The sequence below is a fragment of the Apium graveolens genome, chromosome 10, assembly GCF_009905375.1.
Source record: "Apium graveolens cultivar Ventura chromosome 10, ASM990537v1, whole genome shotgun sequence".
NCBI classification, from domain to species: domain Eukaryota; kingdom Viridiplantae; phylum Streptophyta; class Magnoliopsida; order Apiales; family Apiaceae; genus Apium; species Apium graveolens.
The window spans coordinates 209,936,757-210,008,845 of record NC_133656.1 but is presented as its reverse complement, the minus strand read 5'-3'; positions in this window follow the sequence as shown (position 1 = coordinate 210,008,845).

The window sequence follows — 72,089 nt, the reverse complement described above, 5'->3', positions numbered from 1 at the left end:
ATTAAACATCCGTTGATAGTCATTTGATCATCCGTCGATGGCTTTGTTAATCATCCGTTGATGGCTATTTTGGAACTTGACTTCATTTCACTTATACAGAATTACAAGACATCATTTATATATAATTAATCAACCTATTCTGCATATCTAGTTAAAGTTAACATGACTTATAGGCTACTACAGAATCTATACAAAGATGTATACAGAACTGTGCTACAGACTTATTATTACATAAGCTACTCACTCGATGGATAATAAGTTAGCATCCGTCGGGACTATAATGAGTTATCCGTCGGGACTATAATTCTTATCCGTCGAGTGCTACATTATTTTTCTAAGTAGAATCCACTTAGATGTTTTGTTTATGAAATCATCAAGTACACAACATATTCACAACAATCTCCTCCAATTTATGTCTACTGGAATTGTAGCCATAAATTAAGAGATACTTGATGATAACAAAACATCCTAAACATACAGCTTTAACGATAAGTAGATAATACTAAAAGTACTTTAAGTAATCCAAATGTACAATGTTTGGCTCACAGTCATTTTCAAGATGCTCCTCTAGCCTGAGCAGATTTTTCTAGTTTCTTGAAGTTCTGGATCTTCTTCCAAGCTTTCGGTTGTTTTCATCGATCTGATTTTGGAGCTGTCTGTGGAATTCCTGTTTATCAGATTCTGAGAGATCTAGCTTTTCTTGTATTTCCAAGAGAGTCTCATTGCTAGAGATGCTCAATTGGTCTTCTAATCTGAAGAATCTTCTCACACTTTTGTCATCTATGAACTCCATCAGCCAGTAGGGCCTTAGATGCACTCTTCTCCCTGTGTATGGACTGATTAGAGTCTTTGGGAGTGCATCTTTAGCTCTAATACTCCTTAGTTCTTCAATCTTCTTCAATACTAGTCTTCTTGCAGTTATATTGAACCCAAAGTTCTTCTTGAAGGATGAATAAACTTTAATCAGTACATCTTGGCTCTCTTGAAGAATCCTGTGAAGATGCCACACAATCTCCTTTCCTCCTTTGTACTTGAACACTAACCTTTCAGGTAGGTTCCTGTATGCATTAATTCCCCTCACTTCATCCAGTTCATCCAGATAGAGGTTTAAATCTGAAAATTCTTTGATGTCACACAAGTACAAGTAGTCTCCCTTGTTGACTTTGGATTGAGCTTTAACTACTGACTTGGATTTGAGTGGTGACAGCTTCACTTTCTTGACTGCCCTTGACTTTATCCTTTTTGGCTTGCTAAGGATTGGTAAATTGAAGTCAAGAATTGGTAATTTATCCCACTCTATTGGCTCATCCTTGGGCACAATAGGTTCACCATGAATATTCCTGTAGGGATCCACCAACCTTATATCTTCAAATGCCACATAGGGCTTTGATGCTTGTGTTCTAGCTGGTGTGGGTACCTTAGGAAATTGATCTTCCAATTTTTTGTCAGCAATATCCAGTTTCCTTTTTGTTCTTCTAGCCAATTCTTTCTTCCTTGGGGATTTCTTCTGTTTTTCAATTTTCTTCTTTGATTCAGCAGCTTCAGATGGTTGTGAGGGAATTTCTTGAGATGAATTCACAGCCTGCAGCTTGGCCAAGATAGCAATTTGCTCTTTCTTTTGTTTAGACTTCTTTGCATCTAGAGCAGCTTGCTTCTTTTCCTGCTTCAATCTAGCCTTTTCTTCTCTTTTTGCTTGAGCAAATTATGGATGTCCAGCTACCAAACAAATTTCCTTTCCATTTCTGAATATCTTAGCAATTCTCCTTTTTGAAGCTGAATCAGCTGGATCTTTATAGAAGATAATTGATCTTGACAGTAGCTTCTTCTCATCAGGCTTGGGTGTCTCATACACAGTGTCCAAGGGGTTCTTCAAAGATGATTTTGGATAATTTGCCCTTGGTTTAAAAATTGTTTCAGCCTTTGAAGACTTGATGCAGGAAGACTGTCTTTTTTCCAGATAATTCATGCTCATCTCATTCATACTGATTTGCTTGACTTGAGAGTGATGGATGGTTGACTTAACTGGCTCCTTGACAAGTTCAAACTTTTTCTGTATCTCCTCATCAATCTTCTCCCAGTTGATCAAACTCAACCTTTCTTTCTCAGTAACTTTCAAATTTGCTGCAGCTGCTTGAATCAGATCTATACCATCTGCAACTGGTGGCTTGGAGACAGTAATTGAAGGTACAATTACTTTGCTGATTTGTACTTGAAGTTTCTCCCCCTCACTTGGTCCTTTCTCCCCCTTACTTGATTCTCTCTCCCCCTTTTTGTTATCATCAAGTTGAGGAGTCAGGCCTTGTGCTTTAGCCAGTTGCATGAGAAGATTTGTCTGAGTCTGTTGATTTTGAAGAAGGATAGCCATTGAATTCTCAATAACTTGAACTCTGTCTTCCAGCTTGGCCAACTTCTTTTCAGAATCTGATTCTCTCCACAATCTTAGTAATAGATCTTGCATGGTACCATATGGCATGACCGAATCCAGCTTCTCAGAATTGTAGGTCTTCAAGTCAGCTATATCCTTTTTGAGTTCATCCACACTCAGATTATGTCTTAACTGCTGGATCTTCATGAGATGTAGAGAGTCTAGGTGAGCTTGAAGAATAGCCTTGGTACCAGCATCTGAAGTTTCCTGAAGGGCCTTTTGAATAGCCATAACTTGCTTAACCAAGGATATACCAAATTGTCCTGGTGTAGATTTCTTTGTCCATGCCCATTCAGGTAAATCTTAAATAGAACTTGGGCCTTTATCTCCTCCTAAGTTCATGCTTCCATCCAAAGAAACAGAGTCATCATCATTAGAATTTACTTCAAATTCCTCTGATGGCTCACCGGCCTGGGAAGGCATCCTATTGACAACAGCTTTATCTCTTTGAAGAGATTCTGAGGTGTGTACTAAGTTCAAAGTCTGTTCTGCCTCCACATTGCCCTGAGCAGCCAACAATTGATAGGCTGACACAAGATGAGTAAAAGTGTCAGCATCCAAGGAAATGTTATCAATTACAGCTTTGTAATGTTGCTGAAATTGTCTTTCCTTTTCAGCATCATCCACAATCATTGACTCACTAGCAATGGCTGGATCCACTCTTATTTCTCATGTACCTGCCTTTATCTCATAATCTCTCTTTTGTTGCATCAGGGTCTCACCCTGGCTCCCCACCCTCACACCCTCACCTTCACCTACTAGGGTGGGACTCCTCTCACTCACTTTTGCCAATCCTGAATAAATGGATTGCTGATTTTCACTCTTTTCCTCTTCTTTTGCCTGGGAGCAACCCAGCCTCTCACTCAATATACTCTCCTCTCTCAGTCCTAAGAGTGACTGTACAACCACTAAATCTTCTGCACTTGAAATAGTTGAAGTTTGAAGTTGTGCAGAGATACTCGACGGATAAGTGATATCCATCGAGTGAGTGGTAATGCTATCCGACGGATAACTGCTGTTAAGCTTATCCGTCGGGATACAATCACTACTCGATGGATGAACAATATCCATCGAGAGAGTAAAAGAAAATGAGGTGGGAAGAGAAACTATTGTTGACTCTGTGTTGATTGAAGATATTTGGGGCACAAATGTCACAATAGAATATGAAAGAATTGGCAAGTGAGCCAACAAATCATCTAAAAGATGATGCTCACTTGTACTGGATTTTGGCTTCCCCAACAGAGTTAAAGAAGGGGAATCAGGAATTGAAGTGTTTATCATATCCACTTCCAGAGAGTTTGTTGGTGAGTAGGGTGTTTCAGATGTTTCTATTATTAGAGATTTTGGCTGTGACTCCACATTTATTGGAGTCACATCAAACTGAATTTGAGAGAACACAGGGACTGTGTCTTTAGCACCAGTTTGCACTGTGTGTGTGTCATGTGCATCCCCAGAGGTTTTAGATTTCATCTTTCTTGTGTAAGTTTGGGGTGAGCTTGTGTCCCTAACCCTTTTGGCCTGTGCTCTTGGTTGAGAGCTATGTTCAATAACTGCATCCTTTTGGGAGGATGTAGCTAGAAGTGAGCTTTTGTCCTTTTTAAGCACTACAGTTTGTTGGGAAACTGCAGTGTAGCTAGGCTGGGATTCACTCAACTCTCCAACCTTATTTTTGGGGTTTCTTTGATGTTCACCCCTTCCCTCACCGAACTTACCCTCCTTCACACTCCCCTCTTTGGCTTTGGTGGATTTTTCAACTAGTACCTTTTGAGAGATACCAGAGGGGGTTTTCTTTGATTTGGATTTAGAAATTGCAGTAGTTTTGGCAGCTTTGGTAGGCAACTATTTGGTCATTGTCACAGTTGCCATAGCTAGTCCTGAACTCAAAGAAATGGAGGAGGTTGGAATAGTTGTAGGGATGTGTTAGGTCACACTTTCACTGTAGAGGGGGTGAATACAGTGTTTATTACAATCAAATCAAACTTCAAGAACTTATGTAACAGAAAACAAACTTTATTTAAACAATAAACTCTGTTACAATCTGGAACTATTATCTCTCAGTGATGAACAAAATATCACGAGAGCTGCTAGGGTTATAATAAATAATATTCTCGATAATGATAACACTTATAGTGTAAACCCTATGTCTGTGTTTATATACTACACAGTTACAAGATATTCGCTAATTGATATGGAATATAATTCTGCTTCCTAAAATATATCAATCAGATATCTTCTATTCCAAGTATTCCATTCTTCACGGAATTCCTTCTTCATGCATATCTCTTCTTATGTTTATCTTGATCTTCTTAACTTTAATCAGCTACTGTCCTTATCTGATCGTCCTTCAGCACTTAAGTTCTGATATCTATCTCCTGATAACATAAGTACTGATATCCCTTAAGTTCTGACTTCCAGTATAAGTACTGATCAGTTAAGTACTGATTTGTTCTGTTCAAATAAGATCTGAAATCTAAACATAAAACATATTAGCCATGACATTATCAAATATATCTAACAATCTCCCCCAACTTGTAAATTAACAAAATATACAAGTTTAACAGATATTTGATGATGTCAAAAACATTAAGTACAAATGCATGAGAAATAGACAAGATAACTACAACTTACAGTCCTTAAAGTTTTTACCAATTCAACTTCTGATAACAACTTCAATCTGTATAAATATCAGAATTTAAGCAGTTGTAGATCTTCGACTTGGCTTCATCATTTTCTGATCTCTCTGATGTCAGGAGTTGTTCTGAGATAATTCTTCAACAAACATTTCTCAGCATATCTGAGTTCATCAATCATTCTCCGTTTGACATCTTTAAGCTCTGCAGTATCTTCACCAGTTTGAAATATTGCAGCTCTGAGATCATTAATCTTTGCTTTTCTCAACTCCCGATCTAGTCTTATGACATAAGCTTTATTAGACTCTAGATTGAATTCAAGCCCCTTAATACCAAGATATGTTCTGATCTGTGCAGTATTAGGCTTCATATCAACAATATCACCATTGTGATTTCTGTACTTTGGAACATATCTGCTGTCAGACTTAACAGAATAAAGTCTTTTCTGTCTCTGAATCTGTTCCTTTAAGTAGTTTGCAGCAGTCTCTGTTATTCTGTCATCCACTTGAAGTAAGAATAATACATGCTCCAATTCTTCAAAATACTTCAATGGAATGGCATTTTGTCTTATATGATAAACCCTACCATCTGTCATGAAATACAACATGATGTATTCTTTCAAGAAGGTATGGTAAACCATCTGTACAGATTCTAGTTGATTCAATCTCTCAGGAGTTGCTCCAATACCTGGTTCACTCAAGGAAGTTGGATCATCGGTAGTGTTGTGTACTCTTCTTTCATCAGCACTTCCCAATCCAGTTTTATCTCTAGCTTCCTTTCCAGTAACTACTCTTGCTTCAAAACCACTTGAAGTAGTCTTCAAAGATTGAGTCTGTTTTGCTTTAGTGAATCCTGGTAGGAGTGTTTTAGATTTATTTTCTGATATCAAGTTAACTTGAGCACTGTCAGAGGTTACTTGCTTCTTCTGAATATCAGAACTTACAATTTCTTGACTCTGAACAACTTGAGCCATGTCAGAGGTTGTTTTAAGAACTTTTCTTGAAGTCAGAGCAAGATTATCTTTTCCATCAGTAATTTCTTCTTCATCAGGAGGTACATAAGGCTTGATAGGTTCACCAACCTTTTCTTTACCCTTGGATCTTGGATCTATCTGTGGTTGTGATCTAGCCAAAGTTTCTTCAGTATGTATCCTTTCTTTGATCACAATGCCTTTAGGTTTTGGAAGTAACTTTTTACCAGAAGCTTCAGATTTAGATGTGACTTTCTCTGATTTAAGTCTGGCTTCTTCTTCCTTTAAACTTTCCAAGTCCATCCCTGGATTTTCTTGAAGAAATAACTGTCTTGATATTTCCTCATCAAGATCTAGAAGTTCATCAGAACTTATCCTTTTACCAGCAGCAGAACTTATTCTTTTCCCAGTATCAGAACTTGTTCTGTGACTAGCTTGTCTTGATGTAAACCTTCTACCTTGACTATGACCACTACCCATTCCAGAGTTTCCTTGGTCATCTTTTCCATCATCCTTTCCTTGCAGTGACTTGTTGGTTTTGCATTTGGACTTAATTACCTTCTCCCCCTTTTTGGCATCAGCAGGTAATAAAAGAGAGATAAGTAGTTCCACTGAGGTCTGGATTTCAGTAAGTTGCGATTGCTGAGAAGCTTGATTTGTCAGAATTTGATCAATCTGAGCTTGTTGCTTCTCTTGAGTTTTCTCAATATAAGCAACCCTGTCAATGGTAGGTTGGAAGAACTTTTTCTTATCAAGTTTCCAAACTTGTTCCTGTTTAATAAAGTTCTCCTGAATCTTGTGTAGCTCTGCATGAGTGTTGGAATGAAGACCTTGTAGATGTTTAGTACTCAATGCAGTGACTCTAAGCTGGATTTTAAAATCATCAGAATGTAACATTTCATCAGCTTTAGTCAAGTGCTCAGCAAGATGTAAAGCATTTGGAACACATGAAACTGAGTTCCATTCCTTAGTCCACTCCTGACCTGCAGGAGTTTCACTCCAAGGTACTGGTGCATCCCTGATAACAAACTCCTTTAGCAGTTCAGACTTAGGAAGAGTCAGTGGAGGAGTATGTCCTGAAGGACCTGCTTCATCAGCATCTACAGTTGTAGCAGCTTCACCAGTATCTCCAACATTTGCAGCATCAGAACTTAAAGAATCAGTATCTTCTGATAAGACAACTGTATGAGTAGCAATGGAGGCTTCAACATCCTCTAATTGCTGATCTGATACTAAGTTCTGATCAACAGCCATATCCTGATGCTCACCTAAAATCTGATCATCATCTTGATGCAGAGAAGGTGTTAGTGATAACGCAGGAGTTTGAACAGCATCAGTAACAGGTGTTGTGGAAGGATTATTTGCTGTTGGAGCTTCTAAGAAAAGTATTTCAGGCACAACCAAGTTCTGAATATCAATTTCAGCACTTGTGCCTGGATCAACAAGAGATATAGAAGGTGAATTAGCCTTGTCAGATACAGGTTCCTGAGATGGAGTTGATGGAGAAGAAGTGACTGGAGAAAATTCCTTGTCTTGTGAGATCAGAGATTCCTGATCCCCTTCCTTAGCTGCTTCCTCCTCATCATCTGAATCTGGCCTCTGTGCCCTCTGTTTCTTGTACTTCCTTGTTGATTTGGATTCCTTGGGAGTTGCAGGAACCGTCATACGTCTAAGCCTCTTGAGAAGCCTAGAACCCCCAATTGCAGAATCCTTCTGAGAAGTTGCCTTCTCAGCTTCATTTATCATAGGTTCTGAAGAGGGAATCTGATCCTCAGAATCTGATTCATCTCTCAAAGGAATCCTCCTCTTCTTCTGAGATGTTTGAGGAACAGTCTTTGTTCTCTTTGGCTTAGAGGATGTAGGCTTCACAGTAGGTGCTGAAGAAGAAGGTTGAGCAGTCTGTGAAGTGGAGAGATAGGATTTGAGATAAGTTCTGAGGGTAGGTTGAGTAGAATGAGAGGTAGGGACTGAGGTTGATGGATTTTGGTTATGGTGAGTTGGTTGAACATTTGAGTAAACAGATTTGTAAGTAGCAGGATCAACATTTACCAGAATCTGTTTCACAGACTGAGGAATCTGTAATTGTCTCACCATTGATTTCTTTGTGTCAGCATTTATCAGGTCGTTAAAGTACCTTTTTGCAACCTTAAAAGGTGGGGTTTGAGTGCTGACTAACTGGGGTTCAGCAGTACAATACGTATAAATAAGTTGACAGAATCTAGCAAAATAAACAACATCTCGATCCTCTGTCATCCTATCCCCAATAAAACCAATTATTCCAGTTGCAAAATCAAAATGAGTTTGATGGATAATAGCATACCCGATGTGCTGACTCAGAATTGGGATGGCATCAAAATTTGAACACTTGTTGCCAAAAGCCTTGGTGATGCAATCGAAGAAGAAACTCCATTCTCTTCTGATATTAGCCCGTTTCAACTGTCCAAGTTTCGTCAGACTCTTTTCATATCCCAAATCAGTCATTAACCCCCGAAGGTCTGATTCCTCTGGTATAGAGAAGGTACAATCTTCTGGAAGATGTAATGCTCTTCGTACTGTACCAGGAGTGACTACATAGGATGAGTCACCCACTTGGAAGATAATACTGGGAGTTCCTCGTTTACCACCATCATCATAAACTCCAGTCCTCCAGAACCGCAGAACTTGTTGACTTGAAAATAATTCAGGCTGAGTTAAGGCGTACCCAACCTCACTATGTGCAAGAAGATCTTGCACAAAATGCAATTCAGATGGAGCTTCAGCATGATCAAGAATTGCAGCATAGTTGTTTGGAACAAACTTTGCTCCATCAATGATTAAATCCTTTGGTGCCATATGAAAAAATATTGAAATTCAAGTATGCCTGTTAGGTGTGTGAGATAATGTCTGTATGAAAAACCAACGTGAGAAAGAATGAGAAAGAGAGTAAAAGTAAGAAGAGAGATAAAGTATAAAGAAAGTAAAAGATTAAAGAAATCTTCTCTCTGTTGTTCTTATACTCGAAGAAAAATGTTACCGTTGGACACCTGTCAGACATGCAGTAATAACGGATAGTTACTGGGCTCGAGAAAACAGGAATGATTACTTATCCAGTTGCCTTGATTCAAGGAAAAACCATTTCAGTTATCAAGAGACACAGATTTAATTCAAAATTGAAACCGTTAGCACTGATTGAATTGTTTTTCACTGCAACATTAATATTCTGAAAATGAATCATGTTAAAAATGACCGAGATAATTTCGATGAATAAGTGCTGACAAAGAATCAGAACTTAAATAAAGACAAAATTTAAATGGTCATCAGAATATCAAGCAGGATTTAACAACACAGATAAAATAACTCAGAGACAAAATCTTGAAGTAAAAACAGTTTTCATTAATATATCAAGTCAATACATATATGAAATAGAAATTACATCAATACAAGATTTTCCCTAAGCTTCTAATCCTAACGTCAACAGCTTTAGTCCTAGCTAAGAAGCCTGACAAAGCTGAGGATGAAGAAGAACAGGAAGAAGATGAGATTAAGTCATCCTCCTCTTCCTATCTTCGACAAACAAGATAGCGAGTCGAATGATTCGCTCTTGCTGACGGATACGACGAAGGTGAAGGTCTCTTCGAACGGCCACCAGATCACGTTTGATAACCTCTGGAAATTGAATCCAGAGATTGTGAGGGATGTTGGTGATAGGGTAGGGAGTTGAAATTCCATTCAAAAAGACATGCACAGTCTCATCACCGTAATTGTAGAACCAGCCAAATTCAGCCATTTGTGATAGTAAATGAAAAACAAGACTGAATTTGTGATACAAGTGTGATGAGAAGACTAATGTGAAGTGGTTGCATATATAGGCATGAGAATGCCAAGAGACACAAAGATATTGAATGCAGACAGGTAGAATTAATTCTACCTCGTCTCCCTAGACTTTGAAAAAGAATAACAGTCATTGGAAAAGGAATGTGCACATGTAACAAGAGTGAACTGTTCAAGGACGAGTGCCATTATGTTTTAACCATAGACTATTAATCTTCCACTTCAACATTTCGAAATTAATCTGAGGCTGTTACCAAATTTTATTCACAGATAAGTCAAGTAAAGGGTTAGACTGAAAAATCAGAACTTAGACCTATACCAGAACTTAACAGTCATCAGAACATAATGTCTTAACTTGAACAAGGAATATCTATCTTAGTAAATACTCATACAAGTTCTTAGTTATGAACGTCAGAACTTAATCATCAGAACGTGTAACTAGAACTTGTCCTCAGAATTTATGCAAAAGTGACACAATGACTGTTGATCTAAAATAACATAGACCACCACAGAAATTTCATCATTCATATGGAGTGATGTGTGTGTGCATTAAGCTAAATAACAGACAAAGAGTAAAGTCTGATCTACTTCAGTACATCTTAGAAATAAGTCATAATTAAAATTTTGCTAAAGAGCTGCCATTATCCTGAAACCTACTGATAAATGAGTTCATGCATGAGTTCACCTCTACTGTTTTTGTGCTAATTTTATGCATCTTTTGAAATTCTATTTTACAGAGGCTTCTCAGTGTAAGTGAGTCACGACTGTTTATCAGAATTTATGCTATTATCAGAGTATTTCTCCAGTAATCATAGAGTGTGAAAAGTCACCAAGAAAATATTTTGCTTTTCTAATGCATATTTACTTAATACCAGCAATGCACTTGGGTCGTCCCTTTCACATTTTTACTCTAGATCTCAAAGGAGTACCTGATATTATTCTTTGATTATTGTTCTTCTTCTTTTGATAAGTGAGGTTTATCAGCACTTAGTACATTCAGCAGTTTTACTAGAATCAGAACTTAAACAGATGAGTAGCATTATTCTAATTTGTGACTTAGTAATAAGATATACAAAGTAAACTTAACTAAGCTCAGTTATCAGAATTTGCTTGTGTCATAAGATTTCCACAGAAATAATTACTTCTTTCATGGGATCATTTGTTTATTGAAGACTAGTAGGTCAGTATCTAGCACAGTTATCCTCATAGGATTGAATAGTTACTGAAACAGACATATCACTTATCAGAGTTTAGAAACATATATCAGACAACAGTCAGTACTTAAAGACATTTATCAATTAATGCACAGAATATACAAAGAGATTAATTCTGTAAATACTGATCATAAAGTCTGATAACATAGAACAAGTTTAAGCAGATTTAGAGAAAGAACCTGAAATCATTCCAAGTTCATTTACCAATTTTGAAAAGGTAGCTTCACACAGTGGTTTTGTGAAGATATCTGCTACTTGTTGATCTGTGGGAACAAAATGCAATTCCACTGTACCTTCATCCACATGTTCCCTGATGAAATGGTACCTGATGCTGATGTGCTTTGTCATAGAGTGTTGAACTGGATTACCTGTCATAGCAATAGCACTTTGATTATCACAGTAAATAGGGATTTTGAAATACGTTAACCCATAATCTAGTAACTGATTCTTCATCCAGAGAATCTGTGCACAGCAGCTTCCTGCAGCAATATACTCTGCTTCTGCAGTTGATGTGGAAATTGACTTTTGTTTCTTGCTATACCAAGAAACCAACCTGCCTCCAAGAAATTGGCAGCTACCACTTGTGCTTTTCCTGTCAATTTTGCAACCTGCAAAATCTGCATCTGAGTAACCTATTAATTTAAAATCTGATTCTCTAGGATACCATAATCCTAGATCAGCTGTTCCTTTAAGATACTTAAAGATTCTTTTTACAGCTGTTAAGTGAGGTTCTCTTGGATCTGCTTGAAATCTTGCACAAAGACAGGTAGCAAACATGATATCTGGTCTACTAGCAGTTAGATAGAGAAGTGAGCCAATCATACCTCTGTAATCAGTAATATCTACTGAATTACCAGTATCCTTATCCAGTTTTGTTGCAGTGGCCATGGGAGTGGATGCACTTGAACAGTCTTGTATTCCAAATTTTTTCAGCAAGTTTCTGGTGTACTTAGATTGACAAATAAAAGTTCCTTCTTCACTCTGCTTGACTTGAAGGCCCAGAAAATAACTAAGTTCTCCCATCATACTCATCTGATATCTTGACTGCATTAGGTTGGCAAACTTTTTGCAAAGTTTGTCATTTGGAGACCCAAAAATAATATCATCAACATAAATCTGGATCAAAAGTAAGTCCTTGCCATGGTTGAGATAGAATAATGTTTTGTCAATAGTTCCTCTGTTGAATCCACTTTCCAGAAGAAACTGAGCTAAAGTCTCATACCATGCTCTAGGAGCTTGCTTAAGTCCATAAAGTGCTTTATCAAGCCTGTAGACATAATCTGGATGTTTGGAATCTACAAAGCCTGGAGGTTGTTCAACATATACTTCCTCTTCCAATTCTCCATTGAGAAAAGCACTTTTCACATCCATTTGAAAGACAGTAAACTTTTTGTGAGCAGCATAAGCCATGAATATCCTTATGGCTTCTAACCTAGCAACTGGAGCAAATGTTTCATCATAGTCAATTCCCTCCTGTTGAGAATATCCTTTTGCAACCAGCCTTGCCTTGTTCCTTACAATTATGCCATCACTGTCAGTTTTGTTTCTGAATACCCACTTTGTACCAACAACCGATCTATTCTTGGGTCTTGGCACTAAGGTCCAGACTTTGTTTCTTTCAAATTCATTCAACTCTTCCTGCATTGCTTGCACCCAATCAGCATCTTGAAGAGCTTCTTCCACTTTCTTTGGCTCAGACTGAGAGAGAAAAGAATTGTAAAGACATTCATTCGAAGTACCTGTTCTAGTTCTGACACCTGCCTCAGGATTTCCAATTATTAAGTCAGGTGTATGTGATTTTGTCCACTTCCTTGCAGATGGAAGATTTTCTCTAGAACTGGATGCTCCCCCATGATTCATGCTGTCTTCGGTTTCATTTTCTGATGCTCCCCCTGAAACTATGCTCTCTGAGTTGGATCCTACAGTATTTAGATTTTCAGTACTGTCAGTACTTGGCTTATCAGAACTTGACGAATCAGAATTTGAAGAGCCAGATGTATGTTCTGATGCTTCCTGAGATGTGATAATATCTTGAGTATGCTCCCCCTGCATTGGTGCATCTTCCTTTGACGTAGTCACCACAGTTTCAATAACATCAGAGTTTAATCCATCAGAATTTACAGTATCAGGACTTAGACTGTCAGGACTTGAGGTATCAGAATATGAATCTTCATTTTCAAATCTCAGCTTATCATGATCAATGCAATCTTCAAGTCCAGTGATCTTCTTGTCATCAAAAGAGACATTGATAGATTCCATGACCACTTTTGTTCTCAAATTATAGACTCTGAAGGCTTTTGTAGAAAGTGGATATCCTACAAAGATTCCCTCATCAGCTTTTAGATCAAATTTGGATAGCTGTTCAGGATGAGTCTTGAGAACAAAACACTTACATCCAAATACATGAAAGTATTTGAGATTTGGCTTTTTGTTCTTCACCATCTCATATGGTGTTTTTCCATGCTTGTTAATGAGTGTTGCATTTTGAGTAAAACAAGCAGTCTGCACAGCTTCAGCCCAGAAATAGGTTGGAAGCTTTGCTTCTTCAAGCATTGTTCGTGCAGCTTCAATTAGAGTTCTATTCTTCCTTTCAACAACTCCATTTTGCTGTGGAGTTCCAGGAGCAGAAAATTCCTGCTTTATTCCATGATTTTTGCAGAACTCTTCCATTATCAAATTCTTGAATTCAGTGCCATTATCACTCCTCAAAATTTTCACAGAATCTTTGATCAATTTATCCAGATGTTTGACATGATCAATCAGGATAGATGCAGTTTCACTTTTTGTGTGCAAGAAATACACCCATGTGTATCTGGTGAACTCATCTACTATGACCAACGCATATTTCTTCTTTGCAATAGACATGACATTCACTGGACCAAATAGATCAACATGAAGTAGATAATAAGGCTCAAGAATTGATGATTCAGTCTTGCTCTTGAACGAAGATTTTCTTTGTTTAGCCTTCTGACATGAGTCACAAAGACCATCAGGAACAAACACTGATTTTGGCAGTCCTCTCACAAGATCTTTCTTGATCAGTTCATTTATCTTGTTGAAGTTTAAATGAGAGAGTTTCTTGTGCCAATTCCAGCTTTCTTCAGTTGAGGCTCTACTCACTAAACAGATTGCAGAACCATCAGAACTTGTTGAAAGCTTAGCTTCATAAATGTTACCACGCCTGAATCCCTTCAGAACAATTTTTCCTTTAGATTTACTAACTATTTCACAATGTTCTGCAAAGAAATCAACATGATAACCTCTGTCACAGATTTGACTTATACTCAGTAAGTTGTGTTTAAGTCCTGAGACCAGAGCTACATCTTTAATAATGACATTCCCAAGATTGATATTGCCATATCCCAAAGTTTTTCCAATGTTGCCATCTCCATAAGAAACACTTGGGCCAGCTTTCTCCACAAAGTCTGATAGCAGGGCCTTATTTCCAGTCATATGTCCTGAACATCCACTGTCCAGAACTAAAATATTTTTCCTGTTGCCCTGCAATCAAAAAGACCACTAATTATTAGTTTTAAGGACCCAGACTTGCTTGGATCCTTTGGCCTTTTTAGGTTTGTTAACATTTGCAGCGGATTTAACATCAGATTTTATGTTAACAGTTTTCTTATCAGAACTTATACTAGAAGGAACAACAAAAACTTTCTTTAAAGAAGGTTTTATTTGATAATAATCATAGTACAAACTATGATATTCCTTACAAGTATAAATGGAATGCCATAAACTACCACAATGAAAACAAGGATTTTGTGGTTTGTATCTAACAGACTGACTCTTAACTCCTGACTTTGTAGATAAGGAGTTAATATTCTTATTCTTCCTGCAAAAAGAAGCCAGATGGTTAGAACTTCCACAGTTATGACATGCTTTCCTAGGAGCATCAGGAACAGATTTATAGTTATTGCTTTTATTCACACCTTCCTTTCCATTCCTGTTTTTCCTAGGTGATTTTACCTTGTTTGTATTCTTAACATCTTTCAGCTTATGTTTAAGCTGCTTCTTTGTCATTAAGCCTATGTTAACTTCAGCTGTCTTTTCCTGTTTTAGTTTGTCAGAAGCTAATTCCTTTTTAACTTCTGATTTCTCATTTTCGGATTTTTCAGTTACAAACTTAACAGGTTTTAACTTCGGCTTTTGCTTATCAACAGGCATAATTTCTACAGTTCCTTTTTTATTTTCTCCATAGCCTAAGCCCTCTTTCCAGTTTCCACTGCTTAGCAAATTTTGAGTTGTTTTGCCAGAGTTAGTCCAAGTTCTGATAATCTCTCTCTCCTTTTCTAACTCAGTTTTTAGAGATTCATTCATTTTTAGCACTTCATCCCTAACATAAAAAGCATCATCTCTATCCTGCTGAGTTTGATGAAACATGACTAACTCTTTTTCTAAGAAATCATTTCTTTTCCTAAAAGCAAGATTTTCAGAAGTTAATCTTTCACATGTTAAAGTTTGATCTCTATAACTAACAAACATGGTTTTAAGATATCTTCTCAACTCATTAATATCATCAGTATGAAAAGCATAAGTAGTCTGAGGTACCTTTGTTTCAGCAGCTTCAGAACTGCTCTCAGAACTTGATTTATCAGCATTTGCCATCAATGCATAGTTCTCCTCACTTTCAGAGTCTGAGGTGTCTGTCCAGCTTTTCTGCTTTGTGACAAGAGCTTTGCCTTTGTCATTCTTGGTCTTCTTGCAATCAGGAGATATGTGGCCTTTCTCACCACAATTATAACATTTAACATTAGCGTAATCTCCTCTGTCAGACTTTCCTCCTCTTCCTTCAGATCTTCTGAAATTCTTCTTATCAGAACTTATGCCTTTCCTGGAAAACTTCTTTCCCTTCCTGAACTTCCTGTATGCAATCTTTGTGATTCCTTTCACCATAAGAGCACACAGCTTCATCATCTCCTCATCAGCATCAGTTTCAGGCAAGCTTTCAGAATCTGAGTCATCATCACTCTCAGAACTTGATGACTCAGTATCAGATTTTATGATAAGAGCTTTACCCTTATCTTTCTTTGAGGAAGGTGGTTTGGGGGATTCCTCTTCAACCTTGAGAGCAACTGTCCTTGACTTTCCTCCTTTCCTCTTGCTTCTTTGTTCCATCTCAAGTTCATGAGTCTTGAGCATTCCATAGATTTCATCAAGAGTTGTTTCATCAAGATTGTAGTTGTCTCTTATTGTTGTTGCCTTCAAATCCCAACATTCAGGAAGAGCTAACAGGAATTTGAGGTTTGTATCTTCAAGATCATACTCCTTATTTACTAATGACAAGTCATTCAAGAGTTTGACAAATCTATCATATACATCAGTCAATGACTCATTAGTCCTAGAGTCAAAGTGTTCATACTCTTGAGTGAGTATTGTCTTCCTGTTCTTCTTAACTGTTTCAGTTCCTTGACACCTTGTCTCCAGTGCATCCCATATCTCCTTAGCAGTCTTGCAGTTGATTACCCTGTTTGACATTACATTATCAATGGCACTATGCAATAAGTGACGTACCTTGGCATCCTTAGCAATAGATGCTATATCTTCAGCAGTGTAATCATTCTTTTCCTTTGGTACGGTCATTGCTGCTTCACCTGCAACTACAACAGCGAGCTTGGTAGGTTTGTGAGGCCCTTCCTTGATTCTATCAAGGTATTCTGGATCTGTTGCTTCCAGAAACATGGTCATCCTTACCTTCCATATGGGATATTCAGATGGTCTCAATATGGGAACTCTGATAGTCTCATATCGACTCTGAGTTGATGTCTTTGATGATTCCTCAGTTTTGGTAGGCTTAGTTGGAGTTTCTGTGTCAGACATGATTGTGTTTGGATCTTTAACTGTATGTGTGTTAACAGATAGCTCTGATACCACTTATTAGGTCACACTTTCACTGTAGAGGGGGGTGAATACAGTGTTTATTACAATCAAATCAAACTTCAAGAACTTATGTAACAGAAAACAAACTTTATTTAAACAATAAACTCTGTTACAATCTGGAACTATTATCTCTCAGTGATGAACAAAATATCACGAGAGCTACTAGGGTTATAATAAATAATATTCTCGATAATGATAACACTTATAGTGTAAACCCTATGTCTGTGTTTATATACTACACAGTTACAAGATATTCGCTAATTGATATGGAATATAATTCTGCTTCCTAAAATATATCAATCAGATATCTTCTATTCCAAGTATTCCATTCTTCACGGAATTCCTTCTTCATGCATATCTCTTCTTATGTTTATCTTGATCTTCTTAACTTTAATCAGCTACTGTCCTTATCTGATCGTCCTTCAGCACTTAAGTTCTGATATCTATCTCCTGATAACATAAGTACTGATATCCCTTAAGTTCTGACTTCCAGTATAAGTACTGATCAGTTAAGTACTGATTTGTTCTGTTCAAATAAGATCTGAAATCTAAACATAAAACATATTAGCCATGACATTATCAAATATATCTAACAGGATGGATGAACTTACCTCACTTACTTGAGGTGTCTGCATTACAGGAAAATAGAACATTGGCACATCCCTGTGGTGGTTGGCTCTGTTCAAATCTGCAATGAGTCTTCTCTCTTGAACCCAACAAGCCAGTTTGTTGTTTGGGTTCTCAAGCACAATTTCTTGACATAGATGGTTAGCCAATAACATGAAAAATCTAGCATAATACACATTCTTTCCTCTTTTAGCTAACTCACCTAGTTTAAAACCTAACTCAATCAAGACAAGGTCACTGAAATTGTAAAATTTATCTGTGACTAGCATGTATAGCATGTTAAGCATGGAAATGTTTACAGAATCAAAATTACTGACTTTTTCAGAGAAAACCTTAGTAACTACATCACACATGAAACTCCACTCCTTCCTAAGACCCATTCTTCTAATATCACTAAGTTTAGAAGTAGGAAGTGCATAATGCATGGAATTAAGTATATTGATAATATCAGTGTCAGTGTGTGGTGAAGTCACATTATTATCAGGAAATTTGAAACATGCTTTTATCACATCACTATTGATACATAATTCATTACCTTTGATGGTTAGAGTGATGGTCTTGTCAGTAGAGTTGTAGATTGCAGTGGTCCACATTTCTTCAACAACTTCACAGAAGATTGTGGGTGATTCCAGCATGGCGTAATTTAGCTTGCAGTTCTTCACAAAGTCCATCATCTTGTGATAGTCCTCTGATTGCTGAATACCCTTATTGACCAATGCAGTGAAGTTGTTCTTCTCATAAATGAACCCAGTTTGAGACATAATTTTTACTACAGATGCCATTGTTAGAGAAAGAAAGCTTGAAGAGAAAGAGAATATTTGCTTGAGAGAGAATGAAATAAGAGCAGTTGAATTTGAGAATGATAAAAGAAACTAATTGGAATGAAATAAGCTTTTATACTATTTCAAAAATAACTGACAAAAATAATAAAGAAAAGTAAATTAACCAATAGAAATTGCCTAAAATAGCCGTTTAAAAATAAACTGTAAAAATTCCACCCATTATCCGTCATGTAATGCTTACAAACTGTAAGTATACTCGATGGATAATGTTTAGGGAATTAACGGCTGAGATTTAGACAATTCGACGGATGAGGATAAACTGATATCCGTCGAGTCATAAAGTATTCCAGAAAAGTAATTAACTTTTATTAGCAAGTAGGGTATCGACGGATGACTAAACTCGATGGATAAGGGTCATCCGTCGAGATGCAAATTTTGACTTAGCCAAAATCTCATCCAAGACTTAAAATTCAACTAAATTTTTGGCTACATTACAACTTGCAAAATAACTCAGATAAATTTAAGCGTAATTAAGCATACCTAACTCACTTACCAACTTTGAAAATGTGGATTCATCCAGTGGCTTGGTAAAGATATGTGCAAGTTGCTTCTCACTTGGAACAAAATGTAATTCCACAATACCATTCATCACATGTTCCCTTATGAATTGGTACTTGATGTCTATGTGCTTTGTCCTTGAATGTTGCACTGGATTTTCAGTGATGGCAATTGCACTTGTGTTATCACAGAAAATAGGAATCCTCTCAACTTGCAAACCATAGTCTAGCAATTGATTTTTCATCCATAAAATCTATGCACTGCAACTGCCAGGAGCAATATATTCAGTTTCAACTGTAGAAGTAGAAACTGAATTTTGTTTTTTACTGAACCAGGACACAAGCTTGTTTCCTAGAAATTGACAGGTTCCTGTTGTGCTCTTTCTGTCAATTCTACAACCTGCATAATCTGCATCTGAATAACCAGTTAGATCAAAACCAGAATCTCTAGGGTACCAAATGCCAAGTTATAACGACTCGTGTATTTTTATTTTATTTCTAATATTTGGAAGTGTAATAAAAGTTTAAGTAAATAAATAAAAGGGTGTGTATTGATTTTTGGCAGCGGTAACTGATTTTTATTTAATTATTTATGATTTGTTGATATGTGGATTGGAATTTTTGATTTATTGGTAAGTTATATGATTTAATTTCGCTTGTAGAAGTGATTTCATTGTAATTTTAATTCCATAAATATTTGGGTTGTCTTTAAAATTGGTTTTCTAATTTTATAATTTCAATAATTATTTTTAGGACTTTATAAAATTGAGAAATAAATATTTTGTTAATTATTCATTTTTAAATGATTTTCTGAATGTGTTAAATGCTAAAATCCATATTTAATTATGGGAATCTTTAAAAAAAAATTATGAAACTTATATTTTATTAAGTTCGTATTATTCTGAGAATTTTAAAATTATTCTGGAAATTTTCAGGATTCGTTTTACTTGCGTGTTGTTTCGATATTGGTTAAAAAGCAGGTATAAAGTGCGGTTTAAGAACTGTTTTAAAATTTTTTAAAAAATTATGTTTTTAATTATTTCGGAAGATATCGGATCTTTTTGGATTGGTTGGAATCTATTTCAATATGTTATCGATATTACTTGGTTCGTTAAAAGTGTAATATCGGGATATAAACGGGGTTCCGGGGATTCAGAAGTCTGGATTAATAATAAACCAACACGTATCCTGTTTTAACAGGACACGTGTGGCTGCCCTGTTTTTTTCCTTGACACTCATTTCCCTTTTGGTCATTCGGCTGTGGCTTAACTCTCTCGATTCTCTCTATTTTCTCTCGACTGTTCTTGCTTTTGCTCGGCTCCTTCCCTCGATTTTCATCTTCTTCCTTTCACTTTGCTTCCCTGGGCTTCGTTTCTCCCTTTCTCTGTTTTTCCGGCGATCTCTCCGGTGAGCCGCCCCTGTTTTCTGGTTGGCTTGGCTTTGATTTATACAGTTGGTATACATATATATATATATATGTGTATGTATGCCCTGTGTATATGTGTGTGTGTGTATGTGTGTGTGTGTGTGTGTGTGGCGCGGTAGCGCGTGTGCTACCTGTGCAGTGGTGCGGTTGTGTGTTTGGTTGGGCTGGTTATTGGGCTTCCAGTTGGGCTCTACTATTGGGCCTATTTTGTGAGCTTGTTATGCAGATTGTTTTGGTTGTTTGGCCTGTTTGGGCCGTTTGTGTGCTAATGGATTGGATTGTGCAGATTTTTAATAATAATTTCTATATTGCAGTGAATTTTGAGTAATGTTTATGATATAAAAATATTTGTTGCGAGAAAAATTATATTAATCGGTATAATTTATTTGGGAACCCGTATTATATCGGGCGCCAATAAATTATGCCGCCGTTGACGATGAACTTTGGAGAGTCAGCGGTGGTCGGTGATGACGATGTTCTGAGTCCTAAACCTTATAAATAAATAAAATGATTCGTCTAAAATATTTTCGGAACTAAATTGTGCGTGAATATAGAATTGGTATATAATGAAAATGTGGATTGTTGAGGATTGTTGACGTCGATTATAATTGACGGGTAGTCTTGTAAATAAAGAAGTTGCTGCTAAATTTTTTTAAAATATATTTGTAAACGTACATAAGTATATTCTATGTGTTACCCTATTTATGTTCGGGATATGTGATTACATGATTATGTGTATAATAATAATACGAGTCGGGTTGTCGAATTTGGGTTATTAGGATTTGAGAATATCAAGCATGTCGGTATAACTAATTAGGGTATTCTGTAATTGTAGATCCCAGTCGAGTTGTTCCAGGATCAAAGTCAGCGTGAAAGCTATTTAGGGTTTGGAAAGCGTTGCAAGGCAAGTATAACGACTCGTGTATTTTTGAATTATTTATTTATGTATATATGGAAATTATTAAATAAATAAAATATGTGTATTGGTTTTGACATCTATGTGTTGTTTGACTATTGATGTGTGATTTATAATATACTGGATTGTTCGTGAGATTAATTATGAGATCGTATTGGAATGTTTTCTTATTCAAAAGTGAAATTGGTGCAAATTTATTTGCGTAAATACTTGAAATGTCTCTAAAATTGTTTTTATGATTTTATAATTACATTAATTATTTTTAGGACTTTATAAAATTGAGAAATTCATATTTCATTAATTATTTATCTTAAAATGATTTTTTGAGTGTGTTAAATGGTAAAATCCATATTAAATTCTAAAATTCTTCAAAAATTATGAAACTCATATTTATGTAAGTTTGGAATATTCTGAGAATTTTAAAATTATTTTGGAAATTTTCGGGATTAATTTCACCGTCGTGTCGATTCGTTTAATTGCAAAAATCGGGTATAAATTGTATTTCGAAACTTATTTTAAAATTACTAAATTTATGTTTTTATTAAATTCGGGATATTTGTAATATTTTAAGATTGTTTTCATCATTTTCTGGAACCTTTTTAAATGCAGCGTAGTCCATAAATTACGAGCTGATACAGAACAAGGGTGCGTAATAACAGTCTGGATAAAAAAAAATGACATGTATCACAATTGTTGATACGTGTCAGCCATTTAACAATTGGGGGTATTTCTTTTCCTCCCCATCCCCTCGACCCTGTCTTTTTCTTTCTGGAACCATCTCGTATTGTCTCTCGGATTTCTCTCTCCCGGTTGATTCTGTTCAAACGATTTCTCTAATTCTTTGGGTGTTTCCCTCTCATAACCCTCTGTGTTACGTGTTTTAAGCTAAAGAAGATAAAGGTGATGAGGTTCAGAAGATGAAAGAAGGTAAAGAATTTGTTAACGATAATTTAAGCTAAGAGGTTACGGTGACCAAGAGGTAAGTACTATGGTGATTATGAATAGAAGTCAGGAGTAAACAGAATTTGAAGATTTTATAGTTTCAAGATATAGTTCCAGACGAATTACCAAAATTTTCTCCAGATAGGGAAATGAAGCTCGCGATTGACTTAGCACCTGAAACGAAGCCAGTGACCAAGGCCTTCCACGAAATGGCACTTGTTAAAATAAGGAAATTAGCAAAGCAGATGCAAAAAATGCTAGAAGAAGAAGCGATTAGACCTAGTGTACCCCATAAGGTGCACCGATATTAAATGTTAATAAGAAAGATGGAAGTATGTGATTATGCATCGATTAGCAAGAGCTCAACAAGTTTACTATCAGAAGCAAGTATCTGTTACCTCGACCCAATGATTTGTTTGATCAAACGAAAGAAGCAAAGTATTTTTTTATAAGATTGACTTAAGACTTGGTATTTCACCAATTGAAGATTAAACCTATGGATGTATCAAGGATAATTTTCAGAACTAAGTACTGTTCTCGTATTGTCATTTATATTAACCAATATACCAGTAATATTTGAACTGGATGGACAGTACCTTTAAGGAATATCCGAGTAAGCTATAGTTGTGATACTTAAAGCCAACGGAGGACCATGCAAAGCATTTAATGATGACTGGGAAGTTGGAGAAGAAAGAAGTTGTATGAAATATAGTTCTTAGTATAAATAGTCAATGTAGAGAAGATCAAAAGAGATTCAACAGAAGTTAAAATTACTATGAATGAAAAGAGACCAGAAACACCAACAAAAGTAAGAAGTTTTATCATGGGTCGGTTACTATTGGAAATTTGTGCAAGATTTCATGAAAGTTGCAATATCTTGGACGAAGCTAACCAGGAAAAGCAAAAAGTTTTATGAAATGAAATATAGTTTTGCGGAGTTAAATGAAAGAATGGTTTCATCACCTGTTTTATCAATTTAAAAGTATCAAGAAGGTTTGGTAGTTTATAGTGATGCTTCTCATTAGGGGATAGGATGTGTGTTGATGCAGCACAATAGAGTTATTGTATATGCATCCAGACAACCGAAGCCTTATGAGTAGAAGTATCCTACCCATAATTTGGGATTAACAGTAATAATATTCGTTTTGAAAGATTTGGGAAACATGATATGTATGGAGAAAGGTGTAAGATCTATACGGGCCATAAAAGGTTGAAGTATGTATTCACGAGGAAAAGCAAAGATAGAGGAAAATAATAACGGACATAGAAACTATACCGGAAGAATTTTCTATGGAATTTTAGAAGTTGGAATTGCGAGTCAGAGTTTGTAATCCAAACAGGAGCAAGGATGAATAGTATGACCTTTCAGTCAAAGTTGTTAAGAGAAAGATAAGGAAATGTCAAAAGAAGATAATGGATCATGATGTTAGCAGTATTGAGAGGAAATTTATGCGCCCAAGAGAATGGTCACGATATCCCGAGGTTCTCTTCCAGCACTTGGAAGTTAAAAGTAGAAGAATTAAGAAATGAAATGCCACAGGAAATTCATACTATAAAGTATATACTCTATTGAAGAGATGCCAAAATATATGGAAATAAAAGAAAAATAGCGATAACCAGGTATAAGAAGGATATTTCAAAATGGATTAGCAAGTGTTGGACACGTCAAAGAATTAAGGTGAACTATTGGAGGCCTAATGGATAAGGCAGACCCAGGGAATGGTTTTACAAGAAGTGAATCGTGAAAAGTATCAGTGATGTTCATGAAGAAAAGGAATGAAATTATAAGAGTATGCACTGATTATCGGGAGTTTAACAAACAATGAATAAAAAGAAGGGAGACCCTATAAAGAATTGATTACTTATAAGACCTAATTTAAGAAGTGTTTTATGTATTGAGAATTAACTTAAGATCTGACCTGAGAAAATATCAGAGATTACGATTAAAGTGAGTTCAGAGCATTGCAAACTCTGATGATATTATGTGAAATGACAAGTGTATCAAGTGGCTATAAGGAATTAAGGAATGTGGTGTATAAGGAGTATTTGGATAAGTAAACTATATTTATTGATAACATCCTCAGCTACTCAAGGAATAAGAGAGTCGGCGTGGGATGCCCAAGGATTTTCTCCAAAAATCAGAAGGAAAAAAAAACAACTATACGTTGAGTCTTCAAGAATGAAACTTTGAATAGGGTTAACAAAAGATTCTGAATTAATCCATTAACAACTACCTAAGCAAAGCTGTATGGTAACAGATGCATTATACCGACAGAGAAGATTGGATGTAATTAAGACCAACGAGAAATTAATAGACAAATGGGAAAGAGTGGAATCTGAAGCTTAAATACTTAAAGGTGATAATACGTGAATATATAAGACTACTTTTCAGCCTTAACTGATGAAAAATGATAAGAGATGCTTAAACGTTTAGAAACCAAGTGGAAAACGAGCATTGTCTAACATCCTTATGCGGAGAGTCAAAGTACGGAAATGATTTAGGAAATGTAAGATATGTTGAGAGGTGAAGTTTTAAGGAAACACTGGAACAATCATTTATCAGCAATGTCAGCTTTGGAATGCCACTTTATCAAGCTTCATGTGAACGCAAGTGTAGTTCCCCATTTCTATTAAAATAAAGCGGGAGAAAGAAGGTTGTCATAGTAATATTGATTAAAGCAGCTCGGAGTAAACAAAGAAAGAAGACGAAATTGTATCGAGAGAAAGTTTGAATATAGATATAGGACCAATAGTGTCAGTAAAAGTGTCGTCTTGAAAGGGATTGGATAAGTTTGAGTAAAAGCGACAAGCTAAGTCCTAAAATTAGTGAACCATTCGAGGTATTGATAAATATAGACAAAGTTGTTCATGAGTTGATGTTACCATCATGACAGTATGTACATATAGTGTGTTTTCCTGTCAAGGTTAGGGCAATAAGTGTCTGATTCGAACCAAGTAGTTGATCAGGAGCCAATAGGCTCTGGTCCAAGTTGTTTTGCATATAGTGATCGATCCAAATTCTTGATCGTTAAAGGCATGTCTTTGGAAATAAGTGTATATCTATTGTGAATACGTTTGAAATCCTCGAATAGAAGAGTCTATCTGGAAGTTAGAGTCAGATATGCTTGACAAATATCCTCACTTAATAAGTTAGACCAAATTCTGAGGACAGAATCCTGAGGACAGAATCCTGAGGACAGAATCCTGAGTCCTAATATTTTAAAATAAATAAATTAATTCGTAAGATTATCTTTGAAATGGGAATTTGATTTTACAATAAGTTGAGTACGTAATTTAGTTGATGAATTGTGATTGGATTGATTGTTGGGTTGAATTGATGATTGGGATTGTAATTGTTATGAATTGGATTGTCGTTATTGATTTGACGTCGATGGGTGTTTCGACGGGTAGTCCGATAAACAAAGGGGACGCTGCCCGATTTCCGAAAAATCGAATTACAGAAATACGGGAGTGTATCCGAGAATTATCGGGACGTCGAGCGAGTATAAGTAAATATATATACGTATGTTTTATACAGAACCTGATTGTATGTTGTGTTGTATGTTTTGACCAAAACACAGTAACCCTAATTTCGTAAAATTACGAGTATACGTATTTTCTGAAAACGAACACTGGATCGATTTCGAGAATGTGAACCTTAATTGTTGTTTGTGTTATTCTAATATGAATAGTTACGAGTCGGGTTTGAATATCGTTGGATAAGAATCAGTATCGAGGATATGTCAAGTATACCTAGACGTCTAACGTAGGGTATTTCGACCCTGTAGGTTATAGTCGGGAATATTGAAAGTGGATGATGGACTAAAGATAACCTAGTGGTCAATCGATGAGCTCAGTAGAGTCTCAACAGAAAGACCTGAGTGTCAAAGTCAAATCCAATGGGATCTAATGGTTGGACGTTAAAGCCTGAGCGGCAGAGTCGGCTCAGAATTGATCAGTAATAGTTGTAAAGCCCGGTGAGGCAAGTACTTCCAAACTTTTCTTCAAGATATATCGCAATTATTTTCAAACTATTTTATAACATGTCGCTATTATTCAAAATAACTCTTGTTTATATTGCAAGTGCTTCAAACTATTTACCCTTAAACCCTGATTTTCTTGATCTTGAGCCATAAGCCTTATTCTTTGTAATCTGTCCTTTGTTGGTCCTCGGACACCAAACCATACAAATATAATACTACTCCCCAAAGATATAACTACCAAACACTGAAAGAGAATGATTTGAACACACAGAAACTTTTATACTCTAGTCATTCTAAATAACATCAAAGAACCATGTCCCGAAAATCATTACTGGTCTGATACCTGACCCTTGTACAAACTGAAAACCATTTCTTATACATACCCTGATATACCCTTGAGATATCCATAAGTTTCCTTACGTTGTTATGAAAATGTTTAACCATCATTGATTATGATTTTGTTTTATTGAATCATATTGTTATCATATTGAACTGCTTTAGGATTGGATAGTTTATATATGTGGACCAGATTCGTGGTCAGACCATACCAATGGTCAAGTTAGGCCAATGTGTGCCTTGGATCCAGTAATTAGAGCAGTGTTGTGTGCTTGCTCGGGGTTAGTGCGTGACTGATCAACAACCTAACCTTGGTTTTTAAAACTTAAAATGAATATCCAATTCTAATGGTTAGTTAAAAAGAAACTTGATTCCTTTGAATCATCTCATTTGATCATTGTTTAACCTCATTTATCGTTATTATGACTTGCTGAGCTAGTTAGCTCACTCTTGCGAATCTTTTTATGTATTCTACAGTTAAAAAGGGATACGGTTGATAGCGAGGTTTCCCAGTTCAATGTACGAGCTAGGATTCCCGATTGAGTTGGATCGAGCTAGCAGAAGCTTATGGAGGTAGTGAGATAGTAAGATTGCATGAATAATTTTATTATCAGTTGTAAGTTAAATTAGTTGGAATTTGGTACGTTGTAATAAAAATTAAGGTTGTGGCTTGTTTTCATACTTAAACCTGTTGCGATCCATGGTTACATAGAGCAGGGTCATTGCAATTAATATGTCATATACAGGTTGATATATTGTGTTTGTGTGTGGACCCCAAACTTCTGACCCGGGTTTGGAGGGCGCCACAGCAAGTACCCCTGAGCATTCTTTTATGGTTCAGTGTATATGAATAGCTAAATGTTTTACTTTCGTAATGGGACAGAAACGTTTTAAGTTACGTATCCCCTGTAGTTATAATTCACTGTTTTTAAATTGTTTTGGGGAACAGTAACTTCGAGAGGTACCTGTCTCGAATGGGATGATTTGCGAAACGGATTTTTATACGTGTGCTGGTTAAATAAATGATTTTGAAAATGAGATAGGTACAAGTGTTTTGAAAACTGGATAAAACGGTCAGATATGGGATACATTTGGGCCAGAGTAGGCCTATTGAGGTGGCGTAAGAGGCTAATTCGGTTGCGCGCACTATAAAACTGATTAGTCCAGCAGGTCAGAGACCTAGCTAGTCTCTGAGTTCTGGAACGGGTAAATGGGATGGCAGTTAGAGCCGTCTGGTGTTGATAGCCTGATCAGCTGTCTTCACATATCCGCTATGTATCTGATTGGGATTTGTGAATTATATGAAATCATGATTAATTGATACAGCGGTTTTATAAAATGATTAGCATGCTAAAATTGAACTCTGGTATTATGCAGCACACTACTATGTTGTTTTCCCAAAGCATGCTAATTAGTGATATCCAGTTGCTTTGATTATCATTATGAAATGTTGATATTATGATTACAGCTGTTCCCGTTATTGTTACATTACTGTTTTAATCTGTTATTTATATTTGGTACCGCTGAGCGATTATGCTCACCCTTGCAAACTGTTATGTATATTTCGCAGATGCCTAGAAGATCAGTCAGACCGACCCGTGTTCCCGCCCCTACTGGACTTGGCTCCTCTGAGGTAGTTTGTATCAGACCATGAGGTCTGAGGAGTTGCTGAATTAAGTTAGTGTGTCTTAGATATTGAATAAAGAGTTTGTAATAATGAGAACCTGAATTATACTTGAACCTGGATCGGATCTTGGTTTGGGGTCAAGTTTGTATATTTTAATAATAATTATGTTATTTATATTTTTGGTAATTATGTTTAGTGACGTCAACTCCTGACCCCGGGGTTGAGGCCGTCACACAAATTTTGGTGTTCCCTTGAGATATCTGAAAATTCTCTTAATAGCTATCAAGTGGGATTCTCTAGGATCAGCCTGAAATCTAGTACACAAACATGTAGCAAACATTATATCTGGCATACTAGCTGTTAAGTACAGAAGAGAGCCAACCATGCCTCTATAACTTGAAATGTCCACAGACTTTTCAGTAGTGTTTAATTCAAGCTTAGTTGCAGTGGCCATGGGAGTTTTTGTAGATGTGCAATCCATTAGATCAAACTTCTTTAAAAGATCAAAAATATATTTAGTTTGACTAATGAATATTCCATCACTAACTTGCTTAACTTGTAAACCAAGAAAGTAAGTTAGTTCTCCCATCATACTCATTTCATACTTACTTTGCATCAATTTGGCAAACTTTTTACAAAGTTTCTCATCTGTAGAGCCAAAGATAATATCATCTACATAAATTTGAACAAGTATGCTAGAGCCATTAACATTTCTGAAAAATAAAGTTTTATCTACAGTACCTCTTGTGAAGTGATTTTCTAAAAGGAACTTTGATAAAGTGTCATACCAGGCTCTAGGTGCTTGCTTCAGTCCATAAAGTGCTTTCAGAAGATAATAGACATATTCTGGAAAATTTGGATCCTCAAAACCAGGAGGTTGACTGACATATACTTCTTCCTCCAAATCTCCATTCAGAAAGGCACTTTTGACATCCATTTGATAGACCTTGAAATTGGCATGGGCTGCATAGGCTAAGAAAATTCTGATGGCCTCAAGTCTTGCAACGGGAGCAAAAGTTTCATCAAAATCTATTCCTTCTTGCTGACAGTAACCCTTAGCAACCAATCTAGCTTTATTCCTGATTACAATGCCATTTTCATCCATCTTGTTTCTGAATACCCACTTAGTGTCTATTGGATTCTTTCCTTTAGTCTTGGGTACCAGCTTCCATACTTTATTCCTTTCAAATTGGTTTAGCTCCTCCTGCATAGCTAAAATCCAATCAGGATCCAACAAAGCTTCTTCTACCTTCTTTGGTTCTTCCTTTGATAGAAAACTGCTGTAATAACCCCAATTTTTGGAAATTTTTGAAACCCTTATGAATAGTGTTTTGCTGAATAAGAAAACTTTTCATGCCACACTAGGTAGGGGTTCTTTTATGGATATTCTGAGATTTTATTGGCACTCTATATGACATATAAGTGTATGTAAAGATCGTCAGAATCCAATTCCGAACACTTTGATTTTTCCCGGAAATCCACTAGATACGAAAAGAATTGAATATAAGGTAACAGGATAAAAAGGATTTAAATTAAAGGATTATAAGAGAGGATCATAAAATGAATATAATGTATTGAGAAAGGTTAAGGAAACCCAAGTAATAAGATCCCGGGTATGATCCCTCAAACGATAAACGAAAACGAAAGTTAAGCGAACCGTATAACAGATCAGCGGTCATTAGGCAAACAATTAGGAAGATAATCAAGGAGGTTAGGGATGATGAGGTCATCCAACCAATAAGAAGAGGGAAAGTAAGGGATGATAACATCATAAGCATGACATAAGCATGACATAAGGGGAAGGAGATGTGGTTGATTTAAAACCACACAAAGTCAAGGTTAGAAAGGTAATTACCCAAAAACAAAACAAAAACAACCAAGCTAGCCAAAACAAATCAAAGCAAACACAAAATTATTTTATTCCTTCAACATTGCTCTCGGCTTTTTCTTCTTTTCAAAGGAAGAAAAATCAAAAATCAAGTTCCAAGCATCGTTAAATCACAAGGTAATTATCTAAGGTTCCTTGTACATAGATATGGATATCCTATAAGTTTAAGCTTCTAATTCCTTCACAATCTCTTCCAATAAATTAAGGAAGAAGATGGTGAATAGTAACCTTCAAGAAATAACTTTGGTTTTCTTGATTTTTTATGAAAGTTCAAGGTAGCTTAAGCATAGATCAAGGCTTCCATGGGCATTCCAAGGATCTTTCATTGATTAAAAGCTTCAAGGAAGGTATAACATCTCCAAACCCTAGCTTTACTTTGTATATTAGGATGATTTTGATAGTTATGGTAAAGAGTAGCTTGAAGCTTGTTTGTTTAGAGTTTGGGTTGGAGTGGTAGTGGTATGAATGTTGAATCTTGTTGATTTGTTAAAGGAATTAAGTATAGTTTAAGTTCATGATGAGAATAACATAAATTGGAAGAACTTGAGGTGTTGGGACTGTTGTAGTATGTTTTGGATGGATGTTGGTTGTATGAATGAATTGGGATTGATTTGGATTGGTTTAAATTTGGGAAATCGCGTAAACATAGCCGTCGTAATGTCCGATTTACTTTAGACTGCTTTTTTTCTTAACATCAGAACCCTTGAACTCACTGTTAGGTTTTTACCATTGCCATTTTTAGATAGTTCATGTTACGAGCTTCATTTTGATATGTGGTACGCTTGAATCCGATGTACGGTTTAGGAGAAACGACCATTTTAAGTAACGGCATTTCGCGACCGAACCATTATCCCTCGCCTTACTTTGAAACATAGGTTAAAGACCTAAAAGGGCTAATTGGAGTATGAAACATTTATGTAAAGTGTGTTAGGCAGTTGGTAAGGTACTCGCGAAAGAATCGCCTTAAAACCCTTAATGGTTAATTTATTAAAAATGGTGGAGCCGAGGATACTCGAGCGACTTAAGTGAATCGTTAAGCGCGAAAGCGAACGTTAGGACTCTAAATGGTTAAAGTCTAGTTTCTTAAGTGACCGGGGTTTAATTCTGACTTATGTTGTTGTTCATAGGTTGTCGGACCCACTCTAAGCTTAAGTCCATCCGGGAGCACTCAGGCAAGTTTTCTACCCGTATAACTGTTGTTGTGATGTATATGTGTATATGCATGATCTTGCGATAAATGCATATTTGTTATTAGCAAATTCTTGCGATATATTGTAGCATGTGATATGGTATATATGCATGCCTGTTTCATATTCTTGATTTATATATCTGTTGGTTCAATGCTTATAGTTGCATAATACCTATGCTAGAGATAAGCGGTATTTGAGTTTACCCTTAGTATAGGGGATCAAAAGGTGAACATATTTCTAAACCGGGAGTCGATGTTCCCGAGTATATATATATATATATATATTTATATATACGGATATAGTTTTCAAAACTATTGATCGAATAAGGTTTATTCGATAACTTTATATTAATTAATGAATATTATTTGAATATTCATTCGAGGACTTATGACTCTGTTTATTATATATAATGATTATTAATTGAATATTCATTTGAGGATGTATGACTCACTTTATTTTATTTAATGAATATTATTTATAATATTCATTCGAGGTATTATGACTCCGCTTATTATTTAATAATATTCTTTATTTTATTAAAGAATAAAGTTTTGATAATCAAACTTATTTTCGATTATTCAAATAAAGATAGTACTTTCATATAAGTATATCTTTGGTTATTTAATATCCATTTCAAGTATGAGTTTTAAAACTTCTACTTCGAATATTTTTTTATAAGGATTATCTTTATGAGAATATTATTTAAATAATAATATTCAGATATTTCTAATATATCGGGACTGATTTATTTTAATAAATCAGCAATACTCCAAACATTCTTAAAAATGTTTTCGAGTCTTCAGAATGATTCTTAAAGTTAGAGTGGACCCCAAAACTCATTTTTATATTTAAGATCTTCCTTTCAAAGGGGATTTAAATACTCGCTCAAAACCTAGGGGATCCAGCTCTGTGGTGTATTTTACATTCGCAACGTGGTTGCTGTTTTGAGATAACAAATGAATTGATTACTTACCCAACGTTCGGGAAGTAAGCCCATCTAATTGAGTCGGCATAAGCGACAGGCCGGGGTACGGTCTATCAAAGTGTAAGTGGCTGGGTGGCAGCCCATCAACGCGTAAGAGGCCGGGTGGCGGTCCAGCACAAGGTCCTTATGTGGCCAGGGTGATGACCGGTGGGGGATTCATCCATCTACTAGTAGAAAAGGTTACTTATTGGTATCTTTGCCTGATCAGCAAGATATCGGGTTTATGCCAAAATTCTTTCCTTTCCAAATTTATTGGATATTGCAATTCTGTTCATACTTTACATGACAGAGGTTTTCATGAAATGTATGGGAGATATATATGAATATATTTATATATCGGGACTTAATGAAGCATTTCGTAACTTCATTATTTATAATGATATTTCAAGGATTGAATCTATTCTAGTCTTATCTTGTAGTCTCATCTGGGTGATGAACTTTTGAAACTGATTATAACTTGAACGGTGGTAGTTCAAGTAGTATTCGGATATAAGTATATTGGAGTATCTTGTAACTTCATCTTTTAAACTTATATCTAGTAAATGATTATCTTGTGCATGTCAAAGATTTTTGGAAAAATGTTGAGACAAGGTTAAATATATGAGATCACCTTACAACGATATTTTTATACAGATATAAACTGGAACTCTGTGTATATTATACATGTCAGAGGATTTCAAAGATTGTGAAAAGTATATATGTATATATACTGAATATTTTGCGACTTCATCACATTAAGATATCAAACTTGGTTCATTTCTTTTGACCAAGACTTTCATGAGTACTATGAGAAGGCTCATATATTGTTAATCATTATACATATTATTTCGGTGGGCTTGTTGCTCACCCTTGCTTTCTTCTTTCATCACACAACATCAGATAGACAAGATGAACAGGACCAAGCTCCCAATTCGCGAGCGGATAGGAAACGTTCCGCAGTTTCCTATAGGCGTTGATGTCGCTATAGCTGAGGTAGGAACTACGAATAGGCTAGGCTTTCAACTTTTGATGTACCAGATTATGTATATTTATGAATTGTAATAATGGCAAAGAAATGTAAATTTATTCAGAAACCTTTTTAAGGTGTATTGGCGTATAATTGTGGAATAAAACGACTTGTGATTATTTTTGGATATTCATCTCTGAGACTATAACTTGTGGTGTGTGTGTTTATTGTGGGGTCACAGTACAGAGTAGTTGATTGTTTATTAAGATTGGGTGTTATTAAGGGAAATGGAACTCGTGACAACCCGGATCCCCGACCTCGGATTTGGGGGTGTTACAGCTGCTGTATAGACATTCTTCCTGAGTTGCTCTTCTTGTTTGAACTCTAGAAGACACATCACCAATGATAAGATCAAAGGGGTGATCTTTTATCCATTTCCTTTGCTGAGGTAGATTAGCTCTAGATGAAGAGGCCTTATGATTGTCTTGATGTGTGATTGAGTTTTGATTGCTAGAAACTCCCCCTGAGTTTATGGATCTTTGATTTGAGAAGGGAGAATTTTCTGTAGGTGATCTGTCTTGACCTCCTGCTCCTTTTGATAACCCGGCGGATGGTGAATTTTGATTATCGACGGATGAGGCAGGTTGTCTTCCGACGGATAACACAGATTGCCTTCCGACGGATGAAGCATTATGCAACTCGATGGATGTTGAGTTTTGTGCTTCATTGGTTGTAGATTTGTCTGCATTATCCTTAGACACTGTTTCTTGATCACTCTCATCATCACTTTCATCACTAACCATCTCAACATTGTCGAATTTGAGGCTCTCATGGTGATCTCCATCTTCCAGTCCTTCAATCTTTTTATCATCAAACACAACATGTATAGATTCCACAAAAATGTTGGTTCTTAGATTGTAGACTCTATATGCTTTACCAACAGCATATCCAACAAAAATTCCTTCATCTGCTTTAGCATCAAACTTCCCATTTTGATCAGTTTGATTTCTCAGGATATAGCATTTGCAGCCAAAGATATGAAGAAAGTTTATAGTTGGCTTCTTGTTCTTGAACAATTGATAGGGAGTCATGCATCTTGCTTGATTAATCAGAGAAATGTTCTGAGTGTAGCATGCAGTATTTACAGCTTCAGCCCAGAAATATGTTGGAAGTTTAGATTCTTCAAGCATTGTCCTTGCAGCTTCAATAAGTGATCTGTTCTTCCTTTCCACTACTCCATTCTGTTGTGGAGTCCCTACTGCTGAAAATTCATGCAAGATCCCATTTTCTTCACAAAATGCTCTCATGACATAGTTCTTGAACTCAGTTCCATTGTCACTCCTGATTTTTTGAACTTTGAAATCAGGATGATTGTTAACTTGTCTTATGTGATTGATGATGATTTCACTAGCCTCATCTTTAGACTTTAGGAAATATGTCCAAGAGAACTTTGAGAAATCATCTACAATTACTAGGCCAAATCTTTTCCTTGATATTGACAATACATTGATTGGTCCAAACAAATCCATGTGAAGCAGTTGCAAAGGCTCTTCAATTGTTGAATTAAGTTTCTTCCTGAATGATGCTTTAATCTGCTTCCCCTTTTGGCAGGCATCACACAGTCCATCCTTAGTAAAATCCACTAGAGGAATGCCTCTTACTAGTTCTTTCTTTACCAACTCATTCATGGTCTTGAAGTTTAAATGGGATAGCTTCTTGTGCCATAGCCAACTTTCATCTTGACTTGCTTTACTGAGAAGACAAGTTACAGATTCAGCTTTAGTTGAGTTGAAATCAGCTAGGTACACATTTCCTCTTCTCACACCAGTGAGAACCACTTTGTTGCTTTGATTATTAGTCACAACACAGGCTTCTTTGTTGAAGGTTACTGAATTGCCTTTGTCACAAAGCTGGCTGATACTCAACAGATTGTGTTTAAAGCCATCCACTAAGGAAACCTCCTCTATGATGACATTGTCCTTTGAAATCAAGCCATATCCCACAGTATAACCATTGCTCTCATCTCCAAAAGTAATACTTGGGCCAGCTCTCTCCTTAAACTCAGTGAGCAGGGTAGAATCACCAGTCATGTGTCTTGAACAACCACTATCCAAGTACCAAAGATTCCTTCTGTTTCCCTGCACACATCAAAATCAAATCAAGTTGATTTTGGTACCCAAGTTTCCTTGGGTCCTGCCTTGTTAGTTTTCTTCTTCTGTTTCTTAGGTCTTAACTCATTTGACTTGGGAATTTCAGATTCTTCCTTAGTCATTTGAGTTGGACCTTTGAAACCATTTAATGCAACAGAATTATCATGCATATCATGGCTACCAGGAAATGGCATGCTTGGTGTAAATATGTTATTCCAGTAGGGCATGCTAAATGGTATTTGAGGCATACTGTATGCAGCATAATATGGATTATGTGCAAATGGCATATTACAAACTGTGCATTCATGTTCTGTGTAGGCATATCATTAACAGGCATGTAAGGCATTGCATTCATGTGAGGAAATTGAGACTGAACAAACATGGGAGTAGGCATGGCAGATTTGTAATTAACAGACAAATGATTTACACTACCACACTTGACACAGATTTTTCTAGGAGCATATTTATCAGGTGTGTAGTTATTGTGTTTGTTAATCCCTACTTTACCATTCCTATTTTTTTTAGTCTCTGTTTTTACCTCAATTTTCTCAAGTCTGTCACTCAACTGTTTGACAGTCATGTGACCAACATTAGCCTTTCTCCCTTTCTTAACTTGGCTTGACTCTCCTGAAACAAAGTTCTTGGAAACAGACCCATACTTCTCATTTAGCTTGATTAGTTTGGCTTTGCTAATGGGCTTGCTCACAGCCGATGGATGAGGATTTTCATCTTTCGACGGATAACACTTTTTGTTATCCGACGGATAGTTCTCATCATCCGTCGAGTCTACATCTGTCAGCAAACCATCTACCAAATGGGTTCTAGTTTCTCTTTATTCTTTTTCCAGGCTTCATCATAAAAAGATTCAATTCCTTGAACTTTGGTGATTTGAGCATGGACATCCCTGGATGTTTTCCATGCTTTAATCACCTCTTGTTCACGCTCGAGCTGCTTCTTCAAAATCTCTTCCTTTTTCAAGGACTCAGTTAATTCCTCCTTAGCAATCTTACACTCAATTTTTAATTTCTAAGAATCAATAAACTGAGACTCAAGCACATTATTCCTCTCACTTAAAAACAAGTTATTTTCTTTAATTTTAGCATTTTCTTTAGTAAGAGACTTAAGTGTAACACGCAAATGATATAATTATGTAGACATGTCATTTATGGCATCATTATACTCAGCTTTAGATAAATGTGCAAGGTTTGTAGTAATTACCTGATTGCTTGAGGAACTAGTCTCTGTTTCATCAGACTTGGCCATTAGGGCTAGATTGACATAGTTGACATCCTCATCTTCATCCAAACCATCTGCTGCCCAGTCATTCTCTTGAGTAATAAAAGCCCTTTCCTTTTGTTTGAGTAGATCAAAGTATTTTTGCTTAAAATCCACAGACTCAAACCTTTTCTTACTGGAATCTGACTTTCTACACTCATTTGCAAAATGCCCTGCCAAGCCACATTTGAAACATTTGAATTTTGACTTATCCACCATGTTTCTATTTGGCTTGGCTGCTCCAAAGTTCTTTTTGAACTTGAGCTTGGCAAATCTCCTGGAGAGAAATGCTAGGTGCTCATCAATGTCCTCCATGTCATCTTGGCTCAATGAATCTTCACTTTCTGCTGTAAGCCCCTTGCCCTTGTTCTCACACACCTTAGAAGTTGACTCAACAACTTCCATCTTCACTTCCTTCTCCTTTTCCAAATCAGCAACTAGTGCAATGGATCCTCCTTTCTTCTTTCCTCTCTCCATCATTTCATCCTGCTCTATCTCAAGCTCATAGGTCTTCAGGATGCCATACAGTCTCTCCAAAGTAAACTCTTTATAATCTTGTGAGTTTCTCAATGAGACTGTCATTGGTTTCCATTCTTTTGGAAGAGATCTAAGGAATTTCAGATTAGAGTCTTTAGTCTGATAGACTCTTCCATGCAACTTAAGAGCATTTAGTAGTTTCTGGAATCTACTGAAAATGTCAGTGAGTGACTCACTTTCCTCATTGTGAAAATGCTCATATTGCTGAATCAAGAGCTGCATTTTATTTTCTCTAACTTGCTCAGTGCCATCACAGATTATCTGTATAGCATTACAGACTTCCTTGGCAGTTTTGCAGTTTATAATGTTGTCAAACATGTCTGCATCAACTCCATTGAACAGAATGTTCATGGCCTTTTTATCCTTCCTGACTTGTTCAATGTCAGGATCAGACCATTCATGCCTTGGTTTGGGAACAGATGGCTCGTTTCCTGTAATAACCCCAATTTTTGGAGATTTTTGAAACCCGGATGAATAGTAACTTTTGCTGACAATGCTGATTAAGAAAAATTATCAGACCACGATATATAGGAGTACTGTTATGGAAATTCTAAGATCGTATTAGTATTCCATAAAGAAAATAAGTGTATGTAAAAGCTGTCGGATTTTGAAAATGAGCACTTTTATTTTTTCCCGAGATTTCCACCAGACATTAAGGGATTTAAGGAATTAATGTTAAGATGAAGGATTTTAAATTCAAGGATTATAAAGGAGAATTAATTTAGGTATTAAAAATACCAAGAAGATTTTATCAATAAAACCATTAAGGTATTTAACCAAACGATCAACGAGATTGAGTGATAACCGGATAAAGTAATGAATAACGACTCTTGTAAATACCTTTGCAAGTGGCAAGGCAAGTGGATGGTTGATCAAACAAGAAACCAAGTGATAGTTAGGAAGGAATGGCTAGTTAATTATATAGTTAACTAGGGATGATCTCATCTCACCACAAATCACCAACACATGGCAAATGGTGAGATCATCTTCCACTAACTCCTTTGTTTATTATTAACCTAGCAAAATATCAAGACAACCCATCATTATCCACCACATTATTCCACCAACACAAGAAAGCAAAAGCATTTCCTCCCCCATTTCCATTGCTCTCGGCCAAAACAGAACCAGCACACTAAAACTGCTGTATCTCCTTCATTTCTCACTCAAATATTGTGTTCTATAGCTCGTTGGAAAGGTATTGAGATGGCCTACAACTCTTGTTCACAAGTCTTGTCCAAATAATCATGGTAAGACCCTCATTTTTACAGTTCTTTAAATCGGACTTTTAGAAACTTCAAAGCCTAACTTTGTGTTCTTGATTTCTTTGGAAAGATCAAGCTTGTAGGAGGCTCCCTAAGGCTTCCTAGCAACTTAACACCTCCCAAGGAAGGTATAAACTTCAAACCCTAGCCTTTACTTTATTTGTTAGTAAGTTTAATGGTTGGTTTTATGAAATGAGAAGCATGGATTGTGATTATTAGTAGTTTGGTTTGATATGGAAGTATTTTGGTAATTGAAGCTTGATTATAGTTCATAGGTCTTGATTGTGGTTGTTTGAGTTGAAAACCTTGGAGATTATGGACTGATGTGGTATGGTTTAGGTGAAGTTTTGTTGTATTGATGGTTATGAGTTGGTTGGTGGTTAATTGGAGTAGTTTAAACATTGGTAATCGCGTAAACATAGCCGTCGTAATGTCCGATTTACTTTAGACTGCTTTTGTTCATAACATTTGGACCCGAGAACTCCCTGCTAGATTATGACCATTGCCATGTTTAGATAGTTCATGTTACGAGCTTCGTTTTGATATGTAGTTCGTTTGATTCCGATGTACGGTTTAGGAGAAACGACCGTTTTAAGTAACGGCGTTTCGCGAACGAAACTTTTCCCCTCGCCTTACTTTGAAACATAGGTTAAAGACCAAAAAGGGTTAATTAGTATATGAAACAATTATGGTAAGAGTGTTAGGCAGTTGGTAAGACACTCGCGAAGGAATTGCCTTAAAACTCGTAATGGTTAAATTATAAAAAATGGTGGAGCCGAGGGTACTCGAGTGACTTAAGAGAATCAGTAAGCGCAAAGCGAGCGTTAGAGTCTAAGGTAGTTAGAGTATAGATTTACAAGTGACTTTGGTTTAATTCCAACTTACTTGTTGTTTATAGGTTACCAGACTCGTCCCGAGCCTTTTATCACCCCCAGTCGCTCAGGCAAGTTTTCTACCCGTTATACTGTTGTTGTGATGTATATGTGTATATGCATGATCTTGTGATAAATGCATATTTGTTATTAGCAAATTCTTGCGATATATTATAGCATGTGATATGGTATATATGCATGCCTGTTTCGTATTCTTGATTTGTATATCTGTTGGTTCAAATGCTTATTCGTTGCATAATACCTATGCTAGAGATAAGCGGTATTTGCCTATACCCTTAGTATAGGGGATCAAAATGTGAACTTTTTCTAAAACCGGGAGGCGAGACTCCCGAGTATAATATATATATTTATATATATATATTGATATAGTTTTTAAAACTATTAATCGATTAAGATTTATTCGATAGCTTTATTTTATTTAATGAATATTATTACGAATATTCATTCGAGGGCTTATGACTCCTTTATTTTATTTAATGAATATTATTACGAATATTCATTCGAGGGCTTATGACTCCTTTATTTTATTTAATGAATATTATTACGAATATTCATTCGAGGACTTAGACTTCTTTATTTTATTAAATGAATATTATTTTGAATATTCATTCGAGGGCTTATGACTTCTTTATTTTATTAAATGAATATTATTTTGAATATTCATTCGAGGACTTATGACTCCTTTTATTTTATTATTTGAATATTATTTGAATATTCATTCGAGTGCTTATGACTCATTTATATTATTTATTGAATATTATTTGAATATTCATTCGAGGGCTTATGACTCAGTTTATATTATTTAATGAATATTATTTGAATATTCATTTGAGGATCTATGACTCCGATTATTTGCTGAGATATATTCTTTATTTTATTAAAGAATAAGGTGTCGATAATCAAACTTATCTTTGATTATTCAAATAAAGATAGTATTTTCGTATAAGTATGTCTTTGGTTATTTAATACTCATTTCAAGTATAAGTTTTAAAACTTCTACTTCAATTATTTTTATAAAGATTATTCTTTATGGGAATATTATTTAAATAATAATATTCAGATATTTTCTAATATATTGGGACTGATTTATTTCATTAAATCAGCATTACTCCAAACACTCTTTAAAGTGTTTTCGAGTCTTCAAAATAATTTTTAAAAGTTAGAGCGGATCCCAAAACTCATTTTTATATTTAAGATCTTCCTTTTAAAGGGGATTTAAATACTCGTTCAAAACTTGAGGGATCCGGCTCAGTGGTGTATTTTACATTCGCAACGAGGTTGCTGTTTTGAGAAAACATTTTTATTACTTGCCCATCGTTCCGGAAGTAAGTTCATCTATTTGAGTCGGCATAAGCAACATGGGCTCAGTGGGCGTCCATGAAAGTGTAAGTGGCTCAGTGAGAGTCCATCAAATGCGTAAGTGGCTGAGTGGCAGTCCAGCATAAGGTCCTATTACGGCCAGGGTGATGACCAGTGGGGAATTCGTCCATCTACTAGTAGAAAAGGTTACTTATTGGTATCTTTGCCTGATCAGCAAGATATCAGGTTTATGCCAAGGTTTTCTCCTTTCCAAATTCATTGGATATTGCAACTCTGTTTATAATTTTCATAACAGAGGTTTTCAAGGAGTGTATGAAATGTATATATAGGTGTATATATATATATCAGGATTTAATGAAGTATCTCGTAACTTCATTATTTATAATGATATTCAAAGATTGAATCTATTCAAATCTTGTCTTGTAGTCTCATCTATGTGATGAACTTTTGAACTGATTATAACTTGAACGGTGGTAGTTCAAGTAATATTTGGAATAAATATAAGTATATTGGGGTATCTTGTAACTTCATATTTTCAACTTATATCTAGTTAATGATTATCTTATGTATATCAAAGATTTTCAGAAAAACGTTGAGACAAGGGTAGATATATGAGATCACCTTGCAACGATATTTTTATACAGTTATAAACTGGAACTCTGTGTATATTATGCATGGAAGAGGACTTCCAAGATTTTGAAAAGTATATATGTATATATACTGAATATTTTGCGACTTCATCGCATTAAGATATCAAACTTGGTTCATTTCTTTTGACCAAGACTTTCATGAGTACTATGAGAAGGCTCATATATTGTTAATCATTATACATATTATTTTGGTGGGCTTGCTGCTCACCCTTGCTTTCTTCTTTCATCACACAACAACAGATAGAAAAGATGAACATGACCAAGCTCCCGATTCGCAAGCGGTTAGAAAACGTTATGAAGTCTTCTGAAAGCGTTGATGCCGCCGTAGCTGAGGTAGGAGCTACCAATAGGCTAGGTTTTCAACTATTGATGAACCAGACTTATGTATAATATGAATTGTAAAAATGGCAAGGAATATGTAAATTTATTCAGAACCTTTTTAAGGTGTAACGGTTTATAATTGTGGAATATAAGGACTTGTGTTATTTTTGAGTGTTCATCTCTGAGACTATAACGTGTGGTGTATGTGTTTATTGTGGGGTCACAGTACAGAGTAGTTGATTATTTAATAAGATTGGGTGTTATTAAGGGAAATGGAACTCGTGACAACCCGGATCCCCAACCCCGGATTTGGGGGTGTTACAGAAGTGGTATCAGAGCTAAGCGTTATAAACCTCAGAGATGATGTGACGTTAAGATAATAAGTTCACTAAGATAATAAGAACTCTTGCCAAGTTCCTAGTCGGGCTACCTAACGTAGTACTGACAGTTAAAACCCTTATGGGAACCCTTATAAATATCGTGATAGAAGCGTAGTTCGTTATCATATATGGTAGCGGGACTCCGAACCCTGAGGTTGAGGAGCAACAACGCGATGATGTTTTATTACTTATTGGAGATCAGATTATGGATCCGATAGAGCGTCCTAACACGGGATCGGATGATGTTCATGTTGAGGATGTTGTCCTAGAAGGGATAGTTGCTGAGGAGGATCCCATGGAGGATCCTGACAAGAATAAATAAAGGACCACTGATGAATTGATGACCATGGTTAGGTCGACTACCAGAGGTAGAATTGGTCGGTCACTATCGGAGGTTCGTTCAAGTTTGTAAAGATAGTAGCCCCCTCTAACGCGGCTTACTCGTAAGACTGAGAAGTTTGAATGGACAGAGAAATACGAGAACAACTTTCAAGAACTGAAGCAAAGATTGGTGATGACCCCTATGATGGCGTTGCCAGATGGAAAAGGAGATTTTGTGATGTGTAGTGACGCTTCACATAAGGAATTAGGGTGTGCTTCTTATACAGCACAACAAGGTAATCGCGTATGCATCAAGACAATTAAGGGAATATAAAATTCGATATCCCCACCCATGAGCTTGGGCTCGTGGCAATAGTTTTGCCCTAAATATTGGAGGCACTACTTGTATGGAGAGAAGTACGAGATTTACACAAGCCATAAGTGCTCTAGTGCATTTTCACGCAGAAAGAGCTCAACATGCGCCAAATGAGGTGGTTAGAGATAATCAAGGATTACGATTATGAGATTCTTTATCATTCGGGGAAAGCCAATGTGTTGGCTGATGCCCTTAGTAAAAAGGAGAGACTCAAGATGATAATGTCTTTGAGAGAGTTTATAAGAGATTTTGAGAAAATGGAAATAGAAGTGAAGGTAACCGGAGCCGGTACCGAAAAGCTGTTTGAGATTGCAAGACAGACCGAATTATTGGAAAAGAACATATTGTGCCAGAAAAAGTGATGAATGAAGGCATAGAGCCAACAAATAGATATGAGATTAATACCGAGAAAGATGATAAGGGAATAATGAGGTATTCCTATAGAATTTGGGTTCCAAATGTTTAAGAGCTTAAAGATGAGATCCTAGATGAAAGTCATAGTTCAAGGAATAAGATTTAGGGCAAACCCTGAATGTGATAGTCAGGGAGGACGCCATCAAGATAGAAGGAACCCATAACATAATGAAGTGGAAAATGAGGATTTTAACGTATAAGATAACCCCAAGTATGGGAGAAGGATGAAACATTTCATAATGAGAAAATAGAAGTCGAGCAAGATAAGGAGACCCGAGACGGTACTCCTATATGGAAATTCATGGACCTGTCTAAACAGAACTTATACTTTTATTCCCAACCACCACCTTAAGGAAACAATACGGTAGGAAATCCTTTCATGACCTTTAAGTCGCTAAGCTCTCAGAGTTCCAAGGAACAGTTTGACCCAGTCGAGGTAAGAGCCTGGCTAAAGGAAATATAGGAATTATTTGAGATTCTAAATGATTGACGAAGCATAAAAGACTGTTTTTGTCACTTACCCCCGTAAGAGAGAGGCCATCCATTGGTGAAAGGCCAAGAAAGGCACGGAGCCAGAGGTTATAATAAACTGATTAAAGTTCAGACAATTGTTTTCGGGAAAGTACTTCCCAAGGTTATGGAGATAGTGTAAAAGCTTTAGAGCTAGAACAAAAGCAGACGAGTATGATGAATTATGAATATAAGTTGTAAAAGTTGTCAAGATTCGTTCTGAGGACACGAATCCAGAATGACGGGATGTTTGAAATCAATGCTTATGTTGTGTTGGTTCATGTAATGGTTGTAATGGAAACGAAAATAAAAGACTGAAAAGGGAAGGAGTATAAAGGGATATAAAGGAAATAAAGTTGAGAAGTGATAAGGGAGTTAGGTATAGGAAACCCTAAGAAACCCTTGCAATAAATATAGAGAAGTGTGTCATCATCAGCGCGATGGTGACTGATCATGAGATAAATTCAAGGTTTGAAGGCGTAAGCGATATGTAAAGTTAATTCCCTTGAAGTTGACAGTATTCGATGAAAATTTGAGATTGATCGATTGATTAATAAGGAAACACGGATGGACTGAGGAGACAAGAAAGTAAGAAATTAGGAAAATTGGATGAAGGAAGTGACCTTCAAGAATGTGAAGTGTAAGACCGGGGGCATGATACCCAGAAAGGGAGACGCCAGGTATGAAAGATATCCCAACATTGAGATGACTGTTGAGATAAATAAAAGAGGTAAATGAGTAGTTAGAACTAAAAGGTTCACGTTCAACATGACAAACATCTTCTAGAACATCCCTGTTATCATTACTGAATCAGGCAAGAAAAGCGGATAACCGTTCTTATCTTTTGGAGGCCATATTGATTGACCTCATTTTAAATACATATGTTATTGTGAAATTAGGCATATACTATCGAGGTGGGAATGATTGAATAAGATACCCTTATCAGGGATATATGACTTGATTTATCCATGGAAGGATGCATGTACCTTTTAAAGGTGGAATTAAGGATAGAACATCGGTAACTTAAAATGAATCCTCGGGGAATGCATAAAGGTTGGAATTTCACCCTTAATAGGGATAGTGTGAGTTTTGACAGTATGAATTGGAAAGGATTAAGGTAATAACAACCTTTAAGAATCAGTGGAGAAATTTTTCAGAAGTATATAGACAATGATTCTGGTATTAATAAATGGTATCTTGATATGCCCTGTATCTAGGGAATACAGGAGGAATGATTCAAGGATAACCTTAGAGGTTTTACAAGGAGAAAGGTAATATTCAAAATTCTCAAAAATAGAAATGTTGATAAAGGAAATATGACGTAATTATAATGATGCCAAGTGGGGCACGTGTTAAACCACGAGAAGGTATGGATCGAACCAGTAATGGTCGAAGTTGTTCAGGGCAATTAGGACTTAAGATAAAAAGATGTTCTAATTATGATTGAGAGTCAGTCGTGACAGTGATTAACCTCTAAAGACTGAGGCAATAACTTATGGAAAAATGGTAATATTTTTTTTTACTCATCAGATTTTAAGGAAAACATCTTCACATAAGCTGTGATTGAAATAAGGTAGAAAATTTATTTGGAGGTGGTTAAAATGACATTGACTGTAAGGAAATTTTACTATCAGGAAAGGCCAAAGAGGTGGCCGACACTTTAAAGGTAAGAGGATAATTATAGGCGCTTGTGCCAAAGGAATACAGTGATGATGGTTAAAGCTATGCAGGTTGTATTATGGTTTGGAAGATTGACATTCCTTCTGATGACTTTGCAATACCCAACCGTAATATTAGTTGGTAAAGGTTTAATTCGTGTAATCGCCATGAGCGGGCTATCTATCTCAGAAGGTACTATCTTGAGAATAATCCATGACACTATTTCAAAAAGGACTAGACGAACCTTTGAGTTAAGTCTTCTATCGAAGGCATATGATTAAGAATGGTATTAACCTGCTATCGTTGCTTTGATTGAAACTCTTCTGCAATTTTATCTGCTTCATGTCATGTATGTATGGCAGGATAAGGAGTGTTCTTCATGAATCATGAATGGTGATTATGTTACCTCCTTAGAAGGATTTGATACGACATGTATGGACTCCGTATGGTTAGATATTAAGATTTCATGGAAAGTGAATGATGACAGTAGGTCAGTGGTGGACCATAGTAATGCAGCAATGATTCTCCGAGTAATGAGCTGATTACAACCATGAGAGTTGTATTGGAATGGATGTTGAGATTGAGTACCACTAATCGGGTCGTGGTAATGTATAAGTTATCATTGATAGACTAATTAAGTAGAGTATCTACCTATTGAATATTTATTCCTTCTTATGAAAAGAGAGTCGTATTACTATATGAGGAAGGTTGCGGTGCAAGCATAGAATTCTAGTAACGATGATGTCTAGAATGAGATCCCAGATTCGATTTTCGATGTCGAGGGAGTTTCAAAGGTGATTGTGTATAAGCTCGAGGAAGAGCATGGGTCCATAGAATGATGGACGGAATGGCGAAAATATTTAGGCATGTGAAATGCGATGCTATAATACTTGATGTTGATATAAATACATATATGTTTTGTTCTCCTATGACAAACCTCTATAGTTCAGAGGTAGGTTCCAAGCCAGATATTTTGTGGCAGTATATTTTTTCATATATACAATTCTCTTCAATTTGTTCTTTTCTCTTCTTTTCATTTCATGTAAGCTGAGAAGAACAACCCTTCCAGAAAGGGGAGGTATTGCCGAATGACTATCTATCTGTGTGATAGAAGCCTAGTAGGATACCATCTATTGTTTAATTGCTTGTCAAGTACTAAAGGCTGGCCACCTTCTGTACTAACTATGCGATATAACAAGTGTTCATGATCATAGTGATCTCTCAATAAATTCTTTTACTTCTATATGAAAGATTAAGCTTTCGAAAATAGAAACAGCTGAAAAAGGAGTAATAAAGTTGTGGTAGTATTCGGAATGGAAACACATTCGTGATACTAAGGCTGGCATGATTATTAAAAGGTTATAGAACGCTAACGAGCAAAAGTATAACCAGTATAATATTAGGAACGGAAGGTAGTAGCTATTACGAACTGGAAAAGAATGGGTATTGAGAAGCAAAAGCTCTAATGTTAAAAGCTATAATGAGAGTCTGTGCAATAGACTTGAAAGAATTTGGAATGTTCACTTAACACGGATTGAGTTTTCTTACGATAATAGATCATATGTCAGTATTGAGATATCGCCTTATGAGATCCTTGAGGGAAGACAATGTCGATCTCCCTTATGTTAGGATGAAGTTGTAGAGCGCAAGATGCTCGGACCCGCAGTAGTCCAAAGGATCAAGGATATAATAGATTTTAATCAGAGGACAGCTGGTAGTAGCCCAAGATGGGAACACGAAGTATGTTGATTTGACACGAAAGGACAAGGAATAGGAAGTGGGGGACCTAGTGTTGTTATAGGTATTCCCTTGGAAAGGAAGGATGAGGTTCGGAAAGAAAGGGAAGCTAAGTCCACGAATTGTTGGACCCTTGGATATATTAAGACATATTGGGAAGATAGCATATGAGCTAGCCCTACCCCCGAATATGTAGCAAGTTCATAACGTGTTCCACGTATTAATGTTAAGAAAATGTAATTCGGATGCCAGATAAATAGGGGCATATGAGCGCATAGACATGCAACCAGACATAACCTATATGGAGCAACCAGGAAGGGTTATAAATCGAAAAGGGACAAGTGCTTAGGAGAAGGGTTATCAAACTAGTCAGAGTTTGGTGGTAGAACCATAATGTGGAAAATTGACTAGAGAGTTAGAAGGCACAATGCTAGAAAAGCATCCCCAACTGTTTTCTATCTGATTCCGGGACGGAATCCTTTTAAGGAGGGGAGACTGTAATAACCCCAATTTTTGGAGATTTTTGAAACCCGGATGAATAGTAACTTTTGCTGACAATGCTGATTAAGAAAAATTATCAGACCACGATATATAGGAGTACTGTTATGGAAATTCTAAGATCGTATTAGTATTCCATAAAAAAAATAAGTGTATGTAAAAGCTGTCGGATTTTGAAAATGAGCACTTTTATTTTTCCCCGAGATTTCCACCAGACATTAAGGGATTTAAGGAATTAATGTTAAGATGAAGGATTTTAAATTCAAGGATTATAAAGGAGAATTAATTTAGGTATTAAAAATACCAAGAAGATTTTATCAATAAAACCATTAAGGTATTTAACCAAACGATCAACGAGATTGAGTGATAACCGGACAAAGTAATGAATAACGACTCTTGTAAATACCTTTGCAAGTGGCAAGGCAAGTGGATGGTTGATCAAACAAGAAACCAAGTGATAGTTAGGAAGGAATGGCTAGTTAATTATATAGTTAACTAGGGATGATCTCATCTCACCACAAATCACCAACACATGGCAAATGGTGAGATCATCTTCCACTAACTCCTTTGTTTATTATTAACCTAGCAAAATATCAAGACAACCCATCATTATCCACCACATTATTCCACCAACACAAGAAAGCAAAAGCATTTCCTCCCCCATTTCCATTGCTCTCGGCCAAAACAGAACCAGCACACTAAAACTGCTGTATCTCCTTCATTTCTCACTCAAATATTGTGTTCTATAGCTCGTTGGAAAGGTATTGAGATGGCCTACAACTCTTGTTCACAAGTATCGTCCAAATATTCATGGTAAGACCCTCATTTTTACAGTTCTTTAAATCGGACTTTTAGAAACTTCAAAGCCTAACTTTGTGTTCTTGATTTCTTTGGAAAGATCAAGCTTGTAGGAGGCTCCCTAAGGCTTCCTAGCAACTTAACACCTCCCAAGGAAGGTATAAACTTCAAACCCTAGCCTTTACTTTATTTGTTAGTAAGTTTAATGGTTGGTTTTGTGAAATGAGAAGCATGGATTGTGATTATTAGTAGTTTGGTTTGATTTGGAAGTGTTTTGGTAATTAAAGCTTGATTATAGTTCATAGGTCTTGATTGTGGTTGTTTGAGTTGAAAGACTTGGAGATTATGGACTGATGTGGTATGGTTTAGGTGAAGTTTTGTTGTATTGATGGTTATGAGTTGGTTGGTGGTTAATTGGAGTAGTTTAAATATTGGTAATCGCGTAAACATAGCCGTCGTAATGTCCGATTTACTTTAGACTGCTTTTGTTCATAACATTTGGACCCGAGAACTCCCTTCTAGATTATGACCATTGCCATGTTTAGATAGTTCATGTTACGAGCTTCGTTTTGATATATAGTTCGTTTGATTCCGATGTACGGTTTAGGAGAAACGACCATTTTAAGTAACGGCGTTTCGCGAAAGAAACTTTTCCCCTCGCCTTACTTTGAAACATAGGTTAAAGACCAAAAAGGGTTAATTAGTATATGAAACAATTATGGTAAGAGTATTAGGCAGTTGGTAAGACACTCGCGAAGAAATCGCCTTAAAACTCGTAATGGTTAAATTATAAAAAATGGTGGAGCCGAGGGTACTCGAGTGACTTAAGAGAATCAGTAAGCGCAAAGCGAGCGTTAGAGTCTAAGGTAGTTAGAGTATAGATTTACAAGTGACTTTGGTTTAATTCCAACTTACTTGTTGTTTATAGGTTACCAGACTCGTCCCGAGCCTTTTATCACCCCCAGTCGCTCAGGCAAGTTTTCTACCCGTTATACTGTTGTTGTGATGTATATGTGTATATGCATGATCTTGTGATAAATGCATATTTGTTATTAGCAAATTCTTGCGATATATTGTAGCATGTGATATGGTATATATGCATGCCTGTTTCGTATTCTTGATTTATATATCTGTTGGTTCAAATGCTTATTCGTTGCATAATACCTATGCTAGAGATAAGCGGTATTTGCCTATACCCTTAGTATTAGGGATCAAAATATGAACTTTTTCTAAAACCGGGAGGCGAGACTCCCGAGTATAATATATATTTATATATATATATATATTGATATAGTTTTTAAAACTATTAATCGATTAAGGTTTATTCGATAGCTTTATTTTATTTAATGAATATTATTACGAATATTCATTCAAGGGCTTATGACTCCTTTATTTTATTTAATGAATATTATTACGAATATTCATTCGAGGGCTTATGACTCCTTTATTTTATTTAATGAATATTATTACGAATATTCATTCGAGGACTTATGACTTCTTTATTTTATTAAATGAATATTATTTTGAATATTCATTCGAGGGCTTATGACTTCTTTATTTTATTAAATGAATATTATTTTGAATATTCATTCGAGGACTTATGACTCCTTTTATTTTATTATTTGAATATTATTTGAATATTCATTCGAGTGCTTATGACTCCTTTATATTATTTATTGAATATTATTTGAATATTCATTCGAGGGCTTATGACTCAGTTTATATTATTTAATGAATATTATTTGAATATTCATTTGAGGATCTATGACTCCGATTATTTGCTGAGATATATTCTTTATTTTATTAAAGAATAAGGTGTCGATAATCAAACTTATCTTTGATTATTCAAATAAAGATAGTACTTTCGTATAAGTATATCTTTGGTTATTTAATACTCATTTCAAGTATAAGTTTTAAAACTTCTACTTCAATTATTTTTATAAAGATTATTCTTTATGGGAATATTATTTAAATAATAATATTCAGATATTTTCTAATATATTGGGACTGATTTATTTCATTAAATCAGCATTACTCCAAACACTCTTTAAAGTATTTTCGAGTCTTCAAAATGATTTTTAAAAGTTAGAGCGGATCCCAAAACTCATTTTTATATTTAAGATCTTCCTTTTAAAGGGGATTTAAATACTCGTTCAAAACTTGAGGGATCCGGCTCAGTGGTGTATTTTATATTCGCAACGAGGTTGCTGTTTTGAGAAAACATCTTGATTACTTGCCCATCATTCGGGAAGTAAGTTCATCTATTTGAGTCGGCATAAGCAACATGGGCTCAGTGGGCGTCCATGAAAGTGTAAGTGGCTCAGTTGGAGTCCATCAAATGCGTAAGTGGCTGAGTGGCAGTCCAGCATAAGGTCCTATTGCGCCCAGGGTGATGACCAGTGGGGAATTCGTCCATCTACTAGTAGAAAAGGTTACTTATTGGTATCTTTGCCTGATCAGCAAGATATCAGCTTTATGCCAAGGTTTTCTCCTTTCCAAATTCATTGGATATTGCAACTCTGTTTATAATTTTCATAACAGAGGTTTTCAAGGAGTGTATGAAATATATATATATATAGGTGTATATATATATCGGGATTTAATGAAGTATCTCGTAACTTCATTATTTATAATGATATTCAAAGATTGAATCTATTCAAATCTTGTCTTGTAGTCTCATCTATGTGATGAACTTTTGAACTGATTATAACTTGAACGGTGGTAGTTCAAGTAATATTTGGAAAAGATATAAGTATATTGGGGTATCTTGTAACTTCATATTTTCAACTTATATCTAGTTAATGATTATCTTATGCATATCAAAGATTTTCAGAAAAACGTTGAGACAAGGGTAGATATATGAGATCACCTTGCAACGATATTTTTATACAGTTATAAACTGGAACTCTGTGTATATTATGCATGGAAGAGGACTTCCAAGATTTTCAAAAGTATATATGTATATATACTGAATATTTTGCGACTTCATCGCATTAAGATATCAAACTTGGTTCATTTCTTTTGACCAAGACTTTCATGAGTACTATGAGAAGGCTCATATATTGTTAATCATTATACATATTATTTTGGTGGGCTTGGTGCTCACCCTTGCTTTTTCTTTCATCACACAACAACAGATAGAAAAGATGAACAGGACCAAGCTCCCGATTCGCAAGCGGTTAGAAAATGTTATGCAGTCTTCTGAAAGCGTTGATGCCACTGTAGCTGAGGTAGGAGCTACCAATAGGCTAGGTTTTCAACTATTGATGAACCAGACTTATGTATAATATGAATTGTAATAATGGCAAGGAATATGTAAATTTATTCAGAACCTTTTTAAGGTGTAACGGTTTATAATTGTGGAATATAAGGACTTGTGTTATTTTTGAGTGTTCATCTCTGAGACTATAACGTGTGGTGTGTGTGTTTATTGTGGGGTCACAGTACAGAGTAGTTGATTATTTATTAAGATTGGGTGTTATTAAGGGAAATGGAACTCGTGACAACCCGGATCCCCGATCCCGGATTTGGGGTGTTACATTTCCTGTTGCAGCTCTCATTGGAACACGAGGACCTCTTTCTATGCAGTCCACATAGGCCTCATCTTGAGAAAGCATATGAAGATGCATCTTTACCTTCCAATGATGGTAATTATCTTTATCTAGAAAAGGAATCTTGACTCCAACGTCTTTCTTGTTCATCTTGCTGAATTGTTTTGATCTTTAAACTCTTTGTAGATTAAGAGCTTGCTCTGATACCAATTGTTAGTCCCTTAACAACATAGCAAAAATTACAGAAGGGGGGTTGAATGGAATTCTTGAACCTTTTTCTCGAAATAAAAATGTTCAACTCGAATATAGATATAATGTTTTGATTAGCACAATGCGGAATAGAAACTTAATTGAATCAAAACATAAGTAATTAAAAACAAGAGTCTTTAAAAACTTTCTGGTGGATTTAAACAATTCCACCAGAGATATATATTATATATCGAGAGGACTCGGTGTGCAAGAATGCTCACAGCTGCTTACAAATTGAACTACTCAGAATACAGGGAAATGCTAATAATTCTGCTTACAAAGATTTCTCTGTTTTTATTTCTCAACACTCTCATTTTTCTATTTGCTACGTTCTTGGTTTATATATTACCAAGATTACAAAGTCAAAAAGACTGAATAAATATAAAAACTATCAGTCTTAAGCTTTGCTGCTTTTCGTCCTCTATTACCCAGTTAATGGGCTTCCACAGTAGATTTGTATACATCTCGACGGCTGTGCTCAGCTTTCACTGTTCAACTGCTGTTTAAATTCTTTACATGATCATCCGTTGGATTCTATGAACATCCGTTGGATATATGATCATCCGTCGACTTTCTGATCATCCGTTGATGGCTTCATTGATCATCCGTCGACTGCTATATTAAACATCCGTTGATAGTCATTTGATCATGCATCGATGGCTTTGTTAATCATCCGTTGATGGCTATTTTGGCACTTGACTTCATTTCACTTATGCAGAATTTCAAGACATCATTTATATACAATTAATCAACCTATTCTGCATATCTAGTTAAAGTCAACATGACTTATAGGCTACTATAGAATCTATACAAAGATGTATACAGAACTGTGCTACAGACTTATTATTACATAAGCTACTCACTCGATGGATAATAAGTTAGCATCCGTCGGGACTATAATGAGTTATCCGTCGGGACTATAATTCTTATCCGTCGAGTGCTACATTATTTTTCTAAGTAGAATCCACTTAGATATTTTGTTTATGAAATCATCAAGTACACAACATATTCACAACAAAGATAGGAAACCAACCACCTCATCTTCTTAAAAGGATGAGGTCAGTAAAAAGAAGAGAAAGGAGATCACCCTAAATGTTATAACTGAGAGTGGTGAAAATCAACATGAAACTGAGTCACCCTTGATCAAGAGATCAAAGAAGATTAAGAAAACTGAGCTGACCCCTCAAGCCACCTCTGTATCCTCTTAACAGGATGCAGTTGTAAAAATGGGGACTAAATAGACTCTAGATATATCCTCTCAATAGGGTGTGTCTATTGAAAAGAGCATTCACCCCAATGCACCATGTACAGAGTCTGCACCCAGCCTGAAACTGAAGCAATTCAAGTATATGGTAGGAGAAATAAGGATGGCACACACATTGAGAGCACATCTCTTGAAGCTCCCTCATTCATTCAGGGGGAGCTGCCAATACTCACATCTGATGTAACGCCCCCAAATCCGGGGACAGGAACCTGGGTCGTCACGCAATCCTTCAATCATGTGTGACCTGCATTCACTTGATAATCCAATAATTCCATATCACAGACCCCCAATCTCACACACTCACAAGTTATAGCCTTAAAAATGACGTACAATAAGTATCATCTGTTATTAAAACTCAAATGTACTTTACAGGATCTCAAACAATTATTCATAACCTCTACATGAAGTTACAATAATTACGACTGATATCTTATACCTATCTGATACTCTGGCACACCTGAGACAAAGCTGCCAGGGATTCTCCCCATGACTACAAGCGACTAAGTCCCACACCGGCATACTGGTTATCTGTTGTGTTGTGTCATTTAAAAGAAAGCAAGAGTGAGCTATAATGCCCAGTATAATAATATATAGTGTGAAAATGACTGTATGATAAACTCACGTAAAACATCATATATGATAATTACGTTTTATTCAAAAATAATTTTCCTTGGTGACACACACCTTCTCATGAAAACAATTCTTTAGTGGATTTTATTATCCTGCAAATACCTTAATGGTAAACCCAGCACCTAGGCTTTGGTTACGGTATTGCATCACAATTCCAATTGGAAGAATAGGACATTCGTTGGAGCCACCGCATAGGATGATCAGTCGTACTATGATAAAAGTAACATTTTCCACTAGTGAAAGGACAACACCTTCGTATCACGATTATCACCCTTGCCGTATATGGGCTATGTGTCCTCATTTCGGGTACACACACTTCGCAGGTCCTTAGGTACGTATTGTACCATCTCCTACGGTACCAGTAGTCTATCCAATACATGAAGTACTTGGATCCTACCCCTCCCTTATCCTTTAGGAGATCCTATCATATCCCGAGAACTCGAACCATATCGAAGTTCCCCCAAGCATTTTGCTTGTTGATAGGTATAGCTTTACTTCATATATATATATGTACATCCGAAAGTTTTCGGAGGAAGTACTAAGGATGTGAGTTGACCGTTGTCAACTAATAATTAAATAAGGGGGAGTTTCTTTTGAAACTATAATCCAAATATTTAAAATAAGTCGAGATAATATTCTCCGACGATCTAAAATTATTCGAATGATTTTCTGAAAATCAGAAAGTATTTGAATCAGGTTCTATGATTTTTAAATCATAATTAAACCAATTAAATAACTTATGCTTAATAATCAGATATTAATCGTTGAATAATTAAACCTCGAATAATTATACTTTTAAAAAAATATTTGAAATAATATTCCTCAACTAATTTATGTTTAAGTAATATAATAATCTTTAATATTTAATCGAGTCTGAAATAAATATTCACTGGAGAATACTTCTCCCATAATAAATGAGTAGTAAATAGATATTTATTATTCGAACGATAAAGTATAGTTGAGGGAATACGATCTTTGGAAATCATTTTAATAAAAGTTCTAGGTGTTTAGTATTTTGTAAGTGGACGTTGAGTCCTTTCAAAACGCACTACTATGTACTTTTAATCTTCCTATATTATCACCGGGACAATTTCCGGGTTTATATTTTATAACACAAAACTGATCGACTCTCGGTCTTACGACTTATACATCACGCTCTATTATAGCGTTAATATTCTAATTAAAATACCTTCGGAATACTTCTGGGTTTTCATCAATTTTTACTGACCGATCCTTGGTCTAAAATATATACAGGCCACACTACTCGCTAGCGTTAACGTTCCCAATTATAAACTCCTCCGGGATACCTTCGGGTTTTTATAAGCTTACACCGACCGACTCTCGGTCTAAATATAACATTTCAAACTCAGTATGAACATATACTAGAAATTATCAACAATTGAGTAATGTAATAAATCTCAAACTTCGTAAAATAGTTTAAAGCAATCTCATGCATATATCATAGTTTTGTAAAATATTCACAACACAACAGTTTTTAAAAGGTAGAGTTTGAAAACTTGCCTGGGTATTTTGAGGTAGAGGATGCTCTAGGTTCCGCTCGAAAATCTATAATCATAACACAAGTCGTTTTGTTAGGTCACGTTCTAATTTACGGCTACCCGCACTCATGCGCTAATCATTATACACCCTCTCAACTTATATTACCCTTATTATTTCTTTAAGTCCTTATTCACATTATGGTCACTTCCTTTTTCAAAGTATCTTAAGTCCATTTTCATTTTCGTCGGTTGCTCCGCTTATGGATTCTACGGTTTCTAATCGCGCGGTCTCGGCTCCGATATTTTTATAAAATTGAAAAATCATTATTTTCACTTGAAATCTTTGTGGAAGTTAGGAAACTAAATTTAATACTCTCTGTAAAATTTTTATGATTTATGAATATTTTTAAGTCGATCCTTTATATTTTCAAAGTTCATAATTCGTAGCAGTTTTTGTCGCGTAAATCACTTTTAGTAAAACGGCCATAAATTTTGATCCGTAAATCGGAATCAAGCAATTTAAGCGCCTAAACGATCCTTGTAACATTTTCTATCATAATCAAGGGTTATTTTTCAAGAAACTACAGTTTACATCTTCGGGACTTTCTGCAGAAACTTAAAGTTACGTTTTGTTCATTTTAACGAGATTACGTTTACGATCGGAGTTTTGTTTACGCCTTAGATCTTTATACTACCACCACCAATAAACATATTATCATCAACACACTAATTCCTCTCAAGAAAATCATGTTCTTGAGGCAACAACAATCAACCTTAATTCTACTTAGCTAAACATCAAGATTTCAACAATACCACCACTAAAACTAGGTTTACAACTAAATACTAAAAGGATCTTGAAATTGAATCTTAAATAAAGTTGGGGTCAAAGATTTTTACCTTTATTGAGAGCTTGAGATGTGTTTTTGATGATGGTGAAGTCTTGGGAGTGCTTAGTATAGTTTTTGGAACCTAAAACCACCATTGAAATCAAGAAACCAAAGAAGAGTTACTATTCACACTATTCATTATCAACTTTCTTGATTTTATTTCACACATCAAACCTTGATAAAAAGAGCTCAAAGATTTATCTTATCTTAGTTTTGTTGATAGAAAGCTTGAGAATTAATGGGAGGATTTATCCATGGCTAGAGCTTGAAGTTTTGATTTGATTTCTTGGTTTTAAGAAGAAGGGCCGAATGGGAGGTTTTGGGGAGAGAAAGAGAGTTTTTATGCTTGCTTCTTGGTTGCTTCTTGGAAATAATGCAAGTGGTATCTTGTATTGATTTTTATTCTCTAGTTTATATCCTAGGATTGATTTACGTTGGCAAATCTTAGAAAAAACTAGCTAGCCTTTGGTAGATTACAAGCTAAGCCACTTGTTTAGCTCTCTAGCTCACTATTTGGTAGCCTTGGTTGATCATCCTACACCTTAGCTCACTATTTGATAAATTAACCATGGTTACTTTCCTACCATGGTTAGTTAGTGCGTTACGTTTATTTAATCATTTACGCGTTCGCTCGGTCGCTTAAATGTTTTCGTAATACTTTCTTGTAAATGGTTCGCGACGTATTTCCTTTCGTATTTATTCCTTACGTTTTGAATCATCGTACTTGAATATAAATCCGTAGGGTTTTAAATTCGTAATTATATTATGATCTTCTTAATCCTCGATGATTCGTAAATATGGTCATTTTTCAAAGTTCGTTTTCTTCGAAAACTAATAGCGTTTACATACACTCATTTGGTACGTATAATCATGTTATCAACTCCGAAACTCATTTTCTCATGCACAACATAATGTGGGCTAAAAGGTTTTTCCCAGTCCGTCAGGGTTACTATTCATTAAACATTTTACAAGGTCTCAAAAATTCAAGTTATTATATTACTATTCATAAAGGTCTTTTACCGATGTCAAAAATTTGGGTTCTTACATCTGAGCAACAAACTCTCATATCTCAAATTTCTTCTCTACCAACAGCACTTGAACCTAATTCTCAAGTGCAAGCTAACTCAAGTGACTTGGTTCAAGAAACCTTGCTCACCACCCAGACACCTCAATTAGATGGTGAGAGGCTACTAGCTGGGGTAGACCTTGATAACATCATCAAAACCACGGGGGGTTCATCAGTTTTTACTGAAGACCCCATGGAGATACCAAATGCACCTTCATGTGCAAATCAGTCTTCACAGACTGTACGGTTTGAGGGTAGTACTCCTGAGGGGGAGCTATCTAAATCCTCTCCAATTCAATTGGAGGTTCCTCATGTAGGAACAACTCCCCCCAAAAACCCTAGCAGAAATTGCCTTGACAATAGATGCTAGGAGTACAATTGACAATGATCCTGCAATGGGGGAGGCAAGTATAGCACATTCAGGTGACAGTGTGGTGCAAGACACACAAGGATTTGAGGTTGGTGTACATGACAGTAACCCATCTAAATCCCCTCCAATTCAATTGGAGGTTCCCACTTCAAGTGGAGGACAACACACTGTCATAAACATAAAGCAATCTGTGAGTAAAAATGTGACTTCAGTCACAGGCAGTTCTGGATCTCAACCATCCACCTCAAAACCTCAACAACCACACATTCTCTCTTACTGGCTACAAGAATCTGGCTCTCAACCCACATTTGTAGATGATCTACTAGTTGAGCAGATTTCTGGACTGACAAATATTTTACAGCATCTACTGACTTCAAACATGAGCAATCAAGATTATCAAGCTATCATGCTTACATACAATGAAGAAGTTGAGAAGCAAAAAGAGAAAATTGTCAATGATGCAGAACAAGATGGAAATATGGATGCATGGCTCTCTCAGGACTTTGTATTGGTGATTGATCAAGTCTTGGCCAGATTTAGGGAAGAATACATCACTATTCTGGGAAGCAATGCAAAGGCATTGACTCCACGATGTATATAATGCAATTACAGAAGTGTACAAAGTTCATCTCAAAGCATTTCATCTTTTTGGAAAAGCTCTAGAAGTCAAGCTAACTGGTCATGAAGACAAAATCAGGAAGCTGGTAAATGAGAAGATGGATGAAATTATACCTTCTCAAGTCAAGATCACCTCAAAGTTTCAACACTTTGCTGATCAAATGAAAAGATTAGATTTGACCACTATGGAAAAGGAAGTCAAGAGTCTGAAACAGTCCTTCATTGCTCTACATGAAGTGGTCCAACAGTAAATTACTCACTTAAATGACACAAAGGTCAAGTTGGAGCAACTTCATCAAAGTAGATATGAGCCTTCAGCTTTGCTCATGGATGGCATCAAACAGGCTGTGGAAGTACGTTTTGAAACATCAGCTAGCTCTTATCAGCCTGGCTCCACTTCTACAAATCTGCAACTTCAATCTCTCCAAAGCCAGTCTCAAAATTGCAGACCTCCAATGCTTCACTTTATGCACACGTCAAGGGCCTTGACTTCTCTAGTCAAGAGTCAACAATCTGATATCCAGACATTGGTGGACTCCCACAAGCATCTTCAAATGCAGAACTTTGTTGCCTTGGGAGCCATCATGGGCAAACTCAACATACCACTACCTTCTCTACCTGAACAAGTGATGCCAGAAATTCCAACTCCCCTCTTCATGCATGTCACCAAGACTAAGGGGGAGACTGAAGCTATAATTCAACAATCTAAATATAAGGCTAAAGAGACTATTCAAATTGGTCAATGCTCAAGTGCTCAACTTGATGTTGGAAAGGAAAGACTTCAAAGGGCTGTAGAAGGACCAAATCAAGATAAGGAATTCAATGACCTTCTTGCAGCACTAAGAGTGTCTCTTAACAACAAATATGTGACTTGCAAGAATGCTTTGGCCAAGAATATCAACTTCATAAGGGTAGTGGTAGTGAAATTGATGACTTTCTGGAGAAAAGGATTGTCATGAACATCAATGATGGTGGTGTAGACAGGTGCATTCAGGTGACTCTCTCAAATCTCCAAACTCTAAGAGCATCTGAACTTGACGTGATGATTGACAGAGTAAATCCAGTCATTCAAGAAGATAATCAACTTCTCTAAGAGCTTAAAAAGGCACAGATACAAGCTTTTCCAGAAGCCTATCTATATCCAAACCAAGGAATAGTTTACATCTTCCCAATGACCAAACAAGCGAGACATCTTCTTGTTCCCAAACATTGTGTCAGATCAAACATGAGGCTGATCATGACATTACAGTCTGACTTGAAGTACAAAAAGAACAAGAAGCAAGAAGATATGGAGATGATACACATTCTGGAGAGATATGTTGTAAACCCTGACACCATGTTGCCAAATACACAATATAATCTAAGAAAAGACAAGGATGATGATGAGCAGAAGAAAAATGATCAAAATCCCTCTGGCTTAAATCCAAGTGAATTCACTAAGCCATCTGGCAGCAAGGGTGGAGAGAAGAAGAAGGAGGATGATAAGAAAGATGAGGAAAAGAAGAGAAGAAGTGAGAGGAGAAGTAAAAAGAATCATGATGGCTCAGAACCACAGCAAAACCCTAAAAATCCAAACAGCTCTAGCTCAACCTCTAGCCAAAACTTCTGTATCAACAACCTCAATCAACAAACCACTCTTAACCTCTAAGCCAAAATTTCTGTATAAATAAACAGCTAACTCTTTCCTAAAAATTCCAATCACCACAAGCCAAAAAAATCTCAAGAAAATCACAACCTTACCTTTAGCCAAGCCTTCACTAAAAGTCAATCTCAAATCTGTTGGGAGAAAGCCTAAGAAAGCCAAGCTTAAAAAGAAAGGAGAAGTCACTGAAAGGGCCATCTATAACTGTTTCAAGCAATCTGACTTTCTACCTTTGAATTGGTGCATCTCAAATGAAGATCATTTTCAATAACTTGTTGAGGAAATAGTCAGAGTCTGAGTTGTATCTTTTAATAAAGTTAGAATTTTCTATAAAGATGGGTCCTTCACCTTTCTTGGCAGTGATTTAATGGATTCTCTTTCTCCCACAGAAATTAAGAGAATAATAAGTTTGCTAAAGGACAATGATACTCCTACAAGGGCATAAAGATCAGTTATAGCTGAATGGTTGATTACAAAGGAGGAAACAAGAAAAAGAAATAAGGCTGAATCTGAAGAAAGGGTATTGAAGTATGATGAGGAAATTGAGATGTTTATAAAAATATCAGAAGAGCTCAAGGTAAAAGGAATGAGTAGAATCTCTAAGGATGGAAAATTTCTAAATATCAAAGCTGGTGGATTCTCAAAATTTAGGATTGATTTGCTATACAGTGGTAATCCAAAGGTAGCAAGACAAAAACTTGTAGAAGCTCTAAGTGGGACACCTATAATAGAAGAACTTGAAATTATTGATCACTTAAAGGATGTTCTTAGAGAAGAAACAGAAACACAAACTGTCTTTACCTGATACTTGTAACCATCCAAACTCTATAAATTTCGTAATGTATAAAAAGTTGTAATTCTATCAAGCTTTATGTATTAATTACATTTTCCATTTTTTTAACTTGGGGTTAGTCTTGTTAACAGGCATGAATTTGTGTTAAGCAATCTTCTCACAAATTGGGGGAGATTGTTGTGCAAGACATGCCTGTACTTTAATAAGACTAAGTCTAATTGACAACCCTAAGTAAGTTATATTGTAGTCTTAGTTTGCATTTGTACTTGTAACATTTAAAGTCTGTAAAAATGTATAAGAGCGGACTGGAGTTTTTTTGTTTAAACAGTATCAAGCCTAAGAATTTTATATGGAAGAAGATCATGCCTCAGAAGAATTATGAAGAAGCTTGGAGTTAAATAAATCTGTTTGGATAAAAATATTCTAAGTCAAAGATCTCTACAAGTCACAGATTTAGTGTTATAGAGATGTCACTCGAGAACTCCAAATGACTTATCGAGAAGTCAGAAAAGCTTATAGAGAACTCACAAAGAGAAATCGACAAGCCAAATTGAAGACATGAAGATTGGAGATATCGACAAGTCATTTCTTCACTAGAGAACTCAGAGTTATCGACAATCCAAAATTTACTAAAGAACTTTGAGTTATCGACAAGTCAAATTTGACTAGAGAACTCTGAGTTATCGATAAGTCAATAAGCCACTAGAGAACTCATAGATATCAATAAGTCAAAGTGAAGATATGAAGACTAGAGATCTCGACAAGCCAAATTCTCTAATAGAGAACTCAGAGACCTCTAAAAGTCAAATTAACTATGGAGTATTAGAGATCTCTATAAGCCAATATACTTATCTAGATATCAAGTTCTCTATAGACCAAATGGAGATCTCGAGGTAAAATCTCAAAGTACAATTCGCAGATCAGTTCAATATTCAAGATTAAGAATCAACAAATAATCCATATAGCTGGATTGACAAGTCTACAAAAAGTAGCTTGAAGGATGTGTAAGATCAATGGTGAAGATTAACTGACAAAGGAAGATCAAAGTAAACACAGGATGCTCAGATATGCTAAGTCATAAATAGAAGATATATTTTTCCTAAAATGGGAATGACAAGTGACAGTTTACTAAAACTAATAGCGTGTCTTATTGTACACTGTGTAAACTAGCAGTTAACTAAATTATAAAGTTAACACTGGTCTTTTAGTAAGTTGTAACAATTTAGATAAAAAAATCTTGTAACACTCTTAAGAAGAAGCTAAGCTCTTTATCAACAAAAAGCCTAGAAATTTTGTAGCAAAACATTCTTAATTTTAATATAAAATTAAATGAGTTTTGAAAAGATCTTTGTTCTTTATTATTGCATGTTTAATTTTTGCAGTAACACATTTCACTACAAGATTTAATTTACTTTGTACAACCATAAAAAGCTCAAGGAAAACATAAAAACAGTAAAACACATTCACCCCCTGTGTGTTATTCATTTCCAAATAGAAAGCCCTGTTGCTGAACTACTAAAAGTTTTGAAGAAAAAATGTTACAATTTATCAAAATGGTTTTGATACTGTTGAGGAAACAAATATCGAATTCCTTAACTATTTTTGTCGTTTTGAAACTTATGGTTTTACATGTTCTGCATGATATCAGATTTAAGAACCCGAAAATGTTTTTAAAACTATCAAATTATGCTTTAATAAACTTGTTGAGCATTCATTCGCGCATTCTTTTTTTTTAAATTTGACCTTCAAGTGAAAAGGAGACTTGTGAGGTTTAACCATGTTAGAAACTGTCTATGTCAGGTTTCAGGATTTATCAAGGCGTCAGGATCTGACAGAGGAATTAGGATATGTTAAGCCAATATGGATCTGTTTGATAGTCAGCATATATTAGTATGTCAGAATAAGAAGGCTTTTAGGATGTGTGGATAAGGTAATTCTGCGAGATAAATCAGGAGGTGATGATTTATAGGATCGTAGTTGATTTAGATATGTATAGAAAGTGGTAGAATTATACTGTAACATATCTTGTGATTGATAGTGATTGATTGTAGCTGTGTAGTATATAAACACAGAATAGGTTAACACTTTATTTGTGGTGTTTAACTCGAGTATTCGCATAACCCAGAAGCTCTTAAGAATATTGTTCTTGAGAGAGTTTTGTAACAGTTTATCAAAGATCAATATAAACTGTTATTTGATTCATCTATTCTTACTCTACTTTCATAATACAATGATTTTTTTAGTAATTTTATCCAATCCCCTTAAAAAATTACTTTACTGGGCAACAAGTGGTATCAGAACGGTCAAATTAAATTTTAATTTGTGAATGACAAGATGTTTGGAAGTAAGTATGAAAGTATGAAAATTCCCATCCTGAAGAAAGCTGATTACTATAAAAAACCCAAACTTTTGACATTGATAAAAGATCTATATGAATAGTAACCTTACGGTTTAATAAAAAATTTTGTGACCACGCCATATACGAGTTTTTAATTTAAGATTCTAAGTTGATATTGTGATTATACGTACCAAATGAGTGTATGTAAAAGCCATTCGTTTTTAGAGAAAACGAACTTTGAAAAATGACCGTATCTACGAACCATCAAGGATTAAGGGAATCACAATATAATTACAAATTTAAAATCCTACAAATTCAAATCCAAGTACGATACTTTAAAACATACAGAACATATAAGAAAGGATTTACACCGCGAACCGTTTACGAGAGTTTATTACGAAAATGAATAAGCGTGTTATTCCCAAACAATATAAACAAGAATTACAGAAGGGGGGGTTGAATGGAATTCAGGATTCTTTTTGGATTTCAAGAACAGTTCTTCTACAAATAAATAACTATGTTTGATTTTGTAATAGTGCGGAATGAAAGTTAAGTAGAAATCAAAACACAAAGCATTTAAATACAAGTATTTAAAAACTTTCTGGTGGATTGAACTTTTCCACCAGAGATATATATTAAGTAGAGAACTCGGTGTTACAAAATGTACACAGCTGCTTACAAGTTGAACAACAAGAACAGAGAAATTCTTTACAGATTTTGCCTTATCTATTTCTCTGGTAAAATGCTTACTAACTTTATACAATTCAACTTGCTACCCTTGGTTTATGTAATATCCCATATTTTCAAATATTATTATTATAATTATTTGGAATTATTTATGTGACTTTTATGTGAATTTTGGTGAATTATTTGATAAGTGGAATTGATGTTTGGGTGTTTAGATGTGACATTATTTGAATATTTGAATTTTTATATGTACAGAATAAAATATAGATAATTGTGATATTTTTCTGGTAATTTTTGGACTGTTAGATGATTTTATATTGATTTATGAATTATTAATTATTTTCTGAATAATTACCAAAATTATTTTATAAAGCCGGGAATCGTCCAACTTCAACCGTTTTTGCGTTTTTACAACCCGAAACTCTTCCGAAAACTCCTTCCTAACCTAATCTGGTAATTCCAGACATTTTCCGTGTTTTGACTTTTTCAATCCGGATTACGGTTTGACCCGTGCGCGGCCCGGCGCAAGATTTTCGATACGATAGTTATTTCGGTAATCAATAAAACCCGTATTCTTGAGAGATGGGATATTTTTACGTTATTTTCGTATATAGTGTTTTATAAAAAGCCCGGTTTTGATAATTATCCAATTCTGGTATTGAATTGTATCATTTTTATAGTTACTTAGCGGCTAAGCAACTAATTTAACGATCCAAAATGATCCAGAACGATCCAATATTCCATAAATATAAATAGTCTATTTCTTATTTCGTTTATTCCGTTTATTCATTTGCAACCAGTTAAAATACCGTAAATACAGAGAAAAACCCGAGAAACCGAAACGTTTCCGAGAATCAAACACACGAATGAAGGCGTTATTGAACTACGATTCGGGCGTGCAGCATATCAAAACGAAGCTCTCGAAATCTTTTTTCTGAATCAATCATCAGTTTCTTTCCAGAAATCATGGTAATTTTCTTATTTAATTATTTATATTCGAATTATTTGATAATTAAATTATGATAATTTGTTCTTGATGTTGTTGATGTGATTTGATGCTTCCATGTTGTAGAGCATGTTTTTCTGGTCGATTTGGTATATTATACTTCAAAAATAGAGTTCAATATCATATAGAAATTAAGGTTTGATTTTCTGAAAATTTCTTGAATATGTGTTCTTGGTGTTCCTGGAGAATTCTGAAAATCAAAGTTAATTTTGAAGGTGTTATTGAACACCAAATCACAAGTATGAATATCCGTTGTGAAGCTCTCAATCTGTTCTATCTGATTTGAGCATCAAAATCAATTGAGGTTTGGTAATTTTCAAATTCGTAATTTTAGGGTTTATACCCGAATTTGGGGTTTTTATTTCTGCTAAACCTGGGTTGGATTGAATGATTTCAGTAGATTACTCGTGACCTGAGCTTTGTTTTGAGATATATTTCATTAAATTTGGTGTTGGTTTGTGTAAAATCGGTGTTTGGCCGGAAAATCGGGCTTCAACGGCGGCGAGTTTTCCGTTGGCTTTTTCAGTCGATTCGTCAATGGATTGAATGATTAGTTGTAGCAGATGAATTCCTGCAGGGTTGTAGAAGATTTTCCCGTGTTTTTGACTGGGTTTTGGTTCACTGTTAGGCTTGCCGGAAAGCTTGGTGGCCGCCGTTAATGGCGGCCGGCCACCGGAGCAGAACTGGGGAAGACGATGGCAAACTTCAGTTTAGCCATCGTTCTTTCCTCCTTTTTACAAACCAGCCCCTGGCTTTTTCAGAAGATTTAAAAATTGGATTTCTGTTTTTATTATTTACAAAAATTGTATTATCTTTTTATAATTACTTTCAGAAAATGTTTATTTTTATTTTAAATTCCAAAAATCAATATTTTTAATTCTGAAAATCATTTTTTTATTTAAAAATAAATCTTAATTATTTAGTTAATTAATTTTAGTTGATAATTAATTATTTAATTAGTCATTTAATTTAAATATTAATTGATTAATTAATTTAATTAGTTATTAATTAATTTTAATTAATTATTTAATTAGATTTAATTATTTAAAATTGATTTAAAAATTCCAAAAAATAGTTCGAGCTTTAAAATATTATTTTGAATTATTTTCCAGGCTCAATAATTCTTATAAAATTATTTTCGGGTGTTCGAGCCCTATTATTTAATTATTAAATGATTCGGAGATTGTTTTTATTCCGAAAAATGTTCAAAAATTCATAATAAATCAACTGTTCGTCTTTTTAATACGAAACGAACGCGTATAGACTCAGAAAAATATTCTGCTTTCAATAAAAATACTTTTGAGACCCAAATCCTTTTGTTTCGAAAGGTCGCTTGTTTTACGAATCATTCTGAGTCGATTATTGATCGAAAAATCATATTTTTGACCCGATTTCCGTTTTAAACGTACTGAGTCGACCCTTCTGATGAACCGAGTCTTATGTGATATGAATTATGTGATATATGAATTATGTTCTTATGTGCTATGTGAATTATGTGCATATGTGGAGCAAGAGTCCTGTGATTGTCTGTTATATTTATGTGTGGGCTATCGTATGGGTAGACGATAGGCTTTTGACGCGCAGTTCGTCGAGTGATTATCAATTAGGCGATTAAAGTTATATCTTTTAATTATAGATGTGGATCATTCGAGTTGATCAGGACAAGACGTTGGATAAAGAATGAGATGGAATGGCATTTGGATATCTGGCTTCTAGCAATCGTAGGAGCAACATATCAGTAAAGTGTTGAAAAGAAGGACGGTGATATTTTGAGACAGAATGTCATAATAGATGCGTCTTTGCGAGTGTGACTAACTGCTAAAACCCAAAGGCAAGTTCCCCTGATTTCACTTATCATTCAAGTGACGTTTATTTCGAATCATATCATGCAAGTATCCCTATCATCACTTATTGTTCAAGTGATATTTATTTTGAATCTTATCATGCAAGTATTGCTTTCCCTATTCAGTTCAAGATAGATAAATATTTTACATATCGTTGAATTAAATAATTCTGTTTATGCAAGTACCCTCTGCTATTCTATGTTCAGAATAGTTAAATGTTTTACTTATCAAATTACTGGATTTATAAATATTTTGGATTTTGAGAAAGATGATTTTGTTGTGAGAATTCCTGCCCAAGTGATTGGGGGAATAAAAATTATTTAGGATGTCGAAGGATTCGGCTCCTTTTTCAATAAAAAGGTTTTTAAGATTGGAATGGTTACTGGTTACTGGTTATTGGTTACAGCATAGGTGATCTAGATATCGGTCCAGCTGTAATATCTTTCAAGGCTAGTTATGCCTTTTCTGGCGCCCTATAGGTACCATATGTCTTCGGGATACGGGTAGTACCTATATTTACGGTATGGCTGCGGGATACCGGTGTTGTTTCGCGAATGATCATCGGGAACAGCATGAAATATTATTGGTTCTAATCTAAATTAATATTTAAATTTCTTTATTGTTTTGATAATCATAGAATAAATGATTTATCAATTGATTTTGTTTTGGATTAAAAGTACTGATTCTATTTTGGATTAAAAGTGAATTGTGGTTTTGATTCAGATTCTGATTTATGCAGATACTTACGTTGTTGTTAAATATCAAAGCTGGTATTAGTATAGATGATTGATGTTGACTTCAGTATGGGTGTTGTGAGCATCAAAGTTCGTATTGATATCTAATTTGATATGACAGCAAAATAAGTATTAATTTCAAGATTTCGGTTTTAAGTAAAGTTTACGATTTAATCCATAATCATTGTTTCATGTTAGAATTGTTTACGATATTTCCGTAAACACTGTTTTACGAGTTTTATTCTCGTCAAGATTCAAAGTATTGCTGAAGCATTTTGCTCAAAAATATCAAAATGGTTTTGAATATAATTAAGGAATTAAATCTAGGTTTCCTCAACTAAAATTTTATGATTCAGCAACTATGATTTTAAAAATGTTCTGCTATAATGCAGATGTCAATTTTATATCAAAACAACCATATATATATTATAATGATTTTGCTGAGCATTTCTTTCGCTCATACTTGCCTGTTTTTTTTAAATTTAACCTCCAGTGAGGATTAGCTTGCGCTGTTTAGCTGCATAATTCGAGGAAGAAAAGAAGAAGCTTTTGGGAAGGTGGTTGGTCCAGGGTTTGCGGACTAGTGTAAGTTTTATTATATAAAGTTGTTTATATTATATTATATTATAGTTGTGTATTTTATTTGGGCATAGTATACTTCATTTCGAAGTCATACTAGTGGGTTTAATTTTGAGATTGAGATTTGTTGAAAAGAGTTTTAAAAGAAAGTAAAAAAAAAATTATCAATGGAATTTGGATTTTTTGTTTCTAGAACTATAACCTTAAAAGATCTTGGATTAGTTTGGGGTCATTTCTGCTAAATATCTTCCGCTGGCATTTAATTATTGATTAAACTGGTTAATTTGGATTGAGGTTTTATAGTGACGACCAAATCCTCTGACCTCGGATTTGGGGGTGTTACAGTTTATATATCATCAAGTTACATGATAAAAAGACAAGATAATAAGACAAATTATTTCTAGTCTAATTTCATGCTGCTACACTTCTCTTTCCAGCATCTTTGAATATCTTCATTTGTTAGGTCACACACACTGTAGAAAGGGGTTGAATACAGTGTGTACTACAATCAAATCGAATTAAGAATATAAGTATGAAATACAGAATAATCTTATTAATAAAACAGTATTACAATGGAACCGTCCTCTCTCAGTGATGAACAAATATCATGAGAGCTGCTAGGGTTACAATGAATAATATTCTCGATTAAGATAACACTTATAGTGTAAACCCTATGCTGTGCTTATATAGACACACAGTTACAAGATAAACTTCTAATTAATATCGAACATAAGTTTGCATCCTAAAATATATCAACTAGTTATCTTTTCTTTCAAGTATTCTATTCTTCATAGAATTCTTCTTCATGCATATCTCTTCTTGTGTTTTAGTCTTGATCTTCTTTCCTTTAAATCAGCCGCCTTCCTTATCTGAACGTCTTCTTAAGTCCTGATATTATCTCCTGATAAATATCTTCTGATATCTTAAGTTCTGATAACTTAAGTTCTGATATCTTAAGTTCTGACTTCAGTATAAGTACTAATTTCCAGTTAAGTCCTGATTTGTCCTGTTAGTTAAGATCTGAAAACTAAACACAAATCATTATTCGACATAACATCACAAATATATCTAACAATCTCCCTCAACTTGTAAATTAGCATAATATACAAGTTCAATAGATATTTGATGATGTCAAAAACATTAAGAACAAATGCATATGAGAATTTTACTAAGTAACAACAACTCACAGTCCTTGTAGCTTTTACCATCCTTAAAGTCTGATATCAGATTTAGCTTGTATATACTTCAAAATTTATCAGCTGTAGTTCTTGACTTGGCTTAAGTGTGTGATCTCTCTAATATCAGGAGTTGTTCTGAGATAGTTCTTCAAAAGAATTCTCTCAGCATATTCAAGTTCATTCTGCATCCTCCTTTTTGCATCTTTAAGTTCAACTGTATCTTCACCTGTCTGGAAGATAGCAGCCCTGAGATCATTTATTTTTGCTTTCCTTATATCCTGATCCAGTCTGATGACATAGGCTTTATCAGACTCTAGATTGAATTCAAGACCTTTAATACCAAGAAATGTAGTGATGATTTTAGCGGTATTAGGCTTCATCTCAACTATATCATCATTGTGAGCTCTGTACTTAGGATAGTATGGTCTGTCAGACTTTACAGAGTAAAGTTTCTTCTGCCTTTGAATATCATATTTTAAGTAACTGGCAGCACCATCTGTTGACCTGTTTTTCACTTGAAGTAGAAATAACACATGTTGTAATTCTTCAAAGTACTTTAAACGAATAGCATTCTTTCTAATCTGGAATACCCTCCCATCTGTCATGAAATATAGCATGATATCTTCTTTCAGTACAGAGTGGTAAACCATTTGTACAAACTCCAGTTGATTCAATCTTTCAGGAGTTGTTCCTACTCCTGGTTCACTCAAAGAAGTTGGATCAGAGGTAGTATTATTTACTCTCTTTTCTTTAGAAACCCAATCCTGATTTGTCTCTAGCTTCCTTTCTTCTAATAACTCTTGCTTCAAAACCACTTGATGTAGTCTTCAAAAGTTGTGTAGATTGTTGAGCTTTAGTAAACCCAAGTAGTAGAATTTTTGAAGGTTTAACATGAGCAATGTCAAAGGTTTCCTTTTCTTTATCTTCTGATATCAAGCCAACTTGAGCTCTGTCAGAGGTTGCTTGCTTCATTGTAATATCAGAATTTACTAAGTCCTGATCTTGAACAACATGAGCTCTGTCAGAGGTTGTTTGAATATTCTTTTTCTTCAAAATCAGACTAGTATCTTCATCAAATTTTGCTTTCAGATCCATGATTGGCATATATACCTTTACAGGTTCATCAACTTTAGCTTTGCCCTTGGATCTAGGATCAACTTCCACCTGTGATTTGGCTTTGGATTCAGATTTAATTGCCTCAGAGTTTTTCTTTTCTTTAATCACAATGCCCTTAGGCTTGGGTGGTTTCTTTGCAATGACTTGAGCTTTAGACTTTGACTTGACATTTTCTGCTTTAAGTCTGGCTTCTTCTTCCTTCAGACTTTCAATATCCATGCCTGGATTGTCCTTTACAAAAAGCCTTTTGGAAATCTCTTCATCAAGTTTCAAAGTTTGTTCACTAGAACTCATCCTTTTACCAGTATCATAACTTGTTCTTCTCCCAGCATCATAACTTGTTCTCTGTGTAGAAGTTCCTGCTTTCCTAGATGAAGAGCCTTTGCCTTGACCATGACCTCTACCCCTTTCAGAGTTTCCCTGGTCATCATTATCATCATCCTTACCCTTCAGTGGTTGATCAGTTTTGCATTTGGACTTAATCACTTTCTCCCCCTTTTTGGCATCATCAGGTAATAGGAGAGAGGCAAGCAATTCCACAGAGTTTTGGATTTCATTGAGTTGATCTTGTTGAGCATCTTGATTCTTTAAAATATCAGATATTTGAGTTTGCTGTTTTTCTTGAGTATTTTCTATGTACCCAATGCGGTCAAAGGCTGGCTTAAAAACCTGTTCTTTTCCAATTTGACATTCATGTCTTGCTGAATTAGGGTTTCTTGAATTTTATTCACCTTGGATTGAGTTATTGAGTGTTGACCTTGAAGGTGCCTTATACTCAATGCAGTAACTCTGAGGTGTGCTTTGAAATCATCATTCATTAGCATCTCATCAGCTTTGGCCAGGTGCTCAGCAAGAATATTTGCAGTGGGAACAAAATCAACTTTCATTCCTTGGTCCATTCCCTTCCTCTATTTGTTTCACTCCAAGGTACTGGTGCATCCTCTCTCACAAACTTTTTAATTAAATCAGCTTTATTAACTGGTTGTAGAGGTGCATGTCCTGAAGGACCAGCTGCATCAGCATTTTCATTTGTAGCAGCTTCACCAGTATTTTCAGCATTTGCAGCATCAAAACTTACAGAGCCTGCAGAATCTGCTTCCTTTGATAAAATGATTGTGTGTGATGCTATAGAGGTTTCAAAATCATCCTCTAAGTTCTGATCAACATCCAAATTCTGATGCTCACCTAATATCTGATCTTCATCATCCAGATTCAGAAGAGGTGTTGTTGGAATATCTACATTGAAATCAGCATCTAAAATTGGTGTTGTTGGTAGAGTATATTGAAGAATGGTTGGAGCTTCTAAGTACAGAACTTCAGGCACATTCAAGTTGTGAATGTCTATTTTAGCACTTGTACCTGTAGTTTCAGCATGTACTTGATCAATGATAGGTGACACAGGAGGTGTAGGCACTCTGTCTTGAGCAGTTTCTTCAGCTTGAATTGGTGACAGTGGAGGTGTAGATGCAGTGGCTTCAGCAAATTCTGGTTGCATAGATGGAAGGGATTCAATCACAATTGGCTCCTTTGGGATCAGAGATTCCTGATCCCCTTCCTTAGCTGCTGCTTCCACATCCTCTAAATTTGACTCAGCTGTGTCCCTGTTAGCTCTTTGTTTCTTCCATCTCTTCAAATGTGGAGAGACTGTGAGAGCATTGTCATCAGAATATATTTTTCTAAGCCTTTTGAGGGGCCTAAAACTCCCAGTTTCCTTTATTTTTTGAGGAGACACTTCCTCACCTGCTTTTGCAACAGGTTCTGATGTGTGAACCTGTGCCTCATCTTCTGATTCATCTTTTA